The following is a 72,089-nucleotide window of genomic DNA, read 5'->3' as shown; positions in this document are numbered from 1 at the left end:
CCTTTGAGTCAATCTAGTGTGATTATCAGAACCCTGTTCCCTCATTATCAGTTTGCTCTTCACACGTTTGAATTTTCAGTGCTAATTGAGGGAAAGTAAAGCGAGGACTCCTGCTGATTTTTCCATGAAACGTCCAGGTGGTTAAAAGGTTCAGATGTGAAAAGAGCGTGAAACACTCCGCTCAGTTAGAACTGTTCACAGTGGTGGTGATGGGAACCAGACGTCCGCCACGACAGCTCCCTCACAGAGGGACACTACACGAAATGGTTATGAGTAATAACTATAATAACTCATTTTCTCTCCAGTCATGCTGGAGGGGTATGCGTGAGGCAGAGCAGACCCCCAATAAAACCTTTTTATTCGACCAAATTGAGCACGAAATCTTTACAGTGATTTCTGAAATGTGGGTGGATGCCCCCTTGAAGTCACTACAGCTGAGATTATCAGAACATTGTGAGCTTATGATCAATTTTCTCCTCACACATTTGAATTTTCAACCCGCTGATTGAGGGAGAAATTAAAAGGGGAGCTCCATCGAATTTGCAAAATTCCGTTAAGTGGCTCAGGTGGAGGTACATGAGAGCCAAAACAGTCGCCAAAGAAAACTTTTAGCCCATTTCACCAAAATGACAGTCTCAACAACCAACCACTGAGTTTTCACCGGATTTTTTAAAAGTGGGTGGGCGTCCCCTGTGGGCCATCACGCCGCGCTATCGGATGAACCAGGTGCTGCAGTTCTGGGCTACTCACCCACGCACTCGTGCGCCTCTCTGGCGGTCGCGCGCTGCCACGGCCGGTCGTAGTGGAAGGGCTTGCAGCGGTCGCACTCCGCTCCGGCCGTGTTGTGCTTGCAGTCGCACACGAGCCCCCCGGACTCGCGCTCCCTGACGCACCGCGACGCGTGCCCGTTACACTTGCAGCGCCCGCCCACCTGCAGGTCGGACACGGCGTAGAAGTGCTGCGCGTCCTCGTCCTCGCCCTCGCCCTCGTCCGGCTCCCCCGGCGCGCGCAGGCGGCTGAAGGTCACTCGGATGTCCGTGGCCGTCACCCAGTCCTGCAGCACGGGCGAGCTGTCGAAGTCGTGCGCCGACGGCCGCCCGTCCAGCGTGCTGAAGGCCACCAGGCCGCCGGACAGCGGCCGTGCGTCCGCGTGCGCGTCCGTGCACACCGCCTCCTGCTCGTTCTGCTTGGTGATGGGCGCGCGGCTGGGCCGGCCGTACACCTTCCGGCACTGCGTGGAGTAGAACTGGAAGGGCACCCAGGTCTTGCCGTAGTCCATGGACTTGGAGATGGCCATCGAGTCCGGCCGCCGCGAGCAGAACTGCACGCTGACGTAGGTCACCTCGAACTTCTTGCCCAGCGAGAGGGTCAGCGAGACGTTGGGCGCGCGCTGCACTCCCGTCTCCGACTGCCAGCACGTGAGGTTGTGCGGGTTGTTGAGGTCGGTCAGGTAGGAGGCCGGGTGCGCGCGCCGCGGGTCCGAGGCGTCGCACGTGTGGCAGGTGCGCGCGCTCTCCTCGCTCCTTGCGCAGTAGCGGTTGGGCCCCCGCGCGCCGCACGTGCTGGAGGCGCGCACCTCCTTGCCGAACGCCGCGTTCACGAAGTCTGGGATGCAGCGGCGCGCGGCTCCGTGCTCGTCGTAGCACGGGTCGGGGCTCGAGCCCTGCGCACCAGCGCGAGCCACGGCCAACCACAGCCCGGCCAGGGCCAGCAGCGCGAGCGACGCGGTCCTCATCGGCGAGTGAGTGAGTGTGTGTGTGAGAGTGTGTGTGTGAGAGAGAGCGCGCGCGCGGGGTGGAGTGTGTATGTCTCTGTTTGTGTGTGTGTGAGGGAGGGAGTGAGAGAGTAAGAGAGAGAGAAGCTTTTTGGAGACTCCTCGCGCGCACCGGACCTGAAGGAGAGCTGCGCGGGACTGAGGGGGCTTCTGCAGGGAAGTTTGGGGAGACGGGAGGGAGCGCGAGCCCCACACACGCACACGCGCGCGCACAGAAGGCAACACGCGCTCAAACGCGATTTCTTTCTATCTCTCTCTCTCTCTCTCTCTCTCTCTCTGTATCTTTCCCCTCTCTCTCTCTCTCTCTCTCTCTCTCTCTCTGTATCTTTCCCCTCTCTCTCTCTCTCTCTCTCTCTCTCTGTATCTTTCCCCTCTCTCTCTCTCTCTCTCTCTCTCTCTCTCTCTCTCTCTCTGTATCTTTCCCCTCTCTCTCTCTATCTCTCTCTCTGTATCTTTCCCCTCTCTCTCTCTCTCTCTCTCTCTCTCTCTCTCTCTCTCTCTCTCTCTCTCTCTCTGTATCTTTCCCCTCTCTCTCTCTCTCTCTCTCTCTCTCTCTCTGTATCTTTCCCCTCTCTCTCTCTATCTCTCTCTCTGTATCTTTCCCCTCTCTCGCTCTCTCTCTCTCTCTCTCTCTCTCTCTCTCTCTGTATCTTTCCCCTCTCTCTCTCTCTCTCTCTCTCTCTCTCTCTCTCTCTCTCTCTCTGTCTCTCTATCTGTGTCTTTCCACTCTCTCTCTCTTTCTCTCTCTCTTTCTCTCTCTCTCTCTATCTATCTGTATCTTCCTACCCCCCTCTCTCTCTCTTTCTGTACCTCTTCTATATGTCCCTCTCTCTCTCTCTGTATCTCTATCTTTTCCCTCTATCTCTCTCTCTTTCTGTATCTTTCCTCTCTCTCTCCCTCTGTCTTTCTGTATCTTTCCTCTCTCTCTCTTGCTCTCTCTTTCTCTCTCTCTCTCTCTCTCTCTCTCTCTCTTTCTGTACCTCTTCTATCTGTCCCTCTCTCTCTCTCTCTGTACCTCTATCTTTCCCTCTATCTCTCTCTCTCTCTCTCTTTCTGTATCTTTCCTCTCTCTCTCTCCCTCTCTCTCTGTCTCTCTCTCTCTGTATCTCTATCTGCCCCTCTATCTCTCACTCTCTTTCTGTATCTTTCCTCTCTCTCTCTCTCTGTCTCTCTCTCTCTCTCTCTCTCTCTCTCTCTCTCTCTCTGTATCTCTCTCTCTGTATCTCTCTCTCTCACTCTCTTTCTGTATCTTTCTTCTCTCTCTCTCTCTCTCTGTATCCCTATCTGTCCCTCTATCTCTCACTCTCTTTCTGGATCTTTCCTCTCTCTCTCTCTCTGTCTCTCTCTCTCTCTCTCTCTCTCTCTCTCTGTATCTCTCTCTCTCTGTATCTCTCTCTCTCTCTCTCTCTCTCTCTCTGTATCTCTCTCTCTCTCTGTATCTCTCTCTCTCTCTCTCTCTCTGTATCTCTCTCTCTCTCTCTCTCTCTCTCTCTCTCTCTCTCTGTATCTCTCTCTCTCTCTCTCTCTCTCTCTCTCTCTGTAGGAGTGAACAGCGGCGCCTTGTGGTGACTTTGTGAATCGCTGCTGAAGACTCAGCGCTGTCACTTATTAAACTGCAGCTGCTGCTAATAGTAACGATAATAATGTTAATAATGTTCAGTTATAATAATGAAACATTAATAATCAGAAGACTAGCAGTAAACAGCCGCTGATACAACAGCAACAAATCAGCACAACCGCTAATATAATATTCAACTACTAATCAGAATATTAATCATAATAATAAGAAAACAGTAAATAACTATAATAAGAACAAAATTAGTACTACTTAAATAATCATATGTATTTTTCGATTATAGCGTTAATAACGTTTACAGTAATATTAATCGCAGCATTATTCAGAAAACTGGCAATAAATAAGTACAACACAAAAAGCACTGCAACAATTACTACAATTAATACTAATAAAAATAACATCATATTCAATCTTAACACTTATAATAATATTAATGGAAACATTTACTTGTAACAATTATTATTATTATTATTATTATTATTATATCATACTCAGTCAAAGCATTCATAATGTTTTTTTTTATATTCATAATGATCATTGTTAATAATTGCAGCATTAATAATAATAAGACCTGCACTAAACAGCAACTATAATGTTGTTATTTAGTAATAATATCATCAATAATAATAGTGATGACTATTATTATAATTTATTAGAAGATTACAATAAGTAAATAATTATTGTCTTATCCTATGATAGTTATTCATATTTTCATTAGGTTTATTATTAGTAATGCTAGTACTATGTTATCATAACAAAGTAAAAACAATAATAAGTGGAATGAATTGATAAAGCATTTATCACTCATCCTAATTTGAACATTATTATTGATTTGATTAATGTAGTATTGTGTGATTTCATGTTTGGTACTGTTATTCTGCTTGCTTTATTTATTATTGCTTTATTCATATCACATTACTGTGTTGTGTATAGTCCTGTAATGTTACTGTGAGAGATCTCCCACTCATTCTCCCCGTGTGTGAATTTCTGATTTCTGTAAGTTTGTAAACCCAGCACTGCTGATTTAAAGTGGAATGTTTACCATCATCACTGTCCTCACTGACCTGATCTGTATTCAAGTTCAGACAGACAGTAAGTTTACTGTAAGTGCTAATGCAAAATATCAGCAGAATAACTGAAAATCACCATGTATGGGCAAAATCACCTGGTGCTGGACAAACAGGGTCCACTTTCCACTAAGTGAAATAGGGGTGATTTCTCCAAAGCAGATGCCACATGTCTAGAACGTTAGCACAATGTCCAAAAATTAACTTAGATTATTCACTGGCCCTCATACCCTGATTTACTGTTTGTTCTAGCTTTAAAAAATGGATGATGAACCGTAATGATAAACAGTGATGATGCTGAGGTGATGACAGGTGATAATGCTGTGCTTAACGGTGGTAATGAACTGTGATGATGAATAGTGAGGATAATGTGATCGACAGTGGTAATGAACTGTGATGATGAATAGGAATAATGCTGCAGTCAGCTGTGATGAACTGTCATGTTGAACAGTGGTAATGCTGTGATCAACAATGATGAAACAGTGATGGTGAAGAGAGGTGAACAGTGATGATGAGCAGTGATGATGAAGTGATAATGAGCAGTGATGAAGCTTTGATGAACATTGATGGTGAAGAGAGGTTAACAGTGGTGATGAGCAGTGATGATGAAGTGATGATGAGCAGTGATGAAGCTTTGATGAACATTGATGGTGAAGAGAGGTTAACAGTGGTGATGAGCACTGATGATGAAGTGATAATGAGCAGTGGTGAAGCTTTGATGATGAACAGTGATGGTGAAGAGCGTTAATGAGCGGTGGTGAACAGTGATGATGAGCAGTGGTGAAGCTTTGATGAACATTGATGGTGAAGAGAGGTGAACAGTGGTGATGAGCAGTGATGATGAAGTGATAATGAGCAGTGATGAAGCTTTGATGAACATTGATGGTGAAGAGAGGTGAACAGTGGTGATGAGCAGTGATGATGAAGTGATAATGAGCAGTGGTGAAGCTTTGATGAACATTGATGGTGAAGAGAGGTTAACAGTGGTGATGAGCACTGATGATGAAGTGATGATGAGCAGTGATGAAGCTTTGCTGATGAACAGTGATGGTGAAGAGCGTTAATGAGCGGTGATGAACAGTGATGATGAGCAGTGGTGAAGCTTTGATGAACATTGATGGTGAAGAGAGGTGAACAGTGGTGATGAGCACTGATGATGAAGTGATAATGAGCAGTGGTGAAGCTTTGATGAACATTGATGGTGAAGAGAGGTGAACAGTGGTGATGAGCAGTGATGATGAAGTGATAATGAGCAGTGGTGAAGCTTTGGTGAACATTGATGGTGAAGAGAGGTGAACAGTGGTGATGAGCAGTGATGATGAAGTGATGATGAAGCTTTGCTGATGAACAGCGATGGTGAAGAGCGTTAATGAGTGGTGATGAGCAGTAATGGTGAGCAGTGAAAATGCTGTCTTTACTTCAACACCCTTGTTTTTTCCTCACATGGCACCAAAACCCTCCAAGTCCTAATTTTGGTTCCACCAATGAGCAACATCGAAATGCTATAGAATGGCCGAACACTCCCCCCGGCTGTACAGAGAAACAGCACTGACACAATGTGTGTGGAGTTAAAGCGGTTTGGACGCTGCCTATAGCGGAACTGACATTAGCACTGTGCACTGTACACTGATGCATAGCAATGCATTTGACATTGAGCTCCAGCTGCAGCTCCCCCTGCACGCCAAACACATTGCTATGCCTCGGTGTAAGTACAGTCAGTGCAGGACAGTCTGTACAGTGAGAGAGCAAGAAAGTCTGAAGGAGCCAGAAAAAGTTTCAAAACTATAACTCATAAATATAATCTATGTTGAATAATAAAATGTTTTATTATTGGTATCACTGTTTTTTTGGGAGGGGAAACTAATATTTTTGGCATCACTGTTTTGCTTGGGATCCTACTAAAACCGACAAATGCAGTCATCTTTATTCAAACCGACTGAGCAGCAGAAACAAAAATAATCTGAAACTCAACTAGCACTATTTCAAATCACCATCCATTACATGTTAATTGAAAAACATAAATTTAAAAACAATAAGAGCTTTATAAAAACCTTAAGAGCTCAGGGGAGTTGACTATGCTGGCACATTTCTTTCCTTGTTTAATACGTCTTAGTATTAAGTTCTTTCTGTGGCTGAAAATACAGGGTGATTAAAAAAGATTCATCCAATTTCAAAATGATTTATTGCGCTTGTAGATCATTACAGAACAATGCAGTCAAATTCATCCTATACCCGATTGAGCATGTCGGGAGTCACTGCGCTCACAGCGTTTTCAGAGCTCATCCAGTGTTGTGGAATCAGCGACGAACACTCTGAGCTGTTGGAGGTTCGCTGCCAACGAAAATCACATTGCACAGTTGTGTTGGATTCACTCTTATTGAACTGGAGAATGCAACATGCCTTCTGCTCAGGGGTCGCATCTCCTCGCAGACCGAAGGGAGCCATCTTCTGGTGACAGTCAGAAGCTCTATGACCCCCTCTTTCAATAGGTGTGTGATTGGTTACTAAGTGTGTCACGGTTGTAAAAATACGGTGCTTTGAAGTCGGATTAATCTTTTTGAATCACCCTGTATTTATCTCTGTCTCCAAAACTCGTGAACTCATTGAAACTTCAGTGGGCCGAAAATCAAACCCGTGCTGTGGTGTTTAAAGCTGCAGCGTGCTAAGTTACTGCCTCCTGCTAGTAGAACAGCTCTACTCACTATATCTGTTTATTTTTTATAGTTACTGAGGTTAATCTAGCTAAGATCAGTGTTTTTGGAGTTCTACAATGTAATAAAAAGTCTTGTGCACAAAAAGCTTCCCTGGAGCTTTTCTGGAGAAGTTGGGACATTTTCTAAAATTCAATAAAAACAAGAATTTGTGATTTGTTAATTCTCTTGGACCATTATTGAACTGACAAAAGTGCAAGGAAAATACGTAGGAGTACACTGGAAAACCATCTTCACTTAACACAGTCTGGTGCTGCATCAAGAAATGCAAGGTGAAACTATCATGCAAGCAGGAAGCCATACACCAATTATATACAGAAACACCGCCGAGTTCTCTGGGCCAAAGCTCATCTCAGATGGCCTGAAAGACTCTGGAAATGCGTGCTGTGGTCAGATGATTCCATGTTTCAGCTTGTTTTTCGGACAGAAGTCGAGTTCTCCGCACCAAAGCATCAGTGTCCACATCATGGGTGATCTGCACACGTGTGAAGGTGCCATTAATGTTTAGTCATATTGGGATTTTAGAGAGACAAATGCTGCTGTCAAGATGACGTCTATAGTTATTTCAGAAAGACAATGCCAGGACTCATTCTCTATGTGCTGCTGAAGCGTGGCTTCGTAGACACAAAGTGTGTGTGTGTTTGACCGGCCCGTCTGTAGTCCACATCTGTCTCCTGTTGAAAATATCTGGCACATCATGAAGAGGAGAATCAGACAATGATGACCACTACATGTAAATCTGCAGCAGTCAGTGTCCTTTGTTCCCAAATGATTAAAAAGTGAGATTAATAGGAAAGGCGATGTAACACAGTGGTAAACATCCCTCTGTCCCAACTAATGTGTTCAGGTTTAACAGCTAAGCCTGGAGTCATGCCCACTAACAGAACAGGAAACATGCATTAAGCTAATTTAATTGTTCATTTAAATACAAGTATAATTTAATTTCATTTTAATGCTAGTCACAAGTAATGCATATATGCCTGAGGTATATAGTTTCTGTGTCTGATGCAAATAGCTCCACTAGATGGCAGTGTTGAGGTTTTCTGCATGCAGAATGAGTGAGGACAGGCAAGGTCACACACTGGGCCTGTCCCAAAAAGTTTTTAAAAACAGGTGTTTGAGACTCACACATCCTGTGCGCCTCACCCAATGAGATGATGTTGTGGGTCGGACTTGTTTTTTTTTTTTAAATGAGCTCATTTTACTTCCAGGAGAAAGAATATATTTCAGTGTATGACGCAAAAAAAGGTACTAAACTGTCACTGGGGTGGTTCTCTCAAGGATGAGTCTTCAGTACCGTTGGTTAGGAAACATAATTGTACCCAAATCCATTGAAATGCTATTTTCTAAGTTGTACTGACTCCCTACACCCCGTCTCATCTCCAGGCTTTTTATTTGATTGTTCTGCTTTAAAACAGGTTATGAAAAGATACGTTATGTACTTTCCCATCAGAAAAACTCACAGTTGGACCTTAAAAACACTGCTGTGCCATTAAGGGAACATGTTTGTACCTTGAGGAACAAAAATGTACCTGCACACGACCTTTTCATCTGACAGTGTTATATCATTTACAACACTAATGAAGGCTGCATAGCTTAAAACAGGGTATTTCACCAAGGAGTTCTCATTTAGCTTGATAACCAATGCACATATATATGTATAATATACATATATGTATAAATGCACACACACACACACACACATATGTATATATATATATATATATATACATATATATATATATATATATGTGTGTGTGTGTGTGTGTGTGTGTGTGTGTGTGTGTGTGTGGTATATGGGGTTTCTGTTAAAGTGCCTTCATTGTTTGTTTGTGTGTTCTTTTTGATTCCATCCTCTCTCGCTTGTTCAGTGTTTTTCGCACCTCCACAACATTTCCTGCCTCCGCCCTATATTGAGCATGAAAGATGCTGAAACTTTGATTGACACCTTCATAACATCATGCCCAAATTATTGTAACTCTGTTTTTTTGCACCACCTTCAATACATTCAATACTCTACTGCTCACTTAATGTTCTCTTAAAAAAATGTGCTCACATCAGCCTGGTTCTCTGTCAGCTACACTGATGATCCAGTTTAAGATCCTTCTCTTGACGTTCAAGGTCCTGAATTGAATAGAACCCCCTTCTGTAGCTGACCTCCTCCTCCTCTGACCTCTTATTCATGCCCTGAGGTCCTCTAATGGGCCTTTTTGTGGTCTTTAAGTGCTCCAGGAGCCGGTTGCACTAGCTAAACGTAAGCTAATCATAGCCAGTTTTGAACAGAAACTGCCACTGCGTTCAACTTTACGAGCTACTATTTGCACCAACTAACACAGTTTCAATGCAGCTTTAAGAAATATCTTAAAATTTAAACATACCCTACAGTGTCTTCTCTACCAGTGGAAAGGTTAGTCATCTTTTCTGTAATCAGAAGCTTATTGTTCTTCATATTGGGCCCATCTCTCCACTCTGTTCTTTATCCTACCTTATAAGAGACTTCAGCTCTTCCAGATTTTATGGTACGAGTGTTATATCATCCGCATATCAGAGGTTATTGCCTACTTTGGGGTGAGGAGCAAAGGAGGCTGAACCCCCCCCCCCCCCCCCCCCCCCCCCTTTCTTCCAATCTAACGCCCTATAAATTCACATCCGTTCCTGTGACAAAGTGTTTGCAATCCCCACCGCCAACCCATCTCCCCCCTGTTCCTCAGTCGTACATCAGTCCTACTACAGCTATGACGGGGGGTCTGGTCTTCTAGCTACAGGCAGTTCTCAAGTTCTCTGAGTCCTGCCCCCTCCCTCAATTAGTCTTCCCTCATACTACCAACAACGTGTTGAAGATGTAACTGTAATGGTGACAGTGAACAGCCTTCTTTATCTCCTTTACAGGGCGTTTACTTCTATAACCTAAGAATAGCTCAGATAGTTTGCACTGAAGTCCCTGTAGTTACTGAATAGCAAGCCTTAGTATGTAATAAGCCTAGAACGTTAAGGGTTAACTCTGTTAAGGGGTAGCTAGTCTGTCTGTCCATTTTCTGTCATCATAACTCACCGCAGGCACATCGAAAACGTGTTGGTGTCGACATTATCAACAATGAAACTCGCTCTGAATGAAGTAAAGTGTTCGAGCAGTGAAGGAGAAAACTGTAATGATTCATCCCGAATCAAAAGAGAAGCATAAATGTGCATGTGAGTGCAGGGGGGAGGGAGCAGGGGGGGCACTTACGGTAAGTAAAGCATGCAAATTGGGGCTTGTATGAGGAAGTGAAGGGAAAGTGTTGTCTTTAGTTTAGTGCAGCCAGAGTGAGAGTAACCCAGACACCCCCTTCAACTCCCCCCAGCAGCCACCCCCGCAACCACACACACAGTCCATCTCCTTTTCTCCTCTCAGTAAAAGCTCAGACTGGAACTGTGTGTCCCATACAGTTCAGCTCCTTCACACAGGGGGGTGCTGTTTTACCATTTCATGCTTGCACAAGCTTCAGACCTGTACAGCTGTTTACAGTGTTGGCCTGTTGGCCACTGTGTGTAACTTTCATGCTGAGTGGACAAAAAGAAATGGCCAAAAATGACACCAGAAAAAAGTCTGGTTCCATTGACTCAGATTAAAAGTAAAGCAGGTTTTTCCTTCTCCTGTAAAGTTATCATTGGAGAGGTATGAGGTTTTGCTCCGACAACAGCGAAATGCACAATTACAAACAGGAAACAATAATCTACAGCACTTCCAGGCAGGCACACGCTGGTCTACACAAATAATCTGGGTTTTAAAACATCTGCCGGGCTTGCATTGCTAATGTTCTCTGGAGTCTAGTGGTTTAAAAGCTCTATAGGAAAAAACCTTCCACCAACTGAGCTGTGAAAGATCCTAGGAGTTTGCAGCAAGCATGTCAAATGCAACAAAGCTAGCACACAGCTGAATTAAAACGGTGGCCTGATTTAAAATGAACATCTGTCAGTCTTTCAGAAAGTTCATCAGAAGGGTCTCCTTATCAGCCGTCCACTAAACCAGCTTCCGGTTTGTTCTCTCGTCCACTAATCCAGCAAAAAACATCGTTTTTATAACTTTATTTTAGGACACTATCACATGATGCTTTGGTTGGCTTTTTCAAAAAGCATGTTTCATGAAATTGATGCAACTGTTGCGGCTGAGTTTCAAACGAGTTGCTGGACTCTTTACATTATGCAACTCAAGTGCAATTTCGTTTCATGTCAACTAAAGTTGCATGAAAGTTTGACAGAGTAAAGCCAACTGTACAATCATTTTGCAACTGTATTGCAATCAAATGACTGTAACACTGAACCTTTATAAAACACTGCGACTAAGGAAACTACGCTGCAAAACGGCCTGTTTTGAATTTGTTATTGTGATGTCACAAAAACTGACACATTTATATGTATTCAGCCTACAGAAAGTTAGCCCCGCCCACTCACACTGAAGTCATAAGTAGTGTTTCAGCCTGCTTTTTTAATAAGGGGCAGCCAATCAGAATAGAGCTATTTTAGATATTATCAGCTTTGAAGAAACAGATTAAGGGATATAGAGAGTCATGTAAAAATGAATTATCCTTTAAATAAACGTATGTAAATACATTCATACATGTATAGCTGTACCTGTCTAGGGTGTATCCTGCCATCGCCCGAAGACTGCTGGGATAGGCTCCAGCAACCCCCCGCGACCCTGATGGAGAAGCGGCTTAGAAAATGGATGGTTGGATGGATGTATAACTGTGTAAAATTATATATAACTTATGTATCGCTGCTGTCAGAAGAAAACCTCGTATCTCCATTTTTGTTACCATTCTGGAGATACAAGGTTTTCTTCCGACAACAGCAATATGTTTTTGTAACTTTATATGTTTATAAGTAACTGCCCAGCCGGCTCTACGGGTCACTGTGAACTTGTCCTGCTGTGCTCAGCAGCTCTGCACACTGTAATTCATAAAAATAACACAAACAGAGAGAACAGCTTCCGCTCAAGAGCATGTGTGTGTGTGTGTGTTTGTGTGTGTGGATGCTCCTCCCCTATGTATGTGTGTGCGTGTGTGTACGTGTGTGCACCTTCCCTAAACTCACTTCCTTCTTCACACAGCACTCAGTGCGTGTGTGTTTTACTCTTAAAGCCACTACAAGTCTCTGAAACCTTTTTAGTGACACAATAATGGAAACAGTCCGGACCGAACACTGGACATGAATCTGGACATGCAGTGAGAGACGACTGGTTCATCTTCAGGATCTCAGGGACATGGGGAGAGTGTGTTAGAGTAGCAGGTAAGAGTGTGTGTGTGTGTGTGTGTGTGTGTGTGTGTGTGTGTGTGTGTGGTTTTGAGATCAATTTCACTGATGGACATGCTTCAGACAGTATAGCAAATATAGTTTACATACCAGGGCACATTACATACGTGTACTTACACAAATAAAATAGGTTATGTTCAGGCATGTTTTAGAATTTTCCTGTGTAACATTTACGATACAGAGCACATCAGTTCATCACACTGCTTTATCGTTTTGCATCGTATTGTGTTGAATATGTACTGAAAGTTGAGCAGAATGTTGTGATATGGAATGTAAAGTCCAATTAAATGCAGAAGTTGGTGTGTGTTTAGCGTTGGATTATGAAAGTGTGAATGTATGTGTAAAAATATATATATAAAACTGCTGTACTCCAGCATTATATTTTTGATATATCATGACATCATCATATATCATGGTACAAATATATATATATTTATTTATACATATATATATAAGTAAATGTGTGTGTGTGTGTTATATTTTCCTAAATATAATATGAGGTTTTTCAGTGTAAGTTCAGTCTAAGAAGTTGGTTTTGCATTTTCTGCTTCTCACAATTCCAAGTAAACCCATTTCACAATTAGCCATGTTGAAGCCTGGACTCTGGGGTGGTCAGTCCATTGCTCTGAGAACTCCAGTAGCTTCTTTGTTTGATTATAAGTCTTGATCTTCTGAGCACTGTGCTGTGTTTTGGCTCATTATCTCACTGTAGAATGAACTACTTCCCTCTCAGATGTTCTGCAGAGTGGGGCTTATCAGCATTCTACATGCTTTCAAAACAAAACCAAATCACCAACATCCCCAGCCTCACTCTGATTCTCCACGATGCTGGACTGACGGGCTCATCACACTTACAAAAGATGATTCTTCAAGGCTTCTTTAGTAAAGAAAGTGGTTCTGTGTAGAACCAAGAACAGTCAAAGAACCCTTTGCATAATTTAAGGGTTAACTGCATGGTGAAATGGTTCTTCAGATTGATGAAGAATGTGTTATTTTTGAAAATGTTTCTCTATGGCACCAAGAGAGAGTTCTTCAGTTGTGACGATATGTGTGGATGGTTCTATATAGCACCAAAAAGTGATCTGCTGTTGTGTTACAAGCTTGATATTGTCACAATAGCGGAACACTTTTTAGTGCCACGCAGAACCAACACATTCTCCATCAATATGAAGAACGATTTCACCATGCAAAGAGTTTTTGACTGTTCTTGGTCCTATATAAGGACAAAGTTCAAAGCCTCTCATGGCTCAGCCAGGCTACTTGCTGCCTTATGCTAATTCAGAAGATCTAAAACTGAGACTCTCCATTAAACCCTCCTCCACATCTCAGATGTCCAGGTTCTGTGTTGTAGTGCAGATGTTTTATTTATCCATTTCATCTTCTCAGTCAGGCTTCTTGACAGCTACACAACCTTTTAGACCCATAGTGTTGGGCTGTCTTCTCACAGTGGAAGGATGGACAGAAACATGGATGTTTTCAGATCTGAAGCAGTTTGATTTTCTCCTGTCTCTCAAGGATAAAAGCTTTAAGTGCTGTTTGTCTGATAGGGGCAGTTTAGGTATCTATCATGTCTTCCGGGTGGTTGTTAGGAGCCTCATTTTCTCTGTAGCCTTTAATCAATTTTTGAACTCCAGTTTTTATTCACTTTCTTCTTGCCCATGGAAGTGGATTATCTTGCATCTAATCTCTTCAGAAATATCTCCTGCAAAGTGAATAAATCGCTCTTAATGGATGCTATGAATGGAAATTAGATTAGTTAAGAGGGGCATTGACTTTTGAACAGTGCTGTACTGTAGAGATTCCAAAGAAGGTTTCAAAGCAGAAGCAGGTGACGTTGGTAGGTGTAACATGGGTTGATAAAATTGCTGGAGAAGTCAAATATGTAACTGATTTCACTGCTCAGCTGAACCAATGGGCCTGAGGGTAACCTTAGAACAGACAAGAATGTGTGTGTGTGTGTGTGTGTGTGTGTGTGTGTGTGTGTGTGTGTGTGTGTGTGTGTGTTGGTTTTTGCATTTTTTTCACACCTCACGCGAGGCCCAGAAGTGTTCTGTGGGTCGATTTCGGAGAAACACGCTGCCACATCCTCACACACACACACACACATACACACTGAGGGACGCCTCACTTCTCTTGAACTATGAACATTTACTTCTGTTACTGTTCAATTAAATGAATAAATAAATAAATAAATAAAACATCTGCATGTTTCAGCTGATTGTAAAGCAGCTCTGTGCTAATGCTAGTCAGTGCACACCGACAAAGAAGACATGATCATCTGAATTAAATACGTCCTGAAAAACTCAGCTAGTGCTTTAGGCTAAACCCTGCTGAAAAGGAACCACTGGAAACTATTACAATTAACATCTAAAGGTTTTGCTTTCTGATGAGAATTGGCTAAATGCTGTGCTTGGGATCCAATGAAGACCACTAGCTTCCTGTAGAACAGCTTTAGATCCCTTTAGAAAGCCATCCAGTGCATTTAGAATCGGCCACTGGTCACCTGTTAAACCTATAGGATCACTTACACTGTGATATCAACCCATTATGAAGGCCAAAACTCATTACAAAACTCTCAGCACCCAACAGAAACACAGTCATTTCTATGGGTTTCTCAGCAGGGAATGTACACACTTAAAAATGATGGTTCTTCAAGTGTTCTTTAGTAAAGAAGATGGTTCTATGTAGAACCATGAACACTCAAAGAAACATTTGAATGAAGAAAGTGTTCTTTACATCTCAAAATAGTTCTTCAGATTGATGGAGAATGTGTAGAATATGGTTTTATATGGTTCTGTTCATTATTACAAGCTTGACCTCATAACAATAGAAGAATCCCTATTGATTGAACAAGGGTTTCTTTACTAAAGAACCCTTGAAGAGCCATCATTTTTAAGTAAGTGGGAGGGTAGATTTATTAGAGTGAGAACAAACAGAGAAATTTCTCAAACAATTGAACAACATGAAGGCAGTGCTTACAGTAGGGGGCGCTGTTGTGCAACGAGCCTGATGTTAGCGCATAGAGGTAGCGTAAGTTAGCACGGCTGAAAAGCCCCCAAAACACCCCAGTGAACCTCAAGTGTGGGGAACGAAATACATTGAATAAAAATGAATAGATTTAATGGAATAAAACGGTTCTGTTAGCTGACGATAGCATTTCGCTAGCTAGCTTGATCTGCTTGCGTTATTGATTGCACTCTGGACATTAAAAGCCTGCTGAAAAAAACAGCTTAGACTAGCAAGCAATTCAAGCTGGACTAAGCTGGTCTCTGCTGGTTTATGCTGATCTGGCACTGGTTTGGCTGGTCACCCCAGCACGGTCATACTGGTTGACCAGCATACCAACGTCAAAACATAACATATGCTAATTTTGCTGGTAACCAGCTTATCAACCTCAACTGCTGCTGAGTAGCATACTAGCTGACCAATGGACACTCAGGAAATCACTAAGCATGGACCCATCATGCTGGAAACCCTTCATTCTTCATTCAGTCCATATCGGAGACACATGAAATGGCATGCAGAGAGTTTACAGCTGCTGAAGTTGCTGCATTTTGATATGAAACATATGAGTATCATGTTATATGAAGAGCCTTTACAACAAAATTTAAGAAGATACGAACAAATCAAGAAAATGACCTCAGACCACAGAGGGTTAAGGCACGAGCTCAGTGTTTTAAAACTTTTGAAACTTTAAGACATCACACTGATCACACCTTTACATCCTTTATCCTCACTTCACCATGTTTACCTACTGCTTCTTTGCTGTGTCACTGCACACGGCAGAAAAAAAAGAGCAGCAGCTGCTGCATGTTTGTTTGTCTCCTAGTAACGAGAGAATACATGCGTTTGTGTTGGATCAGTGAGTTCACTTCGGTTGAGCTACAGCGTCAAAGTTGCGTGTGATCCCCAATGTTTCAGACACCCTACAAAATCTCCAGAAACCAGTCAGACAGTGTGAGATGCCTTTTCATGATCTGTTAGCACTTTAAAAGTCATGTAGTGAACCCAAGGCCTTTATGAGATCACAGCTGGCCCCTTGACACAAGGTGACCCCAAACTTTTGAAGCGCAGTGTGTACTGTCACTGTGTGTGGAATTCAGTGTGTGTCCGCTGAAGAGGCTGTTAGTTCCACCGTTTAGTCTTAGTCATTTAACTATTCTGATAGATTTACAGTAATACGGGTCACTTAATCTTAATCTAAACCTTAATCTTAACCTATAATTGCAATTTATGTTAAATAAGATATGCAGCTGATTCTCTTCGCTGGCTGTTTATACAGGCTTTTATGAGAATAGAGGAGCAGTAAACTGTGCAGTGGACTGGCCTTTTGCATAATTAGTTCACAGCTACAAGAGTGAAGAGCTGGAATAATGTTAAAAAATGCCTCTAAACAAGGAAATTTAATAGGATGTGTACTTCGACCAAGTACAAGTTTCTAGAGATCAGTGTATTTTTACAGCAATCTCAAAATGAGCAGTAGTACTAGTGTGTTACTGCAGGATCCACTGTAGCTCAGGATGAGCTCAAGTTTGAATCCAAACATCATGTTCACTCCTACTGGGAGCAAAGCTGATGCTGAACTTATTTCACTTGCAAATGTCCTTCATAAAGGCCCTGCTGTGGAGGCTGGAGATCAGCAGGGTCTGTTAGCAAAGGCCAAACAGGCTAAAGGCTTTCACTCCTCGTTCTACAGAGTAGAAATGCTTCACTACTGTACTTACACAGTAACATCCAGAAAAGCTTGAGTGAAAAATATTAGATATAAATATGATGAGAACAGCCCTATTTGAGAAATGTGCTTTAATGTATTGGCTTTCTCTTAGTCCTAAAGGATTTACTGTTTTTCATTTTTAATACATAAAACCAGATCCTTTGACTTTTATTCCAGTGGTGGGGTTAATGCATGACTTTAACTTTTGCTTGTTTGTATATTTTCTACTTCAGTGTGGCCTTTAGTCTACTGGACATTTTTCCTACCGGCCGAGTTAACTGTGGTCATGTGGTAAAAAGTTATGGCTGAAGTTCCTTTTTAACCCCCCCACCCCACCACAGCCCCCGCTGACACTTCTGCTTTTCCCTGATGAATCATTCTGTCATCCCACTGACACTGACAGATGTACACAGCGAGGGAAGTTTGAGTTATTTTTTATTATTCCTCTCTGTGGATGCTTCTGCTATTGCGCTGCTGTGTTTACAGGCATTCATGCGTGCATTTACCACACGCACTCTGCAAAAAGTGACATCTTGGCAAGGGCAATGATCATAAATCTAGTTGATACGTCTGATATCTCTCATTTGACTGATTGAGCTGATCCTAAGATTATTTAACATGTTTCTGGGTGGTTTTACGTGACTCAGTAAGTCAAATGATGTGACTGTGGTCATTTTCCTTGTTTTAATAAATAAGCTTTAAGCAAAATGATCTACCAGTATATCAAGATAATCTGGCAATTAACATGAGTAAAACCACCTAGAAATAAGTTGAAGTATGTTTATAATAAGCTTACAACAATTGAAAAAATGAGAGATTGTAGACGTATGATCTAGGTGCAAGATCACTTCACTTGCCAAGATGCCATTTTTACAGTCTTCATGTGGAAATGCAGAATGAAATCTAACATTTTTACCTAAATTCCTAAAAGATTGTGGTGATTATTTTGGATGATTTGGAATTGTTTTAAAAATATGCAGAATATGCAAATGTAACAGGAGGTGCTTTTTACATAGCAGAAGACTATAAAAGCCATACACCAGGCTGTACGTTCTCAGTATGTGCAAAATCTTTAAGAAGAACACTCTATTATGACTGCATGCTCTGTTGAATATTGCTAAAATTAATTCTAATGGATTCTAACGTCGTGAAATTGATGCAATTGAATCTCCACCATCAGATCTACTATGGTTTTTGCTGCATCTGCAGCAAGCAGGGCAAAGGCCATCAAATATATGACAAAAATATGTCCATATATAAATATATATATATACGTGTGAGTGTGAGCGGAAATATCTGTGGGCGTAATTGTCTCATAAAGCTGGTAATGTGACATTCATGAAAAAGTCACAATAAAGATTTTGCTTTGACAGTTTCAGCCCATAAAGCAGTAAAAACAAACTCCCTTTATGAAAAAGATGTACAGTAACGCTGCAGCACTCGCATTACAGTCTAACAGTAAGTCAGATGGTTCCTGAAGGGTTCTTTAGTAAAGGCAGTGGTTCTATACAGAACCATGAAATCTCTGCAAAAAACTGTTTACATGCTGAAAGGGTTCTCTGCATGGTGAAATGGTTCCTCAGATTGCATATGGTTCTGCCCAGTACCGAAATGGTGATGTCAAGCTTGTAACAACAGCAGAACCATTTTTGGTGCTCTATAGAACAGTTTTTAAACAGGTTCTGTATAAAACCATGTACAACACATTCTCCATCAACCTGAAAGATCATTTCACCGTGCAGAGAGCCATTCAGGCCTGCAAATGGTTCTTTGAGTGTTCATGATTATATGTAGAACCACTGTCTTTACTAAAGAACCATCTTGTTTAAAAGTGTAGTTTAATACACTACACAAGTATAACAGACTGCTATAAAACAGCAGTACAGGATATAGAGGAGAAGATATTATAGTGCAGCACCGTCATGTCTTGTTACTGTAGATCTCTGTTGTAAAGATTTACAGTGAAAGTTTTTTACACGGTGGAGAAACCACACGTGCGTATGTGTGTGTGTGTGTGTGTGTGTGTGTGTGTGTCATCGAGAGTGCATTACATTAGCTTAAACACACATATACACGCACGAAAATGCAATGCAAATGAATAGAACCAAACAGAAGCACTCAAACAAACCCGTTTAGCTAACTGTGACACAAAAAGACTGCGCTCGTCTTCCTGTTTGTGTGGTTGCTCTTATCAGCTTCATCACTTTCATCCTCTGCATCACTGCAAGAACACACAAACTCTTACAAACTCAGAACTGTAGAAGAAATCTCACACAGCCCTCAACGCCGTTCACTAAACACTAACATAATGTACTAAAGCCTCAGTGATGTCAGACAGCGCTAGCGTCGTTCACTAAACACTAACATAACGTACTAAAGGCTCAGTGACGTCAGACAGCGCTAGCGTCGTTCACTAAACGCTAACATAATGTACTAAAGGCTCAGTGACGTCAGACAGCGCTAGCGTCGTTCACTAAACGCTAACATACCGTACTAAAGCCTCAGTGACGTCAGACAGCGCTAGCGTCGTTCACTAAACACTAACATACCGTACTAAAGCCTCAGTGACGTCAGACAGCGCTAGCGTCGTTCACTAAACGCTAACATAATGTACTAAAGGCTCAGTGACGTCAGACAGCGCTAGCATCGTTCACTAAACACTAACATAATGTACTAAAGGCTCAGTGATGTCAGACAGCGCTAGCATCATTCACTAAACACTAACATACCGTACTAAAGCCTCAGTGATGTCAGACAGCGCTAGCGTCGTTCACTAAACACTAACATAACGTACTAAAGGCTCAGTGATGTCAGACAGCGCTAGCGTCGTTCACTAAACGCTAACATAACGTACTAAAGGCTCAGTGATGTCAGACAGCGCTAGCGTCGTTCACTAAACACTAACATAACGTACTAAAGCCTCAGTGATGTCAGACAGCGCTAGCGTCGTTCACTAAACACTAACATACCGTACTAAAGCCTCAGTGACGTCAGACAGCGCTAGCGTCGTTCACTAAACACTAACATACCGTACTAAAGCCTCAGTGATGTCAGACAGCGCTAGCGTCGTTCACTAAACGCTAACATAATGTACTAAAGGCTCAGTGACGTCAGACAGCGCTAGCATCGTTCACTAAACACTAACATACCGTACTAAAGCCTCAGTGATGTCAGACAGCGCTAGCGTCGTTCACTAAACGCTAACATAACGTACTAAAGGCTCAGTGATGTCAGACAGCGCTAGCGTCGTTCACTAAACGCTAACATAACGTACTAAAGCCTCAGTGATGTCAGACAGCGCTAGCGTCGTTCACTAAACGCTAACATAACGTACTAAAGGCTCAGTGATGTCAGACAGCGCTAGCATCGTTCACTAAACACTAACATACCGTACTAAAGCCTCAGTGATGTCAGACAGCGCTAGCGTCGTTCACTAAACGCTAACATAACGTACTAAAGGCTCAGTGATGTCAGACAGCGCTAGCGTCGTTCACTAAACACTAACATAACGTACTAAAGCCTCAGTGATGTCAGACAGCGCTAGCGTCGTTCACTAAACACTAACATAATGTACTAAAGGCTCAGTGACGTCAGACAGCGCTAGCATCGTTCACTAAACACTAACATACCGTACTAAAGCCTCAGTGATGTCAGACAGCGCTAGCGTCGTTCACTAAACACTAACATAATGTACTAAAGGCTCAGTGACGTCAGACAGCGCTAGCGTCGTTCACTAAACGCTAACATAACGTACTAAAGGCTCAGTGACGTCAGACAGCGCTAGCGTCGTTCACTAAACGCTAACATAACGTACTAAAGGCTCAGTGACGTCAGACAGCGCTAGCGTCGTTCACTAAACGCTAACATAACGTACTAAAGGCTCAGTGACGTCAGACAGCGCTAGTGTCGTTCACTAAACGCTAACATACCGTACTAAAGGCTCAGTGACGTCAGACAGCGCTAGCGTCGTTCACTAAACGCTAACATAATGTACTAAAGGCTCAGTGACGTCAGACAGCGCTAGCATCGTTCACTAAACGCTAACATAACGTACTAAAGGCTCAGTGACATCAGACAGCGCTAGCGTCGTTCACTAAACGCTAACATAACGTACTAAAGGCTCAGTGACGTCAGACAGCGCTAGTGTCGTTCACTAAACGCTAACATACCGTACTAAAGGCTCAGTGACGTCAGACAGCGCTAGCGTCGTTCACTAAACGCTAACATACCGTACTAAAGGCTCAGTGACGTCAGACAGCGCTAGCGTCGTTCACTAAACGCTAACATAACGTACTAAAGGCTCAGTGACATCAGACAGCGCTAGCGTCGTTCACTAAACACTAACATACCGTACTAAAGCCTCAGTGACGTCAGACAGCGCTAGCGTCGTTCACTAAACGCTAACATAACGTACTAAAGGCTCAGTGACATCAGACAGCGCTATAACCTGCTAGAAGCTAAAATAACAATTTGCTAAAAATTTAGCTCATATATCAGAGAACACTAGCATGATTTGCTAAATGCTAACGTAAATATTTAATGGGCTCATGATGTCGGACAGCGCTAGCAGAATATACTAAAGTAAAAGGTAGCATTAACTGTGTTAGCATAGCATGTCTAGTGGCTTCACAACAGGTGCCAAACAAACATTTAAACAATGACGTATTTAGTAATTACTGTTCTTAAAGGTGAGCGGCCTGTTTTTACAGCGATAAATGTATCCGAAAGGTCATAAAATGATCTTACATCTAGATTATATATAAGATGATTCAACTCATATTTATACCTTTTTACATGTTTTGAGTGATTTTAGGAAATAGAATTATATCACTCTATCGGAAGATTAGACATTTCCTACAACCAACATGATCTGCTAACACAAAGATAGAATTTTACTTACTGAATCACACGAAACAAGTGAAAAATGCAAAACAATAAATTAAATAATATTTTAATAAAAATATTAACTGTGTCAACTGGTGTAAGTGCATTATTTACAGTCCTGAGTCCTGTGAACGACAGCAGAGTTTCAATGGTAAATCAGTTTTAAAAGGCTAAAGGAACAGTTCAATTATCTAAAGTGAAGTCAATCTAGAGTCAGCTTCTTTGGGGGCAGTCGTGGGCTGGAGGTTAGGGAACTGACCCTGTGACCGGAACGTCGCCGGTTCGATCCCCAGAGCCGACAGTCCATGACTGAGGTGTCCTTGAGCAAGACACCTAACCCCCAACTGCTCCCCGGGTGGCGTGGATAGGGCTGCCCAACGCTATGGGCAAGTGTGCTCACTGTGCCCTAGTGTGTGTTCATTCACTAGGGTGTATGTGGTGTTTCACTTCACAGATGGGTTAAATGCGGAGGTGGAATTCCCTGTTTGTGGGATTAAAGAAGTATCACTTAACTTTAGCCTTAGCACTGCAGCTAAGAGGCTAAGGATACAAGTACTGGAGGCTTTTACCCCACAGATTAGCTTGATGTTAACTGTAGGCCTCAAAGCGCATGGAGACGTTCAGCATCTCTAACAGACCTAATTGTGTGGTTCTAGCAGTGAATGAATCACGGTCATCTAGAAAGACGATGTTTTGGCATTGCTAAAACAGCAGTACAGCTCTTGGAGGCCTGAATTTGGCCTGTGTTCTTGTTTGTGGTTTGAGGCGAGTGAGTGATTCGTTTAGCGGTTTGAGGCTGAGTGATTCAGGCGAGCAACGGGCAGGATGCTAGTTGTTTGGGCATATGCGTCGTTTACTTGTTAGCGACATTAGCCACGTAGAAGAACGTATTTGTTGTTTTTAGTATTATTCGGTGCATCATTTTTTGGATGGTGACCTTTTGACCCCAGGGAAGGTCTTTGATGCTTTTGTTTTGACTGGTTACAAGTTCTTTTCACACACTGAAAGTCTGAAAATTTGCCGCACCAATAAATTCATTCAGTTATAAGGCCTTTGCCACAGCCTAGAAATATTATAGAATGAGCTTAACTCTTAATTATCATTGCATGTTTTGTTCTCTCCATGCTCCCAGTCCTTTTTGCTTACTTGCTTAATCATATATATATATATATATATATATATATATATATATATATAGATATAGATATGAAATCACTCAAAATAAAATAGAATTGTCATGACAGAACAAAACAATAATAATGATAATAATAATAAAGAAAAGAAAAATATGTTGAAATAGATTACAATTACTTAAAAAGATTGTTCTTCAAGGGTTCTTCAGTAAAGACAGTGGTTCTATATACCATGAACACTCAAAACAACATACATGCTCTGCCTGGTGAAGCGGTTCTTCAGATTGATGGAGAATGTGATAGAACTATAGCAGAACCCTTCACCTTCTATCTGAAGAACCTTGCAGAGAGCCATTTAAGCATGCAGACAGGTCTTTAAGTGTTCACGATTCTATACAGAACCACTGTCTCTAATAAAGAACCCTTGAAGAACCGTCTATTGTTTTGGGCTGTAATTCTGTTCATTGTTGTTTAAAAGAGACAGCAAAAAGTCAAATGTCACAGCGCGAATCTGCAGCGCTCAGAGTCCTCCAGAGGTTCCTCTTACACAGCGAGTACTCCAGTTCTAGACGGTTTTGATGAAAGGTTTCACCTCAGTGCTGCTTCGTGTGCAGGTCGTGTGATGCAACACTTAAAGCAGACAGTTCCTGCCCTGCATGCTTTTGCTGATTCGACGCAACCGATTCAGCCCATCAGCTCAATAAATTCAGTATAAAGACTTTTGTGAGGTTAAAATAGGTGTGCGCATGGGAAATGTATTAAAGGGGAACTCCACTGACTTTTCAAACTTTCTCTAAAATGAAAGGGTCAGTATGTATACAAAGTCATTCAGAGAGGTTTGGTGTGAAGTGCTTCATTCTAGGGAAACTTACCAAGTTAGAATCTATCACAGTGGTGGTAATAAGAACCAGATGCCCACCTCTAAAAGCTCTGTCAAAAACATTGTCTTAACTTTAAATGGGAAAACTAAATCTATAACACAGAACTTTTGAACTGCCAGTAGATGATTTAGACCAATCCGAGGCGACCTGACTCAGCAACTTACTGACAGTCTTGTACACTACATTCAGGGGTCAAGCCTCATGCCAGAAAACGTGGATATTCTGGTCTTCTTGGCCAAAAAAAGGCCTGAAACAATTTAAATTACAGTTGTAATTTCACCTAGAAAAATCTAAATTTTATATTTTCCAAAATTGGAAATCAGCCCTGACGTCCACCTCTGAGAGCTCCCTCACAGAAAGTTATTGTAGGGATAAAATGCTTGATGTCTGAGCGATTGCTTTATGATAGTTCTTAGAGGTTTTGCACCTTAAACTTTATTCACTGTGGAGGGATACCTAATATGCAGGATGTTGTGAGGCAAAATAGTCCCAAAGGAAAGCTTATTACTTCAGATTTTCCACTAATTTTATTATCAATTATCAACATTCCATATAAACTCAGAGGACAGGTGTAGGTTCACTGGTGGTTTTGGATTGTAAATAAAATGTCTATATTTGTGTTGTGGTCATGTTGACGCCTGGTTCCTATCACCACACAGTAAAGTAATCTGAACCATTTCACACCAAACCACTCTGAATCACTCTGTTTACATCTCACACGCTCATTTACGGAGTTTGTAAAACCAGTAGAAACTGCTTGTCTAATGCATTTATGCTATAAATTAAAGAGGACATCGAGGCCAAACACTGTTTTAGTGAGTCAGGCTAAGAACAATGCACAAAAAGCAAAACACTTGCACGCCAAAAACCACCAGGTTGGATTTCTATTAAGCCTCCAAAGGTCCACTGGACTGGGGCTGAGTTTTGGCCCTTCATCAACGCGGTCACTCCATCAGACTCTCATATGTGCATGACCTTATTAGTGATAATTATCCAAATATCCTCACTGGCACGACTTCATAACGTGAAACGCTTCGACCCGAGGTGAGAGGAAGGTTCTCACTGGAATCAATAGGGGCCAAACAGGAAGTAACCCACTTCCTCATTTCCTGTCGGACAGAAGTTGGCAGCCGAAGTCACCTGCGGTGGTGAATATGAGCCGCTGCAGCGCCCTGTACCTGCTTGACCAGGCCATTCAGGAGAAAAGGGAAACACTTACAGTCGGGCTGCGCCGCTATTGTTTGAGTGCTGTTATTTCCGAAAACTATCAACAGGCCGGCGCTCATTGTTGTGGGGGTAAATGAGGCCAAGGTGGGGGTCCTATCACAATTAGGTCTGTTCATATTGTACATTACCATTCAGTTGCATGCAAAAGTTTGAGCACTCACTGATCAAATGAGACATTTTGATTTTCTAAGCAAAAAAAAATATTTTTGTTATTTGCAGTGAAAAAATATCACACAAAATGTAAAATGTGCTTTTATAACTTTGCACATGACATATTTTTCGTTTTATATATTTTTCCCAATTCAGTAAATGAACAGTAGTTGTGTATTAAAATGTGCAAAAGTGCTGGAGCCTATCCCAGCAGTCATCAGGCGGAAGGCAAGATATGATATCTAATCTAATCTAATCTAATATAATATAATATAATATAATATAATATAATATAATATAATATAATATAATATAATATAATATAATATAATATGTAGCTATGTAAATATATCTGCCTAATCAGCGCAGCATGGTGGCATGTTGGATAGCGCTGTCGCCTCACAGCAAGGAGGGCCTGGGTTCGATTCCCCGGCCGGGTGACCAGGTCCTCTCTGTGTGGAGTTTGCATGTTGTCTGCGTGGGTTTCCTCCAGGTTCTCCAGTTTCCTCCCACAGTCCAAAGACATGCTAAATTGCCCCTGGGTGTGAGTGTCTGTCTGTCTGCCCTGCGATGGACTGGTGATCTGTCCAGGGTGTGTCCTGCCTTCCTCCCAATGACCACTGGGATAGGCTCCAGCACCCCCACCCCACGTGATCCTGAGGGAGAAGCAGCTTAGAAAATGGATGGATAATACACACACACACATGCACACATTTTCTAAGCCGCTTCTCCCTCGGGGTCAATATAATATAATATAATAATATAATATATAACCCAGGGCCATGGACATGCTGAATTGCCCCTGGGTGTGAGTGTCTGTCTGTCTGCCCTGCGATGGACTGGTGATCTGTCCAGGGTGTGTCCTGCCTTCTGCCCAATAACCACTGGGATAGGCTCCAGCATATTTTATATTTTAATTTAACTGTTACACAGTCTCAACACGGCTTCTACCCAAGGAAGCATTTAGCTAGCTAGCTAACTGTTGTCAGCTAAGCAGTTCCTGAGCTCTTTTACCATCTCCTGTTTATTTAGTTATTCAGATGAACGAAGCTGTTTATTAAACCTACAGCTGTGATCTAACGCTATGTTCTGCGCGTGGAGGTTAGCTGGCTGTGTTAGCTGAAGTAAGCTAGCATTGCATTAGCTTAGGCAGCTAATAAACACAGTGGAATCGTTAGCACTGCACTGTCTGAAAGGCCAATATTACTCAAAGAAGTTAAAACAGTTTACTCTCATTTGAGAACGCACTTAAAAAAGATCTCCCTTGAAGGGTTCTTTAGTAAAGACGATGGTGCTACGTAGAACCATGAGTTCTATATAGAACAATTTGCATGCAAAGACCCATTTAGGCAAGGAAATAACATTGAAAAAACCCTTTTGGGGCTAAAACAATGGAATGGCTCTTCAGACTGATGGAGAATGTTGGTTCTATATAGGACCAAAAAAGGTTCTGCTATTGCGATGATGTCAAGCTCATAACAACAGAAGAACAAAAAATAAAAACAATACAAAAAGATTTTTAAGGGTCTTATAAAACAATCATTTGCATGCTTAAGGGGTTCTTTGCATGGTGAAACGGTTCTTCGGAATGATGGAAAATGTAATGTATATGGTTCTACATAGCACCCTTCTTCTATCTTCTATCTAGCTTCACATAACAATAGCAGAACCCTCTATGTGTAGAACCAATACATTCCCCATCAATCTAAAGAACAATTTCACAGTGCAGAGAACCATTTAAGCATGCAAATGGTTCTATATAGATCTCATAGTTCTAAACAGAATCATTGCATTTACTGAAGAACCCTTGAAGAACCATCTTTTTAGGAGTGTAGAGTTGAAGGAGTTCAGTCGATCAGCTGTGTCCAGGCTCTTCACTATTACGGTGGGATCCCCCCTCGTCTCTGACCCTCCATGAGAATCTCTTGGTCTTTTCCGTCTCTCTCTCCTCCAGCAGCCTGATCACGTTTCCACCGGCCCCCCCAAACAGGAAGCCCCTGTGAGGAAGCAGGTGCTGCTGTATTGTTGCTGTGCTGTCGGTGCGATCGGGTTTGCTGATAGACTCCCACACTCTTAGGCTCATTGTGTGGAGTTTCTGATTGATAGCGTCCAATATTGCCCTGTATGACTTCTGGCCCGGACCACCCGCGGTCCCTCATCACAGGCTGATGACCATGAAGCTGCTATTTGTTCACTCTTTTATCCATAAGCGCTTGAGTGTGGAGCAGAACTTTCGTTATTTACTCTCCGAACTACAGAAGTTACAGAACATTGAGTCTGCAGTTCAGTGGAGAACTTTGTCCTCGCAGAGAGAATAAAATGATAATGAATTTAAACCTTTGAACTTTAAGCTTATTTAAGATACAAATTATTCAGTGTCTACAATGGTTTATTCTGCAAGAAGAACCATCAGAACTATTCAGCATTTCCTATGAATCAGCAATTATGAATTATTCAGTATGTAGAATGATTATTCTGGATTTGTTTTAAATTATTGAGTATCTACTATGAACTTTGAATTATCCGCTATGAATTATTCATCATCTACTATGTATTATTTAGGATCTACTATTGATTATTCATTATCATGAATTATTCTGTATCTACTATGATTTATTCGTTAAGTAATAAGTCTTATTGAGTTTCTGCTATGAATTATTTAGTGTCTGCTATTAATTATTCATTAAGTAATAAGTCTTATTCAGTTTCTGCTATGAATTATTTAGTATCTGCTATTAATTATTCAGTATCTGCTATGAATTATTCATTAAGTAATAAGTCTTATTCAGTATCTGCTATGAATTATTCAGTATCTGCTATGAATTATTCATTAAGTAATAAGTCTTATTCAGTTTCTGCTATGAATTATTTAGTATCTGCTATTAATTATTCAGTATCTGCTATGAATTATTCATTAAGTAATAAGTCTTATTCAGTATCTGCTATGAATTATTCAGTATCTGCTATGAATTATTCATTAAGTAATAAGTCTTATTCAGTATCTGCTATGAATTATTCAGTATCTGCTATGAATTATTCATTAAGTAATAAGTCTTATTCAGTATCTGCTATGAATTATTCAGTATCTGCTATGAATTATTCATTAAGTAATAAGTCTTATTCAGTTTCTTCTATGAATTATTTAGTATCTGCTATTAATTATTTAGTATCTGCTATGAATTATTCAGTATCTGCTATGAATTATTCATTAAGTAATAAGTCTTATTCAGTTTCTGCTATTAATTATTTAGTGTCTGCTATGAATTATTCAGTATCTGCTATGAATTATTCATTAAGTAATAAGTCTTATTCAGTATCTGCTATGAATTATTCAGTATCTGCTATGAATTATTCATTAAGTAATAAGTCTTATTCAGTTTCTGCTATGAATTATTTAGTGTCTGCTATTAATTATTCATTAAGTAATAAGTCTTATTCAGTTTCTGCTATGAATTATTTAGTATCTGCTATTAATTATTTAGTATCTGCTATGAATTATTCATTAAGTAATAAGTCTTATTCAGTATCTGCTATGAATTATTCAGTATCTGCTATGAATTATTCATTAAGTAATAAGTCTTATTCAGTATCTGCTATGAATTATTCAGTATCTGCTATGAATTATTCATTAAATAATAAGTCTTATTCAGTATCTGCTATGAATTATTCAGTATCTGCTATGAATTATTTAGTATCTGCTATGAATTATTAATTAAGTAATACATCTTATTCGGTATCTGCTGTGAATTATTTAGTATCTTCTATGAATTATAAAGTATCTGCTTTGAATTTTGATCATGGTTGTAGTTTACTTTTTCAACAGTGCTTACTTTACATTGTGCCCAATCCTTGAAGATGTTAATTTCACATCTTGATAAGATCTGACTGTGTGCCTTTTATCTCTGAGCCCATCATTAATACAAATATGAAACATGTGAGTGAGCAGCTGTCAGGAATGAAACTTTAAGGCTGCGTAAGCTGCATTTCAGCTGGAGTCCCCCTGGTAGGTGGCTGATGTCAGAGCAATTCATTTAAGCACTTCTTTTTTGCATCTCTGTTAGCCCACACACTGATCACACACTGATGAACTGAGTCCGCTCCCTGTTTTCAGACTGCAGAGGGACTTTTTCAGAGCTCGCAGGGACAGGAAGGTAGCTGCTAGGTTGGTAATCCAGTAGTTTATGGGGAAATTAAAACATCAGGTGCAAACAAGCCTGTGACCTGCTTTGAGGTCACACCATTTTTTGTCTTTCAGCTTTTCAAATGCCATAGTTTGTTTTTTTGCAGTTTTTTTTCCCTCACTGACGTTAGAGATACCAAGAGTTACCATGTATCTGTGGTGTAACCATCAGCTGGGTGGTCAGCAATCGACAAAAATAAACAACTGCAGCATGAACACAGAAACGAAACCAGCACCAGCGTTTTTACAGCAGCAACACCAGCCTATTAAGAACAACAGTTCCACAGTCGCTGCTACACTGTCAGATTTAAAGGTACATGTTTAATTCAAAACAGTGTTTTTGTTTTCAGGTGAATTTGTATTTCTACTAGAGTTGCCACCTTTTCAACAAGCCAGATCAGACACCTCTACACCCCAACACACTTAAAGACAAAAATCAGTGTTTTTTTTTTTTTTTTTTGTATGTCAGTATATAAAAAGCTAAAGAAAGGATATTTTGGGTGATTTGTTATTTTTTTCATCTCGCCAACTTAGTTGTATCCAATTCCACCCACTAGTTTGCACTCCTTCAGTCACCAGCGCTAAGTTTCTTCCAAGTCCTGCGAATTTCCACTGCATCTTCACAAACTGCCGCTAGCACAGCTTCATTATACAGCTCAACACGCTTGGAGGAAAACATTAACATCTTCCTCTACCATTTTAGCACATTTTCTTTTTTTTAGACAGGCACTATAATGTGTGGGTCGCATACAGGAGGTCCTGGGGTGTCCCCCTATTTAACCTCTTGGACCCCTGAATGTCTCCAAAATCAATTCTCTGAAAATAAACTTATTATTGACAAAAGCTTTATTTTTCTCTGGTAAAAGGTACATGCTGTTACATTTTCATAACTTACCGCCTTAAAACAGAGCAATGAAACAAATAGCCTGCATTCTTACAGAGGATGGCTGTTCAAAGGTTCTTTGTTCAAGAAAATGGTTCTATATAGAGCGATAAACACTCAAAGGGTGTTTTGCATGGTCAAAGGCTTTTTTGCATGGTGAAAGGCTCTTCAGACTGATGGAGATGGTGCTGAATATGGTTCTATATAGCACTTTTTTTAAAAAGGGGATCTATGTAGTACTAAAAGGGTTTTGCTATTGTTAGGATGTGAAGCTTGTCACAGTAAAAGAAGCCTTTTATTGTTCTTTATAGATTCTTTATAAAAACACATGCAACACATTTACATCAATATGAACAGTTTCACCATGCAAAGAACCCTTTAATCATGCAATGGGTTCTTTGAGTGTTCACGGGTCTATATAACCATTGTCTTTACTAAAGAACTCCCTAAATAACTAAACTAGTAAAAATAACTAAATCTTTTTTAAGAGTGTGGAGACGAGACAGGTTCAGTGAAGTCAATACAATAAAACCAATATATAATTTTGATGGATTTGGTACAATTATGTTTCCTGACTTAAGGTACTGAGATTAAGGCTGTGGCCCCAGTTAGGGCTGGGCTATTTGTCAAAATATATCATTATTGTGATAAATTATGTACAATATAGAGTACAATGTGCGTTCTCTCAACATATCATGTATATTGTCAGTACTTGTAGACACTGACCAATGCATGTTTTATTCTAGGGAGAACAAAGGGAGTCCCTTTCAATTGGATTTAGTGGCAGACACTGAAAAAAACACTGTGCTCAGTTTTCGATGGTATTTTTTTAAAATGTAGCATTACTGGCTTTTTTTTCTCTAATTAGAAGCCTGAAAAAAAATATTGTGGCGTATCGTGAATATGAAAATTTCTCAAAGTATCATGATATATTTTTGCCACATCACCTGCCTCTCGCCTCAGTGACCTTTTTACTGAGAGTGTAGTCAGCAGAGAGCGTTCTGAGCGCAGTGGATTACTAAACTCGTACTGAAATAAAAATAGGGGCCTCATGTAGACCTTCTGCAGCTTGCCAGACAGTCAGTCCGCTCTACTGGAAGGACCCAAACTCCAGTAAAAGTGACGCTGCTTCACTGAAACAATGACTCAACAGCGGTTATAGCAGCAAAAGCCAACTCTGAGTATAAAAGTCTAAGGTCCTGCTTTCTACACTGAAGATGCTTTATGTGTATTTGATTCAGATGAGTTGAGAAGTTGCATGTGAAGAAAATATGTTACTTCAATACAATTTTTTGGCGAAAGAAACTAAAACCGTGTTAATCTAACACCTTTTCTTCATGTGCAGCATTTGAATCATGACCTGTCATAATTGGTTTGTCTTTGCTTAGAAAAGTGGGGAACCAGGCTGCCTTATTTTCGGTTTTTCCATCTGAATTCACATGACCAAACCATAAGGCAAAGTACATGCAAAATTTTATTTATTTATTTTAAAAGCTCCCCTTAAATGAACAGACAATGTGTTTTATGATCATACACATATTGCTATATGCTTACAATTGACTACTGAAAGCGCCTGTTATTTTATAAAAACAATTTTTACAGAGCAGATCACTGAAGAGACGCTGTCTGTTTATAGTTTATAGTCCAGATTTGTGGAAAAATGGGTGAGTTCAGCTTCTTTTATTATAAAGGTTTCATTTACATTACCCATCTATTTGACTGGAAAGAAAACAGTTACAGCTCTCATCCCACTTTTTGAACAGAGCTCTTATGAAATATGAAAGTTATGGCGAATATGACGAAGTGTGTTTTGGTCTTAAGGAGTTGAAAAGGTTCAAACTGAAGCTCTAATAGTTAACAGAGCATTAATCTGTGTTGAATTACGTTATTTTATCATTTGAAGTTCGTGTTAAAATGATGGCCAGGGTAGCTTGTGTTTTGATCTAGAAGGAAAAGTTTTAAGTTGGCTTGACAAAGCTTTTGCTTTGGTATCCCTAGGTTGTTGCTAAGGAGTTGCTAGGCCATTGCTGTGGTATCCCAGGTGGTTGCTAAGGTATTGCTAGGCAGTTGCTATGGTATCCTGGGTGTTTGCTAGGCCATTGCTGTGCTGTCCTCAGATGGTTGTAAAGGTTTTGCTAGACGGCTGGTTATCTATGGTATCCCAAGCGGCTGCTAGGACGTTGCAAAGCTGTCACTGTTGCTAAGGTGATGACGGTCAGTTGCTATGGTATTCCAGTTGGTTGCTAAGGTGTTGCTAGGCCATTGTTGTGGTATCCCAGGTGGTTGCTAAGGTATTACTAGGCTATACCATGGTGTCCTGGGTGGTTGCTATGATGTTGCTAGGGCATTGCTAAGGTATTTCAGGTGGTAGTGAGAGGGTGAGTGAGTGATTGGGCAAGTAAGTGAGCTAGAGAGAAGACGTGTGAATATGTGAATGAGTGAGTGAATCAATGAGTTGGTGAATGGGTGAGTGAGTTGATTATAAGTCAGGCCCATGAGGTGCTTTGCATTTTAAGACTTTTTGAAATAATCGGAATAATAAAAGGGCATGAATGTGAGGACGGCTGATACGGCGCTATAATGGCCTAAACACGAGGCAGCAGTGGGCAGGGCTTCATATCAGCCTTTATGACCCGCTGGAGATCCGCTGTAACGCTGCCAGCTCAACTGGAAGGAACTAATACATCACTGATATGATGTGAGCTGCTTCCATTCGAGCCAACAATAAAGTTAATTGTGTGCCATTGAGACAGTTCAGCTGCTTTATTTGCATTTACTGTGTGTACATTGAGCTACGCAGCGCTGCAGTGACTCACACAGGGACACAATTAATGGTGAGCTTGAGGACTTGCGGGCATCTACTGAGCGTCAACAGAGAAAACTCAACAGAGAAACACTCTCTTCTTTCCGTAGCTTTCTCTGAGCAGTTTGCTTTGCAAACACGGCAACAGCTCTGGTTTATGTAGCAGAGCAGATCGAGGGTCAGCTCAATTTCACTTCCTTAAATTTCACAGCTTCAGAGCGTCTCTGAGAAAACGGCCTTCAAATCAGCTGTCTCCACTTGTGACGCAGGCAGTTTATGTGATTCAAACATTAATATAGCTTTTATTTTCATTGAAACAACATGAACATTAACTTGATTTGTTCCATTATTTGAAGTAATGTCGTAACATGTAAACATTGTTAAAGTTTCAAAAGTTGTTCTTGATCCAAACTAAAGTGCAGTCTTTGCTTTTGTGATGTCACAAGAATCAGCTCATTTCCATACATTCACTGACTGAGCCTCACCAACAGGAATCCCATGGGAATAAAACACTTTCACTAGATAAAATGACTTATAACAGATTTTCGTGTCTTTAGGCAGTGAGCTAAATTTAAAAGGCCCATATCATTAACCTTCTGAATGTTTTGCTTTTTTGGTCATTAAAAGGGTTGCTGGATTCCTCTGGCCCACACTTGGCTTTTGGCATAGTGACCTCAGGCTGCCCCAGAACGTCCCATTCTATTGGTCAATGCTTTTCTATGGAGATTACACAAGCTGTGTCCTCAAAGGTTGACCTTAAAGAGTCCATAGATTCCAATTTTACTAATATTTTTTCATTTTTCCTCTTTATTACTTAGGTTGTCTTTTTTACCGTTCCTTTAAGACCGATATGTGTAAATGAGCTCTGATCTGATTGGCTGCCCTGTATTGTGTCTCATTCATAAAGCACTCAGAGGTGAAACGCACCTTATAACTTCAGCGTGAGTGGGTGGGGCTAAACTGCTGTAGACTTAAGTAAACATGTTGGATTTTGTGGCATCACAGAAACAAAGAATTCAAAACAGGCTTAGGTTTTATATAGAGACTGCATACACTGGAATATTCATAGTTTTCAGTGATACGAGCCATTTAAAGTAGCTGAATTCATTCATTAGAAGGCTGTCTGGGTCTATTTCTAGATTCTTGAGCAGGCTATATATGTATATTCATGTGCATTAAATGCATTACATCAACACATCTGTTGCCAAAAGTAAGTAAGCTGACAGGCAGAGCTGTTGATGTCATGTATTTTTTCCTTTTTTTTTTTTCTTGTTGTCTTCGGCCCGTCAGCTCTTCCTCGCTGTTGAAACCTCAGAAAAAGTGGAAGTGTCCTTGTTGACGTGTAAAAGGATGTGCTCACATCCTCTTATGAAAGAGAAGGATTTCATCTGGGCAGCACACATGATCCCCCACAGTGTCCGGCCTTGACGCTCTGAGCTGTGGAGGACTTTTTTGGCTACGTCATCAAACTGCAGCCGCAGTAGCTCTCCTGTGTCTCCACACCAACTGATTATGTTTTGTTTTGACTGCAGTGAAAAACAAATGAAAAACATTTCAGAAAAGGCCAGGAGCACAAAAAAACACAGGACGTCCAGACCAGAGACCAGAGCACCTGCTCTTCTGCTAATCTGAGATGTTCTAAACCAGCTCAACCAAGATCAGACCTACTTTTGAAGATCAAAACCTACTTTACTTTCAATGTAAGCCAATGGAACCAGACTGTTGTCCAAGTCCTTTGGGGCATTTCTTTTGGTCCATTCTTCATGAAATTTACACACAATATACAGAGCAACAGGTATTTTCAAGCGGCACGGTGGCGCAGTGGGTAGCGCTGTCGCCTCACGGCAAGGAGGGCCTGGGTTTGACCCCGGCTGGGCGACCACGGTCCTCTCTGTGTGGAGTTTGCATGTTCTCCCCGTGTCTGCATGGGTTTCCTCCGGGTTCTCCGGTTTCCTCCCACAGTCCAAAGACATGCAGTCAGGCCAATTGGACTTGCTAAATTGCCCCTGGGTGTGAGTGTCTGTCTGTCTGGCCTGCGATGGACAGGCAACCTGTCCAGGGTGTATCCTGCCTTCTGCCCAATGACAGCTGGGATAGGCTCCAAATTATGTCAAAAACAGTCAAATGCGACATGTAGATTAAGTGACCCTTATTAGTCCCACAATGGGGAAATTTCAACTCCGCATTTAACCCATCCGTGAAGTGAAACACCACTTACACACTAGTGAGCGCACACACACTAGGGGGCAGTGAGCACACTTGCCCAGAGCGGTGGGCAGCCCAATCCGCAGCGCCCAGGGAGCAGCTGGGGGTTAGGCGTCTTGCTCAAGGACACCTCAGTCATATGCTGTCGGCTCTGGGGATCGAACCGGCGACCTTCCGGTCATGAGGCTGGATCCCTAACCTCCAGCCCACAACTGCCCCCTAGATATGAGACTTCTGAAATGCATTACAAGGTATTTACAATAATTTTAGTGTTTAAGTGAAAAGCGTTACACAATATATCACTACAGTCTGAATAAAACCTTTATTTTCATTTTTGTTCATTATTTCCAAATGCCTGTTGTACGTTGTGACATTGTGTGTACATTTAATGATGAAAAGCCTAAAAGAAAAAAGAAAAATTCTGGTTCCATTGACTTGGAAACTATGTTTCTCCTTCTCCTGTAAAGTTATCAATTATCATACATTTACATTGACTGCAACAACACACACACACACACACACACACACACACACACACACATATATATATATGTATATATATAAACAGCAGCATTAGCAGGAACTACAGCTGCAGTTTTGGATTAATCAGAATAGTTTTGTCCTGACAGCTTCAACGCAGAAAGTTTGAATTAATACCGCTTTAATGTGGCGTTAAAAAAACAACATATCTGCAGAAGCGCTCCGGGCCGGCAGGGGGCGACACGTTCAGCTCGCAGAAACAATTGAAATCCAAACACAGAATTTCTATCAAACGACGATTTGAAGATTATTTAAACTCGTTAAAGGCGCGGTGAACGTAAGATGTGGGCGGTGTGGCGCTTTTCTGTGGAGTATAAAGCACTTTTATTGAGCAGGGTGTTTATAGGGGCGTGGCCTCCTGCAGCGCAGCGTTTCTGAGTGTTTACCTGCCGTCTGTGTTTCTGTTGGAGGGGTCTGACCCTCACTGCTGCCCTCTCCTCCTCTGCACTGCGTTTGTTTTGTATTAAAATGGACACGTGGTGCACAGAGAGCACCTGCATGAGCTCCGACCCCAGAGAGCAGCAGGAGATGATGGATGAGTGACCACAGCACTAGCAGAGGCAGTAAAGCATGCTGGGTGAGTGGTTACTGCTGGGGGCAGTAAGAACAGGTCTGATTGACCACTGCTTTGACCAGAGCAGCTAAACATGTTGATTTTCACAATTGCATTGCTGAGAGTGTTGAGAGGTGCTGGGTGAGTGACCACTGCATTACTGAATACCATAACAGATGACTGAGAGTCTTAAGAGATGTTAGCTGAGTGACTGTTACTTTAGTCACAGTGGTCAGTAATGGTGTGAATGACCACTGCATTGGTGAACGCAAGTGCATGTGTTGGGTAAGTGACCGCTACACTGGTGAGAATTTTAAGAGATGTTGAATGAGTGATTGTTACAAAGGTGAGGGTTTTAAGAGATGATAAATGAGTGACCACCACACCGGTGAGAGATCTTAGAGATATGAGTGACCATTACTTTGGGCAGAGTGGTAAGAGGTCTTGTATGTGGTCAGAGATGTTGGGGTAGTGACCATAACCTTGGTGGGAGTTTTAAAAGTTGTTGGATGACCACTAACTTCATTGTTGAGCTTTTAAAGAGATATTGTGAGTGACCACTTCATTCGTAAGGGTTTTAACAGATGTTGTGAGTGACCACTGCATTGGTGAGAGCAGCTAAAGATGTTGAATTGTGAGTTTTAAGAGAAATAAGTGAGCACTACAAAAGGTGAAAGCCTTAAACAATGCTGTGTGAGTGACTACTGCAATGGTCAGAGTGGCAAGAGATGTTGAGTGACCACTGCATTTGGTGAACGCGGCAAAAGATGTTGGAGGAGTGACCTACTTCAATGAGAGTTTAAGAGATGTTGATCTGTTGACCACTACACTGGTGAAAGTCTCACAAGGTGATTGAGCACTTCACTGCTGAGAGTTTTAAGAGGTATTGAATGACTGACCACTACACTGGAAAGGGTTTTAAGAGATATTGAATGAATGACTACTTCATTGGTCAGAGCGGCGAGAGATGTTGAGTGACCACTGCATTTGGTGAACGTGGCTAAAGATGTTGGATGAGTGAGTTTTATGAGATGTTGAACTATTGACCACTACACTGGTGCAAGTCTTAAGAGGTGTTGGGTGAGTGACCACTACATTGGTCAGAGTGGTAAGATTTGTTGTGAGTGACCACTGCATTTAGTTAGTGTAGCTAAAGATGCTGGGTAAGTGACCAGTAGTTTTATGAGTTTTAAGAGAATTGAATTTGAATTATGGACCACTACATTGGTCAGTGTTTCAAGAGATATTGAATGACTGACCCCAACATTATTGAGAATTTCAAGAGATGTTCACTGAGTGACCACGACAATGGTGGGAGTTTTAAGAGATGTGGGATGAGTGACCACAACATTGTTAAGAATTTCAAGAGATGTTCACTGAGTGACCACGACAATAGTGGGAGTTTTAAGGGATGTGGGATGAGTGACCACAACATTGTTAAGAATTTCAAGAGATGTTGAGTGAGTGACCACAAAATTGGTGTGAGCAGCTAAAGACGTTGATTGTCCTCTGCGGTGGTGAGTAGAGTACTTTAAGAGTGACGCTCAGTCGCCAGTAGTGTTCTGTGTTCTGAGTAATGAGTGTGAGAATGTTCTACAGAGCGGACATTAGAGAACCAAAGCTTATTAGAACAGTCCCACTTCTGAGCGGTGTGCTGTTGGTTTGACCACGGACTGGTAGATGTGCATTTATGACTAAAGCTGGAGGAAATTAAATCTCCAGGAAGACGTTTGGTGACCGCTGGTTCAGCGAATGAGTCAGAGGAGATCACTCTCTCTTGCACACACTCACGTACAGATTGCGGTCGTGTGGGGATTTTAGTTTTGCTCTGGGGAATTTCTCCCCTTAATTCAGCACATGACAACATCAAAACACTGAGGCCAGGTGTCTGCAAATGTCATGTCTACATCAAAGTGATATGAAATCATATTGATGATGGGAAAATAGTGGAAAATCTGAAATAATAAGTTTTCTTTAGGGACTATTTTGCCTCAAAACAACTTGCATATTATGTATCCCTCCACCATGAATGGATTTGAAGGCTGAAATCTTCTTAAAACTATTATAAATCAGTGTGTCCGACATCAGACAGTGTATTCATGACCATTTTATGTAGTAACTTTCTGTGAGGGAGCTTTTAGAGGTGGACGTCTGGTTCCTATCACCCCCACTGTGAACAATTCTGACTCTAGAACAGAGCGTTTCACACCGAACCACTCTGAACTGCTTTGTTTACGCCTTAACCATTTAATTCTCATATTCCTATTAATAGATCATCATTACAGGCTTCTAACAGTCACTGACATTCAAGGTTAAGATTGGCCTCAGTTGTCATTGCTTAATCGAAACACTTCTGTCTAACGACAGGTTGTTTTTCCCTTTTTCTGTATGCGTAATAATTGTAATAATGGTAAAACCTTTCTGCTTATGTGTTGTTTTTTGCTATCCGGCGTGGACCAAAAGTGGATGGGTTCCCCTTTTGAGTCTTGGTTCCTCTCAGTGTTTCTTCCTCTTGCTCTCAGGGAGTTTTTCCCTGCCATTGACGCTAATGGAGGCTTAGACCCGGATTTGTCTGTAAAGCTGCTTTGTGGCGACACCTGTTGTAAAAAGCGCTGTTGACTAGTTATACAGGGAATTTTGCAATATTGGTGGCGTTCCTCTTTAATAAGAATCCTGCATTTTATTTGTAACGTGCTTTTGTAGACGCACTACTAAAAGCACTACAGAATCAAATCACAACAAACACCAGGACTCACTCCCATAATGCTGTGCTCATGAGCTTGAAATTGCTAGTGTCGTGATAGGAGGGCATTCAAACAAACTGCAGCAGCAGAACTTCTATATATTACAGCTCCCTGGAAGTGACTTTGCTTTTTAAAGACATGGTTTCCGTCTTTATTTTGAGCTGAGCTGTTTTTTTTTTTCTCTCTCAGCCGGTCTCTGTCCTCGTTCTGAGCGAGTGGAAGTTGTTGCGCAGTCACAAGGCCCTGACGCATCGCAGCCGGACCTGCGTTTTGCCACCGAACATCAGCCTGCCACTTATGGCCACTTTGTGGAAAGAGGAAGCGCCGGCATACACGAACTGGGCTGTTTCGGCAAGTTTATGGAGAACTAATAGAGCGGTTTCAAAAGTTTGGGGACACCTCACGTCTAAAAGTTTGATTAAAAGTTTCTCATAAAGCTGATGCTTTGTGGACAGTAAGCCCATCTTCAGCAGGTTTGACCGATTTCTTTTGCAGACTGTTGTTACAAGCTCTATATTGAAGCTCTCTTGGTCCAAAGGTGGTTTAAGCGCCTGAAGGATTTGCGTGCTGACATCACTTCAAGGGGATAAAGTGGGCCTGGCCATTAGGGGTGGACGATACGGCAAAATTGTATCATGATGCTTTAAGACATTTTCACGATACACAATATGCAGCACAATATTTTGTTTTTCTGAGATTGAATAAATTGAAGCAGACAATAGAACCTGTAGTGCAGCATGTAGTAGTAATAATAATAATAATAATAATAATAATAATGATAGGTGTTTTACAAACTGCAGTAAATCCAAATAAACAGGCCTAATTATTAATTAGTAGTTAGTCATTTTTCTTTCACGATAACCACCCTAATGGTCACTGGCTTTATGTCTAAGCTGTCTCTAATACTGGGCTGACTATTTACACATTTGAGTTTTCCTTTAAATCAGGAGTGTCAGACTCAACCATTAAAACCATTAAAACCCTCAGCAAATCTGTGGGCCAGTTGTGTTTTTATTTCATTTTTACTCAACATTTTGCAATGACCTTAATGAGCCATTGTTTAATCATAATATGCCAAAGCTGCAGCAGAATATGCATTAAAAATATGTATTAAATTTACATTTATGATGATTTTTAAATAGATATGTCATCTTTTTTTGTGTCTGGCCCTGAGATTTTTGTTAGGGGAAAGGGGTCAGAACACACATAGTGCACAGTTGCACTGCATGCTGGGGACTGTAGTGCATCTCAAGTTCGCGGGCTGAATAGGACTGTGTCACGGACCTGGCTTATGTTTAACACATGGGCTCTAAATAAACCTGCTTTTATGTGAAGTTCTAGAAAACCGACCACAAATGCAAGATCATGTGTATTAAATGCGTTTGATGGACAGTGCGCAATTACTAATACATAATAATAATAATAATAATAATAATAATAATAATAATTCTTTATTTTTATATAGCGCTTTATCAAGGATCCAAAGACGCTTACAATTCAAAGTACATAGATAACACACAACACAGACAACAAGAGCACAATAATACAAATAAAAAGACGAGGCAGTACATGGGAGGTCACATGAAAGAGCATAGCAGACTCAGGGCAGGTTATGAGTGTGGTGAGGCATACCAATAATGACAGGGTCAGACATTGAAGGTGTGAGGGAGGTTATAGGCAAGTGCGAAAAGATAAGATTTCAGGTTAGACTTGAATATGGAAAGTGAATTGGATTGTCTGACCAGTAGTGGAAGAGAGTTCCAGAGTCTAGGGGCAGATCTGGAGAAGGCTCGGTCACCAAAGCCTTGGAGGTTAGATGGAGGGATGGTATGTAGTGCAGCTGAAGACGACCTGAGAGAGCGGGGGCGGGGGGGGGGGTTTACAGGGAAGAAGATGATCAGACAGGTAAGAAGGGCTGAGATCGTTAAGAGCTTTATAGGTGAGCAGAAGAATTTTCACAGGAAGCCAGTGGAGACGCTGGAGAACAGGGGTAATGTGATGATGTGCGGCAGTGTGGGTGAGGAGACGGGCGGCCGAGTTCTGAACCATTTGAAGTTTGTGAGTGGAGGAAGAGCTGATTCCCGCTTAGAAGAGAGTTACCATAGTCGAGACGGCTGGAAATGAAAGCATGGATGAGGATTTCTGCAGCTGACTGAGAGAGGGATGATCTGATTTTGGCAATATTGCGCAGATGGAAAAAAGAAATTTTGACAGTGGAGTTAATATGAGCAGTGAACGAGAGAGTTGAATCGAGGACGACACCCATGTACATGTATTTTGACACTCTTTTGGATCTTAACTTATGACGACTGTTTTGACTCCTCTTTTCCTCCAGCTGTAGCTCATGTCATTTACATGTGGAATTCTGTGGAGGTTTGCTGGATAAAGGCTACTTGTCGATACTCAGGAATGAGCTGCTTTAATTAACAGCAGGAAGGAAAACAAGCAGCAGGTAGATTAGAGTACCCAGAAATTCCCCCAAACTCTCTGTGAGTTCTTGGAAACAGGATCATTTGCCTAAACTCCTCTATCTGTTTCAGCATGCAAAACAGCGCTGTCTGTTTACTTCCCTGAGGAGAGGAGAGAGAGAGATGTGGAACAAGGTGATGCAGTAATAAAGGAAACGGCGTTTCCCCCTTTACCCCAAGCGCAGTCAGTCAGGCCTGTTTGGTGTCTGGAGTTTGCTCACTGCAAAAATGACATCGTGACAAGTGAAAGGATCTTAAATCTAGTCAATATTTCTTCGGTTGAGGTTGTTGTAAACTACACTCTTAAAAAGATGGGTTCTTTACTTAGGACCTTGGCTCTGTTCAGAACCTTGAACACTCACTTGCATGCTCTGCATGATGAAATTGTTCTTCAGATTGACAGAGTATGTGTTGTACATGGTTCTATGTAGAGCTTCTAGCGCCAAAAACGGTTCTTCTGTTGTTAAAAAGCTTGACGTCATAACAACAGCAGAACCCTTTTTGATGCTACATAGAACACATTCTCCATCAGTCTGAATAACCATTTAGTCATTTAGGCATGCAGATAGTTCTTTGAATGTTCATGGCTCTGTATAGAACCAATGTCTTTACCAAAGAACCATTTGCATGCTTATATGGTTCTTCAGACGGATGGAGAATGTGTTGGTTCTATGTAGCACCAAAAAAGGGCTCTGCTATTGTCAAGCTTGTAACCCTCCAGTGCTAAAGGCCCTACATAGAGAATGTGAAGAACAATTTCACCATGCAGAGTTCTTTGAGTGTTCAAGGTTCTAAAAAGAACCACTGTCTTTACTAAAGAACCCTGGTAGAATGTAGCTTACAACCTCAACATGAGAAATGTTGCAGATGACGGATAGTTTTGCTAGTTCTAAGAAATATGCCTGGATAAAGCAGAAGTATCGTAAAAATTGAGATTAATGAAATAAAAATATTTAAAATAAGTAAAAAATAATACAAGTGTCTTGTAATAAGTAAAAAAAACATCTTGGAGTTATCTTACAGCGGTCTCAGCGTGATAAATGTTAGATATCGAACACGTTTGTGATCAGCTACCTTGCCAGGCTGTTTTTTGCAGTGCTTCTTTGCTTTTAGCACTGGAGCTACAGTGCTAAGCTAGCAAGTTCTTTGTAGCTAGCTTTATGCCCCAGTTAGCACTAATGGAGTACAGTGCGTTCCTCAACGTGTGCAGACCTGGTCAATTATCTCTAACAGACTTGATTCTGTGGTTTCAGACTCTGTATGTACACACATTCACTAAATGACCGAGTTCAGCCTTCCAGATGACTGCTACTGTTTTTAGCTATGCTAATGTGCTTCCGTCCAGGTTTATAGATATCAGTGAGTCCTACAGTGTGAGAAGTCTATTAGAAATGACTGAACATCTGCACATGCTTTGAGGCAATCGTGGGATGATTTAGGTCTGCAGTTTGTACAGCACTAACATTAGCTACATTAGCTGCATCTTCTAAGCCGTTCTCCTTCTGGGTCGCGGGGGGTGCTGGAGCCTATCCCAGCTGTCTGGTTTTAAGAAATCTCTGAAATAAGATGCTTCTTTACAGGCCGTTTAGTAAAGGCAGTGGTTCTAATTTGAACCTATGATAATCATTCTCTGTGCAACACTTTGTCCATCAGTCTGAAGGACCGTTTCACCATGCAAAAAAACATGAAATGGTTCTGTATAGAGCTTTTGGTTCTAAATAGAACCATTGCCTTTACTAAAGAATGCTTGAAGAAGTGTCTTCTTTTGAGTGTGTAGGTGTGGCTCGCTCCTGAGTGGTGAGTCAGTGTCGGCGAGGACATGTTTAGAGGAAAAGGCATTGGAGCTGAGCCTGAAGATGTGTTATCCGATCAGCTATATTTGGATTAAAGGGGAAATATGTAAATTCAACTTGTGGTGTTAATAGAGGAAAGTGATGATTATCTGAACCATATGTAGGTGAACAGGATACTGATGTCATTTAATGGTGAGAAGTTTGTGTTCTGTTCCACAGAAGAAGAGATTATGCAGTGCTCTGGAACTGTGCTTGTGTTTCCGTTCTCTCTCTCGGTCGTGGTGAATGAGTAGTGGTTTGTGGTGGGTCTGTGTTTCTTTGAGTGAGGAGGCCTGGGTTGACCATCAAATCTGCATGTGTCAATGTCCTCACAATAATAATAATAATAATATAATAATAATAATAATAATAATAACTAGAAAAGTGCATTTTCTGAAGAAAATACAGAATGATTGTGCAGTTTAAGCAGGTTGTTGCTAGGGTGTTGCCTAATGGTGGTTGCACACGTGTTGATAATTAGTTCCTAGGGTGTTGCTGTGTAATCCCAGGTGGTTGCTAGGTGTTTGGTATGGAATCTCAGGTGGTTGCTAGGCGGTTGCTAGGGTGTTGCCAAATGGTTACTGTTGGACTTTAGATGGTTGCAAAGGTGTTGATAATTTGTTGCTAGGGTGTTTGGAATAGAATCCCAGGTGATTATTAGGTGGTTGCTAGGGTGTTTGCTATGAAATCCCAGGTGGTTACTAGGCGGTTGCAAAGGTGTTGCTGAGGTGTTTGCTATGGAATACCAGGTGGTTACTAGGTATTTGGTATGGAATCTTAGGTGGTTGCTAGGTGGTTGCTAGGGTGTTGCCAAATGGTTACTGTTGTACAGTACAGTTGCAAGGTGCAAAGGTGTTGATAGGTGTTGCTAGGTGCAAGGTTGCAAAGGTGTTGATAATTTGTTGATAGGGTGTTTGCCATGGAATCCCATGGTGATTACTAGGTGGTTGCTAGGGTGTTTGCTATGAAATCCCAGGTTGTTACTAGGTGGTTGCTACATGACCTCTCTGTATTGGTGTTGTGAGGATCTGTGCTACTGCGTTCTGTATGAGTGGCTAAAATATTTCTAGGTCTGTTTCTGTGCTTTTTAAGAAAATAGTTTGGTCCTCACAGCTAAAGTGATGTCTGTGTTTGTTGTGTTTTGTGTTGCAGGCAGTGTGAAGATGCAGCACACCTCGTGCACGGAGGATCGGATCCAGCATGCGCTGGACCGCTGCCTGGATGGCCTCCAATCATCCAGCACACTCACACAGTCCTGGAACAGTCAGTATCTCTCTCTCTATGTCTCTCTGTCTCTCTGTCTCTCTCTCTCTCTCTCTCTCTCTCTCTCTCTCTCTCTCTCTCTCTCTCTCTCTCTCTCTCTCTCTCTCTCTCTCCCTCCCTTTTTCTCACACTGTCTCTGTCTCACTGTCCATATTTATCTCTCCTTTGCCTCTCTTTCTCTCTTTCTTGCTCTATCTCCCTCTCTCCCTCTCTTTCTTTATTAATTCCTCTCTCTTGCTCTCTGACCCTCTCTCTCCTCTCTCATTTTTCTCTCTCACCATTCTCTGTCCCACTCTCTGTCCCTGTCTGTCTCACCCTCTGTCTCTCTCATTCTTTCCCCATTTCTTTCTGCTTTTTCTTTCTGCTTTTTCTTTCTCTCATCCCCCTCTCATCCCCCTCTCTTTCTCATGCTGTCTCTCTATCTCACTCTCTCCCTAATTCCTCTCTCCTTTGTCTTTCTTTCCTCTCTCTTTACATCTCTCTCTCTCTCTCTCTCTCTCTCTCTCTCTCTCTCTCTCTCTCTCTCTCTCTCTCTCTCTCTCTCTCTTTACATCTCTCTCTCTCTCTCTCTCTCTCTCTCTCTCTCTGTGTCTCTCTCTCTCTCTCTCTCTCTCTCTCTCTCTCTCTCTCTCTCTGTCTCTCTCTCTCTCTCTCTCTCTCTGTGTCTCTCTCTCTCTCTCTCTCTCTCTCTCTCTCTCTCTCTCTCTCTCTCTCTCTCTCTCTCTCTCTCTCTCTCTCTCTCTCTCTCACTCTCTCTTCTCAGTTTGACTTTAGCTCAGAATTGTGTAAATTTGAATTTTCTCTGAACTTATCCTTTTAGGCCTCTGTCTGAGATCAGATGAAAGTAGCTGCTGGTCTGTAAGGCAGCAGGGTGTTTGTTTATGTCCAGTGAGCCCTGCTGATGTTCTGCTGACTTTAGAAAGCGTCTGTGTTAGACGTGTTGCTGTATCTCCTAAAACTCAGTTGATCTGTTTCATTCTGTTATTGGGACGTGTGTGTGTGTGTGTGTGTGTGTGTGTGTGTTGGTGTTGCTGCTGTTGCTCTGAGTGGAGATGTTGGAGGAAGCGCTTAGTTCACACCTTGGTTCAGAAAGGAAGTGCTGCACGCTTCGTTTCTATGAAATTATGGTTTCATATGTTGTTCTGCTAATATGATGACAAAGGTTACAGAGGTTGGTTAAAGTGTGTAAAGTAAGAATCGAGGTGAATTTGATATTAGTGCTGAATTTGATGTTAGTACCTCGTCGGTTTTTAAGTTCATTTGGTTAAATACGGAGTGTACGTGGCTGGTTTTGAGGTGTACTTGGTTTTCAGGTGAACTCTCATTTAGATTTGCAGCGTACCTGTTTAGATTTGGAGCGTACCTATTTAGATTTGGAGCGTACCTGTTTAGATTTGGAGTGTAACCTGTTTAGATTTGGAGTGTAACCTGTTTAGATTTGGAGCGTACCTATTTAGATTTGGAGCGTACCTGTTTAGATTTGGAGCGTACCTGTTTAGATTTTCAGCGTACCTGTTTAGATTTGGAGTGTAACCTGTTTAGATTTGGAGTGTAACCTGTTTAGATTTGGAGTGTAACCTGTTTAGATTTGGAGTGTAACCTGTTTAGATTTGGAGTGTAACCTGTTTAGATTTGGAGCGTACCTGTTTAGATTTGGAGTGTAACCTGTTTAGGTTTGGAGCGTACCTGTTTAGATTTGGAGTGTAAACTGTTTAGGTTTGGAGCGTACCTGTTTAGATTTGGAGTGTAACCTGTTTAGATTTGGAGCGTACCTGTTTAGATTTGGAGTGTAACCTGTTTAGATTTGGAGTGTAAACTGTTTAGGTTTGGAGTGTAACCTGTTTAGATTTGGAGTGTAACCTGTTTAGATTTGGAGTGTAACCTGTTTAGATTTGGAGTGTAACCTGTTTAGGTTTAGAGTGTAACCTGTTTAGGTTTAGAGTGTAACCTGTTTAGATTTGGAGTGTAACCTGTTTAGATTTGGAGCGTACCTGTTTAGATTTGGAGCGTACCTGTTTAGATTTGGAGTGTTCTGGGGTCTCTTTTTCTGCTAAGAGGAATGTTTCAGGATTCTGCTTTCATTGACTGTATCAGGACTTTATCAGTCTTTGTTTACACATTCAGCAGTTTCCACTGGCAGTAAAATACTCTCAGCTTAATCTTATGGATGTGTGTACGTGAGTACGGTGAAGATAAGAGTTCAGAAAGAGCAGCTTTTTGGTAATTACATTGTGCATGTTCAGCGTAATTATAATACACAGTCATAGTGACCATTAATAACTCCACTCAGAATGAAAGAAGATTGATTATCTCGGCAGTGAGTGAGTGAGTTTAACCTGATATCAGTTTTGGGGGCTCTGTGGCTGTGACAGAATGTGTTAGAGACCATCTTAAGGTTAGATTAATATTTTGCACTCCAGCTTCATTATTATAATCACTGTTTACTCTTCACTTCTCTTAACTATGTTTATTTCCCTCTCTGTGTTTTTTTTTTATTTATTCATTGTGAATTTAAATATTATATTTATATTTGCAGGTGTAGATGTTTTAGTCCGTGCTTAAGAATTCTCTGAACAAGAAGTGAATAAGGAAAATTATCTCACTCTATTGCCAGATAGTTTTGTTCATTTTAGGAAATATTCTTGAATAAAACAAAAGTATCTGCCAATATAGTAAAAACATTAACTTGATAAAATTACTTTAAATCAGTTCAGTAAAGTTTTAGAAATCTTATAATAAGCTTACAACAGTCTCGACATAACAAATATTAGATATATAGACTAGATTTAAGATCGTTTCTCTTGCCATAAAGAGCATTGCATGTACAGGTGGAGGTGACTGGCTGTTTATCACAGTGATGTCATTATGCTGTGATATTGTGGTTCAGGTGTATCAGCAGCGTTCTGATACACTGCAAGTGGTCCAACCTGCCTCACCTTCTAATTTACCTCATAAAACTGCAGCACACATCAAAATATCAAAGTGATCAAAAATCAAAGCAAATTAAAATAATAAACTGGCCACCTGCCAATCATCTGTTTGAACAAAACACTAGCAAACATGCAACCTTAATTGAATATGCTTGTTTACAAGTGAGCTGGTTTTATATTATTGTAGGTTGATTCCAGACTTTCAGAACATTAATGTATGTCTATATTTATTTTTTAACAGCTGGCTGGTGTATGAACCGATGGAGCCTGGAGGAACTCCTGAGGAGAGATCCAGAAAACTTCCTCATCCTCCTGCAGCAAATCCTCACCAGAGCCAGAAAGGTCAGTGCAGGGTGAACACAACAGAACAGCTGAAGAAAACAGGAGAGAATCTACAGTAAAACTGTCTAAAAGAGACCCACATCCATGAGAGAATCAACGCGATGGTCTCCTATAAATAATCAAAGATCTGCCTGTTTAGGAAACCAGAGTGCTGATACTGATACTCACAACATACAGCACATCCCTCAAACAGCACCAAAACCTGCAAATCCTACGAAGCAGTGGAGTAGGTAGTGTAGTGAGCAGTGCAATAAGCAGTGGAGTAGACAGTTCAGTAGGTAGTGCAGTAAGCAGGGCATTGAGCAGTGCAATAAGCAGTGGAGTAGGCAGTGCAGCAGGTAGTGCAGTAAGCAGGGCATTGAGCAGTGCAATAAGCAGTGGAGTAGACAGTTCAGTAGGTAGTGCAGTAAGCAGGGCATTGAGCAGTGCAATAAGCAGTGGAGTAGGCAGTGCAGCAGGTAGTGCAGTAAGCAGGGCATTGAGCAGTGCAATAAGCAGTGGAGTAGACAGTTCAGTAGGTAGTGCAGTAAGCAGGGCATTGAGCAGTGCAATAAGCAGTGGAGTAGGCAGTGCAGCAGGTAATGCAGTAAGCAGTTAGGCAAGCAGTGCAGCAAGCAGTGTGTGTGTGTGTGTGTGTGTGTATATATTTATATGTGTATAACCCATAACCCTCCTAATGTAAGAGCACTGATCTGGAGGCTCCACCTTTTCATAAAACTGTGATCATTATGGTTTTAAGGCCTAAAAGTTGGTATGGAATCAAACACGGTTACTCTGAACGGTCACATATAATACCATGAGTAACACTGCCCTCTTGTGGTCAGTGTCAGTGTGAAGCTGCTGTAAGGCTTTCGGTTCAGAACTGAATTTAATCAGCATGTCTGAACTATGGATTTAAATGGGTTACTGAGTTATTGATTAAGTTGCTGAAGCATTTTGACACTGGTGTGTGTGTGTGTGTGTGTGTGTGTGTGTGTGTGTGTGTGTGTGTGTGTGTGTGTGTGTGTTTATATGTGTATGATCGGCAGGTGCAGGAGCAGAGCGAGTACAAGTTGGTGGCGCCTCTTGCCATCATGTTCGAGTCAACACTCCTGCAGGTGAGACCCTCGCAGTCCTTCTGTAAAATATCATGTGTGTCAAAAAGATTTTTTATGGACCTCTGAAGACTCAAAGAACCATTTGCATAATTAAAGGGTCCTTTGCATTTTAAATGGTCCTTCAGCTTAATGGAGAATGTGCTCGAGATGGCTTTTTGAAAGGGTTCTATATAGCACCCAGAAGAGTTCGATGAATACAGGCTTGCTATCATAATGATAGCAGAACCCTTTTTGGTGCAGTATTGAACCCCTTTGCGTTCTCTATTGATCTGAAGGAAAAAATAGGGATGTGGGAAGTGGGGGTTCTGAGGGGGCTAAGGCATTCCGCAATTGTTAATAATAATAATAATAATAATAATAATAGTAGTAATATGTCACACTGCTTCAAATTTTAGCTCCCTGTCCCTGTTTATGTCACATTTTATATCCAGTGGTGGGTATTAATGTTAGCTCATTAGCTCATCTGAAGAAGAAGCCAAAACAACAAATTTCTGATTTCCTTGGTCTGTTTTTTAAGAAGTAAACTTAAACCTAATCACACTGTGGTAATGCTCTTCTATCCCCCCAGACCCCGTACTCTCCGGATGGTGATCTTCTAGCTGAAGCATGTGAGGTCTTCCATTGTTTTCTGACTTGGCCTGAGCCGTACTCCACCGTTTGCCACGGTCTGCTCACGACTCTCCAGCAGGAGCTCCGCGCACCAGGTAACACATACGCACATACACCATATCGACAAAAGTATTGGGACACATAGTGTAATCATTGAAATCAGGTGTTTTATTTGCTCATTCCGTCCCATTGCCACAGATGAATAAAATGAAACACCTAGCCATGCCAACTGTAAAGTTTGGTGGAGGAGGGATAATGCTATGTGTTTTTTTCAGAGATTGGCCTAGAACCCTTAGTTCCAGTGAAGGGAAATCTTAATGCTTCAGCATAACAAGACATTTTAGACAGTTGTATGCTTCCAATTTTGTGGGAATAGTTTGGGGAAGGTCCTTTTCTGTTCCAGCATGACTGCGCCCCAGTGTATAAAGCATGGTCCGTAAAGGTGTGGCTGGGTGAGTTGTGTGGAAGAACTTGACTGGCCTACACACAGTCCTGACCTCAACCCCATTAAATACCTTTGGGATGAACTAGTATGGAGATTGTGAGCCAGGCCCTCTAGTCTGACATCAGTGTCTGACCTCACAAATCCTCTTCTGGATGAATGGGCAAAATGTCCCACATTCTCACTCCAAAATCTTGTAGAGAGCTTCCCAGAAGAGTGGAAGCTGTTATAGCTGCAAAGAGGTCCCTCCACATTAATGCCTGTGGATTTAGGATGGGATTCATAAAAGCTCTTGTGGGTGTAATGTGTAAGTGTCCCAATACTTTTGTCCATATAGTGCATACATATGCACACAAATGATATCTCACAGCTGACCTGACTTCCTCAGTCAAGAAAAGGTCACAGTTAGCCTGTAAGGCTACGTGCTGGCTGCTAGCTGTCATTTATGATTAACATTTTTTGAAAAGTATGTTTACATGCGCTTAATAGATCATTATCTGATTTCTGCAGTTATCAGATTATAAGGTACATAATCTTAAATTACGTTTACAGCAATCTCAACAGGAGAAATATTAGATTTATGGATTATGTTGAAGATCATTTTTATTTATTTTATTTTTTTTGCATGTTTCTGTAGTAAAAGCCAAAAACAAATGAGTGTCATTGTCACCAGATGAACCCACCATCATCAGATCTGTTACATAACAGCGATCCGCCTGATCAGACATGACTGTCTAATGTCTGTGTGTGTGTGTGTGTGTGTGTGTGTGTGTGTGTGTGTGTGTGTGTGTGTGTGCGCTCCAGGGATTTCGTACCACCGGCTGGTGAGAGATGAACAGGGCCTTTCTGCCTCCACTCATGGTAGCAGAACCATGTGAGTGTCTCTGTTGTCTGTGTTTTCGTGTTTAGGCAGGAAATCCTGCTGCGGCCGTTAGAGCCCGGCCCTCTTTGCGGTCAAAGACGATTCAGCTTCCTATCTCAGTTCTTAGATTGCGCCTGAGAGTGGCTGCTAGCCAAGCCTTTACTGCTGTCCTGTTTGTTTGGAATGATGAATAACCTCTGCTGGTTTATACACAGTAATATTACATTTAAATGGTGAATATTTGATGCAAAATCAAAGCAAAATGCTAATTCACTGTCGTAAAGTGTTCTAGAATATTATGATGTATATCGCTGTTGTCGGGGAAAAACCTTGTATCTCCAAACTGGTAACTTTACAGGAGAACGAAAAGACACACTTTACTTTTAATGTGAGTCAATGGAACCAGAATTTTTTCCAAGTAAGTTTGGGCCATTTCTGTTTGTCCATTCTTCATTAAATTTCACATTATTTTTTATTAGTTTCATACACCTCGTCATATTAGGATATGTAACAGTTCTTCATTTTCACATCTGCCTATTAATTAGGCTTATTAATTAATATGAATCATTTTAATAATTAAATCAAATGCATGCAATTAAATCATATTCATGCATTTATCTGCTGCAGAAGAGTTTATATATATATTTTTTAAATTTTATTTTATTTTTTATTTTTGTTTATGTGGAGTGCGTTTGCCCACAGGCTGTTATTGGTGTTTTGGTTTCCTGTGTTCCATCAGACGTAACAGAACACCCAGTTCTGATGTGTTTCTCTGGTTCCTGTGCATGTTTCTTTAGAACGGTGTTGTTGCTGAACCCAGCGGATGTTCCTGCAGCGTTTCTCTCGGTGTTAAAGCAGCTGGGTGGAGCTGAGGTTTCCCACAGAGATGCCAGCATCACCCTCATTAAACACGCCTTTCAGTCCACACTGGGTGCCAAATACCCCCTGACCGCCATACACACAGCACTGCAGGTACCCACACCCCTTTATACACACTACATCAATCACTGGCCACTTTATCTGAAACACCTCTCTAGAGGCTCCACCTTGCTGGTGTACAGTTAGAGACTTGTGTAAAAGTGTTTCAAACAAAGTGGCCAGTTAGAGGAAGCAGAAAGTGGGTGTTTCTGGTAAAGTAGGTAGGTAGGTGTTAAAGATAATTAGTGGTTTAAATGACTTTGCATTAATAACTGCAAGAGCTGAGAGTGTCTCTCAGCCAATCAGATTTTAGACCCATCAGTTATACAGAATGTAATGACTGTGAGTCTCTCTGCAGTCTCTCAGCGAAGAGGAGTTGGCTCAGACTCTGTCATCTGTAACGGAGCTGTTGGAGTCCTCAGCAGCGATGCCAGATGTGAGTACAGCTCGAGCTTGTGCAGCGCAGCGCCTGGAGGAAGTGCGGGAAAAACTCAAGATCCCAGCATGCAACAGCAGGAACACAGACGGTAAGTAATGAGTGAAGTGTGTCATTTGCTTCAGTTTTAGAAAAGTTAAATGTTAACGTCCCAGTCAAGTGATGATTCATATTAAATGCTGTGTGTCTGCAGGGATGCTGCAGATTCTGAGGTTGCCTACAGCCAAGTGCTACACCATCGACTGGGACATGGATAACTTTGGTAAAAATCCCAAGAGTCATATTCCACAGTTTCTCATTAGGCTGAATGAATAACTGGCTCTAAATGTAGGTATTGTGATATAAACTGAGTCTGTTCTACAGTTTCTCATTAGACTGAATGAATAACCGACTCTAAATGTAGGTATTGTGATATAAACTGAGTCTGTTCTACAGTTTCTCATTAGGCTGAATGAATAACTGGCTCTAAATGTAGGTATTGTGATATAAACTGAGTCTGTTCTACAGTTTCTCATTAGGCTGAATGAATAACTGCCTCTAAATGTAGGTATTGTGATATAAACTGAGTCTGTTCTACAGTTTCTCATTAGGTTGAATTAATAACCGACTCTAAATGTAGGTATTGTGATATAAACCGAGTCAGTTCTACAGTTTCTCATTAGACTGAATGAATAACCGACTCTAAATGTAGGTATTGTGATATAAACTGAGTCTGTTCTACAGTTTCTCATTAGACTGAATGAATAACCAACTCTAAATGTAGGTATTGTGATATAAACTGAGTCTGTTCTACAGTTTCTCATTAGGCTGAATGAATAACCGACTCTAAATGTAGGTATTGTGATATAAACCGAGTCTGTTCTACAGTTTCTCATTAGACTGAATGAATAACTGGCTCTAAATGTAGGTATTGTGATATAAACCGAGTCTGTTCTACAGTTTCTCATTAGGCTGAATGAATAACCGACTCTAAATGTAGGTATTGTGATATAAACTGAGTCTGTTCTACAGTTTCTCATTAGACTGAATGAATAACTGACTCTAAATGTAGGTATTGTGATATAAACTGAGTCTGTTCTACAGTTTCTCATTAGGCTGAATGAATAACTGCCTCTAAATGTAGGTATTGTGATATAAACCGAGTCTGTTCTACAGTTTCTCATTAGACTGAATGAATAACTGACTCTAAATGTAGGTATTGTGATATAAACTGAGTCTGTTCTACAGTTTCTCATTAGGCTGAATGAATAACTGGCTCTAAATGTAGGTATTGTGATATAAACCGAGTCTGTTCTACAGTTTCTCATTAGGCTGAATGAATAACCGACTCTAAATGTAGGTATTGTGATATAAACTGAGTCTGTTCTACAGTTTCTCATTAGACTGAATGAATAACCGACTCTAAATGTAGGTATTGTGATATAAACCGAGTCTGTTCTACAGTTTCTCATTAGACTGAATGAATAACCGACTCTAAATGTAGGTATTGTGATATAAACTTGAATTCAGATCTGAGTGTTCACATTAATGTCATGTGGCAGCAAAAATGGAAATGTATCTGATCTAAGACCACATATGAAAGTGGCTCAGGTTGGATTTGCAAAGATCAGATCTGATTTTTGCCACTTTAATCTGGTAATGACAGGCATATAAATTTCAGTTTGTGCTGTTCGCCACATCTGATTACATTTTTTTTTAGTTATTAAAGATACATATTTAAGACAATCTTTAGGAATAAAATGGCAATAGATATATATTGTTTTGGCTGCTACATCTTGGACTATGTTGATGTAATTGGTCTCAAACACTCCAGCAAGAGACAAACGTGGGGAAAGACAAACTTGTCGTCTGCTAGTGTGAATGTACAGTCTCTCTTTCCGTGTCTTACTCTCCACAGATGTTCTGAACAAATTTTTGGAATCGGAGCCTGATCTGGCCTCCCAACAGACCTCCGAGGGTGCAGCTGAGGAGGACGAAGATGATGAAGATGCAGATGAAGAGGAGGATCTTGAGGAGATGGAGGATTTTACATCTCTCGGCTACGTGGACCCGCGAGCGTCCATGTTCTCCACCGTGTCGTCTCTATCCACCGCATCCAAGGACTCAATGTTCTCCACTTATTCCCTGGCCTCCTCTGAATGTTCTCCGCTCTCCACGCTCTCCTCTTCCTCCCAGGCTTCAGGAACTGACAGTGATTTTTGTGAGGATGTGGAGGAGGAGTCCCCTGTTCCACCTGTGCTGGGAAAGCCAAAAAGTTCTGCTGGGTTCTCCAAGCGCCTTTCCCGCCTCTTTAAGCCACGAAGCAGCCACTCGCTGTGCCGTGCCAAAAGCCTGGGAAATGCAGAGGCCAAAGACATCCTGCCCTCCGTCCGCTCGAAACGCTCCAACTCTGTCCCCCATCAGGCCTTGATGTGCAGCTCTGAGCTGGGGCTCACCGAGAGCCTCCTGGCGCAGCAGGCCCTGGGCTGCGTGCGCTACAGGAGGAGGCCCATCCTCAGCAGCGACGAGGCCGAAGAGCCTAGAGCCGCTCTCCTCAGGGTTCTGGTGTTCGGAGCCGACCACGTGGCTGGGAGGTAAAGGATGAGTCAGAATTTTCACCTCTTTAGATAATAACAAATATTCAAATAGTCCAGTCAAAAGTCGTGTGTGATGTCACAACACATTTGCATATATACACCTACTCCATTCTCAATGAAGTTAGGAGTGTTGCATTCCAGGCCAGCCCATTTGCCCATTCAGCCTATAGCAGTTTCAGCTCATTTTACTTGTAAAGGGGACAGCCAGTCAGAACAGAGGGCATTTACATATATCAGTCTTAAAGGCCCAGTAACAAAAACAGTGACATCACAGCAGTGAAAATGTTTACATATGATTGCTCATTTAGCCTACAACAATTCGAGCTCATTTTACTTGTGAAGGGGTGACCCAATCAGAACAGAGTTAATTTACATATAGGCTGGGATATCATGTGACCTCCACAGTTGGTCCAGAAAAAAATACAAAAAATAAACAAAAAAAATATAAAAAATGATCATGTCTATAGTAACGACATAACTGGACTTTAGAGAAGAAAAATAAAAACAAGAAAAATGTTGCAACTGGGTTCACCAACTTACAGTGATACAGTGTTTCAGGCTGGGGTGGGTTTATTGTGAGGTTCACTTTATTTCTACGCGTCATTATTTTAAACAGAAAAGTGTACAAGCTATTTTAAGCAACCACTACAGGTGCAGTCAAGCATCTTCAGTGAGAGTGTATGTTCATACCTTATGTTATTACTGTAGGGTTGTTGTTTTGAGCAATTGTAAACAATAGATGAAGGCAATGAATTGAAACCATCAATAACAGTTTCATCTGAAATGCCCATCTGTCCTGTAGGGTGGCCCGGGCGTACAGCAGCCTGCGGAGGAGAGAGAGGGACTATCCGAGGCTCAGCAGGGCCTTCAGGCTTCGGTTCTTCTTCATTCCCGTCAGGAGAGATCCACCAGGAAACGGAACGGTTAACCAGTTCTCTGCCAGTCCACTTAAAACCATACAGGTGAAGAGAAAAACGCGCCACGTTGAAATCCTGGGCAAAACTTTTCTACTTAGTATATGCTGTTTATAGCTCAGTGGTTCCTGAGCCAGTCAAACACCTTGAGAAGGCAGAGCTCAAAGTGAACAACAAGCCTCTCATTGGCAAATGGATGTGATGTAAATTAGCATGGCTGAAATGCCCCCCCCCCCCCCCCCAAAAAAAAAGCTAAAAATAAAATAATAATAAAAATGACCTCTTACAAGGAAACACAGCGAGATGATTTGCCATATGTGGACTATTCAGTTGATTTCATACAACAGTTCTGCAAAGAAGCCATGAATATTGTATCAACATTGTACCATTTTCCATTACAGCGCCATGAAACTGTGTGAATATCAGGTTGAGCTCGGCTTTTTCAGTGTTTGACCAGATGAAGCTGAATGTGTTTTGTTCCAGTCCGTCTGTATTGCAGTTCATTATATTCTCTTAGGATCAACCACAGGTTCTGAATTTGATGAACTCTTTTAGACGTTATCTGAAGTATTAATTCTCTGTTTCCTGTATGTGTTTAAGTAGAAGCAGAGTTGTTATGTAGCAAGACTGTGTCTTCTGTGTTTACTCTTACACTAAAATAAGGCAGAATGAAGTGTTGTAACCCTGTGATTGTGTGTGTAGGATATAAACGCGGACCAGCCGGAGGACAGCACTAACGACATCGCCGCCCTGCTGGGCATGCTTGACCCCTGGTACGAGCGAAACACACTCTGCCTGCTCGACCTGCCGCTGCATGTGGTGTGTAAGGTGGGTTTTTACACTAACACATGCTCAGACTGTTTACTGTACTCACACACAGCAGAGACCAATATATATCATCTGTAATGCTGCTCAGAATAAACACCCTGAGCACAATTTTTACAGACAAAATAAAAGTCCTGTGGGCTCCCATTTAACAAAGTGTGATCATGTTAATCAAATTGTGTGTGATTATATTAATTAGTAAAAAATGATTATTACCAAGACTTGAAATAGAGGTCTAGATATTAAGCTAAAGAATGACACAGCAAAATACCTCATAATTATTCGTTTTGTCACAAACCTTCTCACACTAAATTTCACTGTAGTTGCACATTTAAGCAGGAAAGTACATTTAGAATCTCCTCCAAGTGGCATATGATTTGAGTTGGTGGAGAAGTATAAATATACTTTTCTGAAACGAACTGTAAGAACCCAGTAGAACCATAGATTCAGTTTAGATTATAGCTAATAAACATGTACATATTGTATAAGTTCTGTGTACTTTATTCCTCTACCATGTTACCCAAAATAATTATCTAGTATTTTGGAGGTGGTAACACACACTTACAAGGTCACTACCTAGAACTTGTTGGGCATTTCAGTGTAAAATAGTTTGTCTACCTTTAAACGTACCATTATACTAACCAAAATAATCACCTAGTACTTTAGAGTTTGTACCACATTTGCGTAGCTAATAGCTAGAATAGCTAGAGCTCTCCTGACGCTTTTGGGGTGGGTAGCAAAGTCCTCTCTCTCTGCCCCCCATCACTCACCGAGATGCTAGCCCATCTCTAATTCTGTTTGCTGACATAACAGAATGAGCAGTTAGCGTTCTCCTCTACCTGTGTTGAGCTCCAGTGACGTTGCGTCAGCAGCAGTTTGAAAAGAATGGTGGAGCTTCATGTGTCTCAGAAGAAGCTCTTGCTAACCTTCAGCCTCCTAGTGTGTGACAGTGGGAGACCTAACTAGACAGTGGGAGACCTAACTAGACAGTGGGAGACCTAACTAGACAGTGGGAGACCTAACTAGACAGTGGGAGGCCTAACTAGTGACTTGGGAAAATAAATGGGGTGAAATTGTCCCTGAAAAAATGAGAAGAAATATTATCCTAAGTATTTGTGTCGGTTCTCTCAGTTGCGTGAAATCTTAGGTGTGTTGAATATGAGTAAAGTATGTGCATATTTCACCTTACAGCAAACATCGAAGCCTGAGCCTGACCTGCTGCAGGATTCAGTGGAGGAAGGTTTGCCCATCCTGGCCGACCTGCTGCTGTACTACTGCAGAAATGCAACACGACCTGCCCTTGTACAACTCTACCAGGCAGAGGTGCGCACACACACACACACACACACACACACACACACACACACACACACACACCTGATAGCGCTGCAGTGCAGAGCTGCTTAATTTGGTCCTCATGTTAGATTTACATTACATTCTGACAGTAACTGACTGACTCTAAAGTATAGCTGAATATTCACAAAACAATTCTGTAACATTACTCTTGTTTCTGCATATTTCAATATAAATACTGTCTGTGAACATTTGAACATTGCACATGTATAAATAATCTGTAATATCTGTATAAGAATGTTGAGTTTTTCTCTGTTTAGAACGGTGTGTAGTGAGTAACTATGGTTATGAATGAATGTGGTAAATCTGTTTGAACTGGTTTATTCCTTTTACAGATAAATCATTATGAAATATTATTTACTTTAGTGGTATTTTAATCAATGGTATTTATTTCCTGTAGCTGACGCTGGCTGGCGGGGAGACCAGAACCGAAGTGTTTGTCCACTCTTTGGAGCTCGGACACACAGCAGGGACCAGAGCCATCAAAGCTATGGGTAAGCGCCAGTCGCCATGACTACTCCTGGATGACTATGGCAACATCCAACAACAGTTAATCACTGTGGCAGTATCCAAAAACAATTATCACCATGTGAACCATCAATAATAATTAATCACGACAGCACCATCCCATGATCTCTAATCACCGTGCCAACCTCCAATAACAAGTAGTCGGCATGCTGATCAATAATTACCAATCATCATGCCAACATCCACTAATAATTAATCACTATGGCAACATGCAATAACAGTTAATCACCCTGCCTATCTCCATTCATAATTAATCATCATGGCAACATGCAATAACAGTTAATCTCCCTGCCTATCTCCATTCATAATTAATCACCATGGCATCATGCAATAACAGTTAATCACCCTGCTGGCCTTCAGTAAAAATTAATCACCATGGCAACATGCAGTAACAGTTAATCACCATGGTGACCTCTGGTAATAATTAATCACCATGGCAACATGAAATAACAGTGAATCACCATGGTGATCTTTAGTAATAATGAATCACTATGGCAACATGCAGTAACACAATCACCATTCTGACAGTCAGATGTTTGTGTGTTTTTTTGAAAGAACAATTAAAATCCATTTACCAAATAAGCACTAAGTTTCATTTCTCATTAGCTTTATCAATCATCTGATATGCAGTTCGGTCATATGACTGGAAATTTCTGTTGTATTGCTATATACACTGCTGAGCCTGAGTGAGCCATACAGAAGTGCTGTATTCAAACCCTCAAACCCTGTCTGTGCACTCTCACCCACTGGCACTGATGTGCCACTTTCCCACGAGAAACAGTTCCAAAACTCCTCCAGTCTGTCTCACGTTCACTCAGTCACTCACTCTGTGCAAACTCATCATCTGTGGTCGTCCTGTTTGTTACACAGTCACAGCAAACAAAACAAAAGGCTGCTTTTCAGCAGCTCATAGCACTTTATTAGCATTGTGCAGAGATTTAGTGTTAACCACACAGCACGGTGGAGGCAGGTCCTGTTTCCATTCACAGTAATAACATACAGCGACACAGTGTTTGCCTGTTTCTCTCATCCAGGTCTCCTAGTAAGAAAAATTGGCTGTAACCTTGGACTTCATACTTGAGTTAAACTGTCATGAGCCGGGTCAGAAAACCACTATTCTGCTATTACTGACCTTTAAGATCTCTAAACTCAGCTCTGCAGAAGCTTTCAAATAACATACGATGCCAGAAGAAAGACCGTGTAAGAGCAAACTTTATTATCAGAACTATCATAGATGTCTTTAAATGCGGTAGAATACTGGCCGTCCACCGAATGAAGTGAAATTCTTACACTACACTCAAACAAGTTGGTCCTTCATAGGTTCTTTAGTAATGACAGTTGTTCTATGTACAAACATGAACACTCTAAGAAGCATTTGCCTGCTTAAATGGTTCTCTGCATGGTGAAATTACTAAAAAACTCTTGAAGTACAGTCTACAGCAGCATGCTCCTATATAGAAACATAAGTATAAATAGATGTATGCAGGGGGAGACTGGGGAGGAGATGAGGATGATGAAGGTAATTTCTCCTAAAATAAACAACATAATCTTCCAATCAGTGCTGTTTCTTAATATTATCACTTTATTGAACTTTTACCAACAAAACAAACATTTTTCTGTGTTTCGGACTGCAGTAATCTAGGAAATCAGAGAGACAAATGCTGCTGCCATACTGCTTTGATATGAGATCATTGTACTTTGTAGGATTCAGTAGTTTGCAGTGTGATGATGGTAATAACTGTGTGTGTTGGTGTTTGTTTTAGGAGCTGCGAGTAAGCGGTTTGGTATAGACGGAGACCGTGAGGCACTGCCGCTCTCTCTGGAGCTCGTTTATAACCAGGTAAAGTTTACAGTCACATCATTACACCTTATAATACATTCAGACCTGCTACTAAACACAGTCAACAAACAGCTCCTCTGCTTTCATTATGCCTCTCTCTGTCTATCACACTCTTATCTTTCTGGGTCGCTGGGCACTTTTTTTCTCTCGCTCTATTTTTCTGTCTCCCTCCGTCTCTTTTGCTCTCTGACTGTCTCACTCTCTTTCTGCCTCCAACCCCCCCCCCCCCCGCCACACACCCCCCCCCCCGGCTCTCTCAACCATCTGTTCTCTGTCTCCAGGTGGTTATCAGTGGTAGAAGTCAGAAGACGAGGGTGGAGAAAGTTTGCACTTCAGTAAATCTGACCAAAGCCTGCAGGAACCCTGAGGAGCTCGGTACGACCTGCTTCACTTGCACGCTCGGCAGAACAACAGGACTAAAATAAATGTTTCTAGTTCTGCTGTGAGACTCTAGAGTCAGCGTTCCCATTTGTACCAGCCCTGCACAGCAACAGCATGGAAATTTATACAAAATACAGTAAAATATACACTCTGTACAAACGATAACATTGTGGAAATGCACTGCTTTGCTCTTGTGGTGACAGATTTGTGGTCTTATGATCGAGTTCCATGCCAATCAGAGTTTATCAAACGTTTGATTTTGTTGATTGGACTCTGGGCGTAATCTAGTAGCGTCAACTGGTCAGAGACTCAATCTGAACTGACTCCTCCAACAGCCAATGATAACAGAGCAAGAATGGAGAAAATTAAAAAAGGGCAAAAACTCGTTCACGTGTGGAGCGACGCTTTTTAATGAGCTGAGTTTAAGGCCCAATCTAGTTTATGTACATTTACAACTCCAAAAAATAACAGATCGCATTTTTAAATCCATGAGTCTCTCGTCAACGTGTTTACCTCCTTCTTCTTCACTGTATCAGTGCAAACGGCAGAGAACAGCAGCAGCACTTCCACGTTTGTTTACCTGCGTCTCCCAGAAACGGGAGAGCACCGGAGTTTGTGCAAGTTTAGTGAATTCCTTTTGGTTGAGTAACAGCTTAAAAGTTGAGACGCTTAAGAAACAAGCCCAAAAAACACAACCTGTGAATACCAATATTTGTAAGCAATTCTACTAAAAAATAAGCCCAAAGTGGGTTATAATGAGAAAACTCGGCAGACACTGTAGTATCTAAAGGCTAATTATACTGATTAAATGTGCTTAATTAATTCATGTTTTTACTTGTGAGGGAGAAGGAAAAAACCTACTGTACTTTTACTGTAAGTCAGTGGAACCCGACTTTTTTCCAAGCAATTTTGAGCCATTTCTTGTAGTCCATCATATTCACACACAATGTAAAGGCTAACATGATCATTAAATTAAGTCAAAAATGGAGATACGAGGTTTTCCAACAGCAGCAATGTGTAGGTTTGTTAATCTGTTGTTATAACAGATCGTCTCGCTCCTGAACCCATTGTAAAATCTACAGTATGCTCACACCTATGACCACTTCACAGTAGAACTGTATGTCACTGCACCACAGCACAAAAAAACCCTTGTAAGTTAATGAATAATCTTTGACTGTAATTCTGCTCACATGGACCACCGAGTGTACTGATGAAGTAAGAGCCTTTTTTTTGTTTACACTGAGGGGCTTGAAACATGCTCTTAACTAGAACTAGGCTGGTCAGCTAGATAATAAGCCAAAAGATGGCCAACAGGCTAAACAATGTCAGTTGAATATCTTACACACTTCAATTCAAAAGTAGCGTCAAACCCAGGCTGAATCCCAAAGGCTCCATAGTCCCTAAATAGTGTGCTTGCTATGGAAGTTTAGAAATTCTAGCCTCTACAGCCAAATAGTACATCTTTTATCGAGTATGTGTGTCTGCATCCCAAATGATTGTTTCTTAGCTGCATTTTGCACTGTTGAGCTGCAGGATCCAGTATTTAAACTCCTATGTAGTGCACTATGTAGGGAGCAGGGAGTTATTTGAGATTCAGCCCCAGCATGAGAAGAAGGGCGCCGCTGGATTGGTGCTAAAAAAGACTCACAATGGTAATTTAGTTACCAAAAAGTACTTATAAAGCGAGGGTTTTGCATTAAACAGGGCTGTGTCATCATATGTAAAAAGGTTTGTGAAATCAGAGTATACAGCGATGGGCGAGCGAACATTCGTTCCGTCTTTGGTTGCTTGTTTTTGTCAATTATTATTAAGAATTATATAAATGTTTGTCTGAGAAACTGTGTATTGTAGCATATTTAATGTTGGCCATCATTTTATAAAAGCAGTAAGCCACTTGAGCCTGTGCGTTAGTGATTTTATCACGGAGAGGTTTTCCTCCGCTTTGTGTCGTGCCTAAGAACACCCTTCCCTGTGATAAACACCCTTCCCTGTGATAAACACCCTTCCCTGTGATGAACACACCTCCCTGTGATGAACACACCGCCTCTTTGGCTTATCACTTTATTCTAGATGCATATTGTGTTACTGAGCATTCAATTAGTATTTTACTGTAAGCTGTTTTAGAGTGCCTGAATAACTGGCTCATCCAAAGAGGTGCAAGAGGTAGTTATACATTTCTAGACTGTTATCTTAAGATCATGACTTACTTGTCTTGTGATCTCAAGATAAATATTTTCTCAAGATAGCAACGTATTTGTCTTCTGATCTCAAGATAACAAAAGTTGTTTTCTCGAGGAAATCTTGAGCACAAGATCTCAGGGTAATAGTCCAGAAAAAAAAAGATGGTTCTTTAAGGGTTCTTTAGTAAAGGGTTATCTATTTAGAGGCAAAACACTCAAAGAACCATTTGCATGCTTAAAATGTTCTCTGCATGGTGGGCTGGTTTCTCTGATTGATGGAGAATGTGTTGTTTTTGAAAATGGTTCTCTATAGCATCAAAAAGGGTTCTGTTACTGCTACAAGGTCAAGCTTGTCACCACCTTTTTTGGTGCTACAAAGAACTATTTTGTTACAAAACACAACACATTGTCCATCGAAAGAACCATTTCATCATGCAGAGAACCATTTAAGCATGAAATCGTTCTATATAGAATTTATGGTTCTAAATGGAACCATACCTTTTACTAAAGAACCCTTGAAGAACAGTGTTTAATATTTGTAGGCTGGGCTAATCTGCAGTAGCTCATGCTTAGCCGGTAACACTGCTCTAGATTTTTTACTGCTGATGTTTTAACTTTTGAGCTTTCAGAACAAAAAATGACAAATACATCAAACCGAGTTTATTTGATCTGGAAGAGCCTCACGTTCTTCTTTTTTGTCTTTTGTCTGCGTTTAGACCCTAAGATCGAGTGTCTGCAGCTGACGATGACAGAGGTGCTGAAGAGACAGAACTCTAAATCTAAGAAGAGTTTTAATCAGGTGAGCAGGAAGCCGAGCTGAGCTGCGGTTTCGACAGAAAAACAAAATGAAACCTCTGTACACACAGATACACACAAACACCCAGGCGCGCACTCTCTCCTCAGCGCGGTTAGTGTAGCGGTGTCTACCATAACCAGCCTGAAGCGCCGGCGCTCGGTTTGATGCGGCGTGTCACAAACAGCACGGCAGGCCGAGAGCAAACGGGCGAGGACTTGTTTTCGCTTGGGCTCATAAACGAAAACAAACGCTCTGAGCTTTTTCTCATGTTTGGTGATCGTTTTGGTGTCAGCGAGCCGCAGAACTCAGACTGTACTTTCATTCTGAGTCTGTAGTTTTCGTGGCTTTGGTTTGAGAAAAGAAACTCACTGTGATTAACTAACAGGAAAGAGCATTTTCTTGGTTTACCCCTTAATGCCTGCACTAGAGAAACAGCCTTTTCTGCTTTTTGAGCCTGTTAGTATGGTGATTTCTCAGTGTGGTGAGTGCTATGAATTTAACATGGAGTTGTTTTTATATATATATATATATATATATATATATATATATATAAACAACTCCATGTTAAAAACCTCATATCTCCAAAATGGTAACTTTAAAAGAGAAGGAAAAAACTTCCTTTACTTTTAATGTAAGTCAGTGGAACCAGATGTTTTTCCAAGTTTTGTGTCGTTTCTTTTAGTCCATTCATTATTTATATACACATATATATATACATATATATACACACCTCCATATTAAATGATGAATTATGAATAATATAGCTTACACTGCCTGGCTTTATTAACCACTACATGTCACTACATAATTGCTTAATTAATTATGCCCAATATATTTACCTTTGATTTCCACTCTATATGGACCGGCTTGCCTCTGCACTTCTGACCTTTTCTGTTTGTTTACACTGTAAAAAAAATGACAAAAAAAGTGACAGTAATGTAAAGGCTTGATTTTCTTTCCTGTAAAATGGAACCATAATGGGAAATAACATCCCTTTCTGCTTAGAAACACTAATGTGGTCTGGACTGAGAGTTTAGAAATCGCACTTTCCACCCCGTTCCTCTGCTTGTTTCAATGAGTTACGAGTCAGAAATAATTCATATGAACCTGCAGATGATTTTGTTTCATCTGCTGATCACTGTCTGTGTGTTCTCAGCAACTGAGCACCACTCGGGCAAAAGTGGACAAGGTGCGGGTGAGTGGATCTGGAAACACCACCTTCGCTGTGTGTTTGGATCAGGACGAGAAAAAGATTCTACAGAGCGTGACCCGGTATTGAATCTCTTCTGTCAGAACTTTAGAGAGAGAACCAAAATATGTGATATTTTAATATTTTAGTATTCAGTATCTACTGTATTCAGTATCTACTATGAATGATTCAGTATCTACTATGAAGGATTCAGTAACTGCTATGAATTATTCATTAATTGCTATGAATCGCTCAGTATCTACTATATATAATTCAGTATCTACTATATTGAATATCTACTATAAATTATTCAGTATCTATTATGAACTATTCAGTATCTACTGTAAATTATTCAGTATCGACTATGAACTATTCAGTATGTACTATGAATTATTTAGTATTTACTATGAATAATTCAGTAACTGCTATGAATGATTCAGTATCTACTATGAAGGATTCACTATCTACTAATAAACGAATATAAAAGTGGCCACTTGTAGTCTAGTAGTGACACTGATGTGTGTAAAAACTCCAGCAGCACTGTTGTGTCTGATACTCTTGTACCAGCACCATCACACTACCTTATCAGGGTCTGTGCAGAGAGTGAAACGCCACCCAAGTAATATCTGAGCAGTAGCAGCCCTGTGGTCAGAAACTGACCAGTAATGGAGTAGAGGGGCTGATAAACTGTACGGCAACAGATGGTCTGTTACTGAACACGTAGTGGAGCTGTAAGGGAGGTGTTTCTAATAAAGTGGCTAGTGAGTGGAAGTACCTTGTATTCAGCATTATATGAACACAGTATATGAGTGGCCCTTAATAATAAGCCATTAGTTATGATCATTGTGCTTTTCGTTGGTATGTGTTAACTGATGTTTCTTTTTGTGTGCGTGTTGTCAGGTGTGAAGTGTCGGTGTGTTATAAGCCGGACAGCTGTGCTAACTGGCCGAGGTTCAGAGCTCTGTCCTCTCCGGTCCAGCCTCTGCAGCCCACGTTCTGCTCTCTACTCTGCCTGCCCATCGCCACCTTCAGTGGACCCCAACCCTAAACCTCTGAACTCCGACCCTGAGCCTCTGAACCTCTAAACCTTAACCCTGAACCCATAGTCCTCTAAACCCTGACCCTAAATCTGTAAACCACAACCCTGAGCCTCTGAACCTCTAAACCTTAACCCTGAACCCATAGTCCTCTAAACCCTGACCCTAAATCTGTAAACCACAACCCTGAGCCTCTGAACTTCTAAACCTTAACCCTGAACCCATAGTCCTCTAAACCCTGACCCTAAATCTATAAACCCAACCCTAAATCCTTATTCCTTAACCCTGAACCCATGTATTCTACCCCAGAACCCCTAAATTTCAACCCTACAACTCTAAATTCTTAGTCCCCTAAACCCACCCTTGAACCTCTAAGCCCCAGCTCTGATCCCTTAGTCCTCTAAACCCCACCCTTGAACCTCTAAGCCCCAGCTCTGATCCCTTAGTCCTCTAAACCCCACCCTTGAACCTGTAAGCCCCAGCTCTGATCCCTTAGTCCTCTAAACCCCAGCCTGTTATTCTGTCATGTCTTCAGCTCAGGGTGAAATCACTTGAACTGCACATAGAAAAGGAGTGTTTGGACACAGCAGCTCTGCTGTGGTGCAAAGTCCTGTTTTTCTGACTCACATACACGACAAACTGTATACTGTGTGGTCATTTTAATCTACTCAGCTGATTCTTTATGTAGCTCACTTTTAATGCTCAGGAATAAGTGATGTTCAAAAGTCACGTTTTATCAGGACACATTCTCCTGCTTTACTGTACCAGACCCGAACCCAGACACAGTCGGGTCCTAGAACTGCTCAGGCACTGTGTTTTTAGCTGTGTTTTTTGTAAATGACATGTATATTTGTACAGTGAATCAGGGTTTTTTTGTGTGTTTTTTTTTTTTTTAAAAGCAATTTTACATTTTAAGAATATGTGAAAACGTCTTAATTCCTGACAAAGAAAAGGCTATGACCCCTAATTGTAATTTGGTTGGTTTGGACAGCAGAGGGCGCTGCTGTCTCATTACTGAGTGCGGTGTGGCCCTTTGAAGTGGGGCTTCCTGACAGTGGGGTCTTATAAAGCGCTAAACGTAAAAAATAAAACACACTGCCATGGAGTTTGCACACAAAACACTGAAATCCTTTATGGAGAAGAATACTATCACATTTTTAATATGAAAAATCAAGAATTTTGTTTTTATACGACGACTGCACTGAGTAAAAGCTCTCAGTCTGTGAAAATTCTCACGTTTTTACATGTCTCAGGTTTTAGAAACACTTTGTATGCGATGTTATGTACGTATTATTCTAACTCTACTGGATGTAAATATGTCTCTGGTGTACTCTGAGAGAATTATTTGATTATCAAAGCACTTGGCAGAGGGTTAGTTAAGAGATTTCGCTCAGACAAACGATTAAGAGACGCGACTGCAATAGTGTTGTGTATTCGCAGTAATGAAGTAACAGCCGCCATTTGATTCAACAGCAGTTAGGCTTAGTTTTCTGTGGCACAGACACTGCATTTAAAAAACCTCTCTGGCAGCTGAATGGACGCTTCTAATACGGTACTTTCCAGTCCTAAGGTGCTTTTACTGTGTTTCTATGGTTTTTAAATTATAACATTATAATGTATATTACTTGTTACTAAGTGCAAATATCGAATAAAGTCATTTAACACGTATTTCTGTGTTTTTATTCTGGTATAGTAAACAAAACCCATCATTATCATTCTGCTATTTCACCTGCTGCAAGGAAATCACGGACTTAAATAGGAAATGTTCACATGTTCCAAAATTCCACCATTTGTGGGGCTAATAACGGTCAGACTGACCTTACTGACCTAGAGGAAGAGCCAAGTAACGTTTCTGTTGGACAGTCTTTGCTTATCCAGCCAATTTCAGCTTTTCTGCTCAGGTTCATTCAGTGGCAGCCCATTGTGAGAATAGTGCTAAACTTTTTTATTAGATTCTGAGACTTTAAAGCAATATTTGGGCAAAAAAAGAGCCCGAACACCCCCTTCCCTCATGTAGTCAGTCATCCAAGACGTGTTTGGTGTTTGAAATTTGCTTATATGGTCTTAGCACTGGCGCTATGAGGCTAATCTAGTGAAAGAGGAAGGCAACTAGCATGGCGCTAAATTCAATCACACGTTTAAAACTGTGATGTTTGTTTATCTCTGAAAGACTCATGTGGTTTCTGACACTGTAGAACTCACTGTTATATATACACAAACATGGGTTAATATACATCGGCATAGCTAAAAGCAGCAAGGAACCTAGAAAACTGAATTTGTATAACTGGGGAAAAAACTTGGGACAGCTTGAAGCTAGGTGGCTACTTCAGTCCCTTGTTAGCTGCGTTAGCCGTGTAGCGCTAAAAGTGAAGAAAAACCATATTCAAAAAAAGCCAAACGTCTCGGCTGATCAGCTACTTTTGGTAGATTTATCACTTAAAATACACTTTAGCGTAGATACAGAGCAGCAGTGCTGCCCAGTGACCTGTGGAATGACCTAACGTCAAACAATGGGGACGTTTATTGATTAGCCATTTAAATGGCCCTTTAACTGGAGTGTTCACACGGCTGAGTGCAGGCGGGTTTCAACTCTTAAGGGTTTACACAGAGCGCAATGTGCACAAACATAAAGCGACGCTATCGCATAGCCAGCCGGGCGGGAAGCTGAGCCTGCGCTGTTAAGAGCAGGTCAGTAGGGTGCATTTCAGTCAGTGATCTTATACAGGAGGTCAGTTTGAGGGCTACTTTAGGACAGCAGCGCACTAGATCAACAGTGGGCTGTGTGAATGAATGGAATGGGGAAGCAAACTGTTTTCTAGCAGGAAGCGGCTCAGTATGACAGAGTCCCGCTCAAACAAACCCGAAACAAGATTTTCATCTGTCCTCGGCTGAGCATGAACAGTCAGGCAGCTGCTAAAATAAACCTCTGAATGATAGCGCCGCTTGGCAACACCCTGCACACGGTCTAGCCATGGGCCGCAGTTTCCTGACTGATGAAGAAATTGAGAGGATAAACATCTGCAGGGCGCAACACATCTGCAGACAACCGTGTTTAAAGGAAAGGTTTGGCAATAGAGAAAAGTGCAGCGCGCAGCCTGGCTAAAAACCAGCCTTTAGGCTCCGTGTCTCTGTTTACACAGACCTCAAATTAAGCTGTTTAGTGACCTCTAAAAGACTTGATTATGTGGGTCAACCATGTCACAGAGGTCGCAGGGCGTAAAAAGACGCCTAAAATACTAGGCCCAGCTCTATTACACGGTTGACATGAAATGAAATCATACTTTTCCCTTATGATTTGTCTGATTTTTCTTTCTCCTCCTGTTTCGTAGTCACTCTGCGTCTGTAAAACAGCTCGTCATACAATCACAACCAGTTTTCAAGCCATTTTTAATATGAAGTAATATTATTAAGAGGTTTAACTTAGGAATATGTCGAAAACAAATTCATGCTTGCTCTTTTTTATTAATATTATACTACGTTTTTAAAAACTAATTTGTCAGAGAGATTTTGGTCACTGGTCTTATCAGCACTTTTAAACTGCGCTGTTAGAAATAAAGGTGACATTATTCCTTCATCAAGGTACAAACAGTGTCAACATTCCCTCAAAGGAACAGCAGTGGTTTTAAGGTCCAACTGTGTACCTTAAATCAGTTTTTCCCGGTGGAAAAGTAGACATTCGTATCTTTTTATGAACTCATTTTTTAAAACAGAACTGTTTAATAAAAAGCCTGGAGGCGAGACGGAGTGTGTGGAGGCAATGCATCATAGAAAATAACATTTCAGTGGATTATGATACCGTTATGTTCCCTGACTCGAGGTACTGAGATGTCCCCCTTGAGGAAACCACCACAGTGACAGCTTTTCTGCGAGTGTGCTTCCTGGGGTCAAGGATCGTCAGAGAGGCAGCATCTCAAGGCATGAGAAGGCCAGTCCACACTTGCCTACTAAATTTTCCCAATGTACTAATCATGTTGTTTATCAGGCAGCTCCTGGTGTTATGTGCTTTAATGGCTGGGTAATTAACATTTTGTCAAAGTAATGCCAAATATCACTTTTATTACTGATTTTAAAGGGTTGAACGAGGTGACTTGACCACCAATGAATCGGCCAATTTGCAAAATCCTCAGTTTTGACCCAACTGTGAAATGTGTTTGGAATTAAGCTCCCCTTTTGCATACGGGATGCATGAGTAGGAGATGTTAATGGACATATTAAGGTTCTTTAGCATGTCTCTCCTGAATTCCCGCTCCAACTGGAGAGTGACCCGTGTGGCTGCTATTTATATGGGATAAAGGACATTAGCATGTGCTGCTCATCTTTTTAGCTATGCTAACGTAGTTTAGTGCATGTTTATAGATAACAGCCGTACATAGTCAGGAAACATATCATCTATTACAGATTCATTTACTCCACACAGTTCGGGGCAATGATTTAGGCTTGTGATTAGCATGCTGATGCTAATACGCATCTATTAAGCTATTAGCCTTGTAGCTTCAGTGGCAACCTGAAGATGCAAACTTCTGGCATGATTTTCAGTCTGGAGACTGGGTGGTGAGCGAGACCGGTGGATTGGTGCGTTGAAAATCATCATGTTGTTGAGCATAAACAGTGACTAAAGGGAACGTAATCATATCTAATGATTATATATGCATGGGAGTACAGCGCTGCACACTGAGCCGTACCAAACACACTGTAGATAACTGGCATGCTTGGTGGCAGTGAGGAGACAGTGCAGCTGTGGTCAGCTAATGAGTTAACAGTACTTAGCAATTGGCTAATAGTAAACAAAAAGTGAACACTCGCCACAGCACAGTGTTGCAAAACGGATGAACGTAATTTTGCTTATGAAAATGGCCAATGCAAGCGTGACTGGGCCTGCTCTGGACAAAGCAACTGTCCTTTCCTGCTGTAAAAGCAAGCAGATCACTGTCGTCGGAAGATAATCTCCTATCTCCAATTGACATTTTCCAGTTTTTGATCTAATTTGAAAATAATTGTTGTTTTTTACATCGCGTTTAAATTCAATGATGAATGGACCAAAAGAAACAGCCCAAAATGACTTGGAAAAACGTCTGGTTCCATTCACTTACATTAAAAGCAAAGTACGTTTTTTCTTTTTCCTGTGAAGTTACCACTTTGGAGATACGAGGTTTTGTTCTGACACCAGTGATATGTTATGCTTTGAAAGCTGGTATACTCCTCAACCAGCATGACGATACTGGGTGACCAGCTAAACCTACACTAGATGAGCACTATACCAGCATAAATGAGCATAGACCAGCTTAGGGTTCAAGGTTTTTTCAGCAGCGTCCTGAACAATCTCGTGAAAAATGTGGTCGGCCCTGACTAGACGCAAGTTTTTCTACAAAAAACACTGTTGCTCTGTTTTTCGGCTGCCTGTGGGTTTCTGAATGTCTTCAACAGCTTGTGGTTGCTCTCTGTAAAAGTTCCTGGACGTTTGTGCCAGAGTTTTTGACGCACAGAGTCCGTTGTGATCCACTCGAAAGGCTTCGGGAAAAATGACTGCATCCCACAGGCATGCAGCGAAATTCAAGATTCAACATTCATACATGCTCATTACGCTGTTTCTGTCGGTCGGATTAAAGATTATAACAGTCAACATACACTGATCAGCTGTAACATTAAAACCTACACTCACTGTCTGTTTTATCAGCACCACTGACCGTATAGTTTCACTCTGTAGCTCTACAGCTACAGACTGTAGTCCACCTGTTCCTCTGATACTTTGTCACCCTGTTCTTCAGTGGTCGGGACCCCCACAGAGCAGCTACTATTTGGATGGTGAGACATTCTCAGCACTGCAGTAACACTGACATGGTGGTGGTGTGTGTTGTGCTGGTGTGAGTGGATCAGACACAGCAGTGCTGCTGGTGTTTTTAAACACCTCAGTGTTGCTGCTGGACTAAAAACCAAAACCAATCAGCCAAGAGTGT

General features: G+C 41.3%; 2 protein-coding genes across 4 annotated transcripts in view; one reads left to right on the top strand and one right to left on the bottom strand.

The window, feature by feature from the left end:
* Positions 1 to 1,899, bottom strand: part of ntn1a (netrin 1a) — a 98,703-nt gene extending 96,804 nt beyond the window's left edge. The window contains exon 1 of the mRNA XM_037536530.1: positions 751 to 1,899. Coding sequence (XP_037392427.1) covers positions 751 to 1,735 — 985 coding nt within the window. The 5' untranslated portion in view covers positions 1,736 to 1,899. The remainder of the gene's footprint in view (positions 1 to 750) is intronic.
* Positions 1,900 to 12,202: 10,303 nt separating this feature from the next.
* Positions 12,203 to 67,803, top strand: pik3r5 (phosphoinositide-3-kinase, regulatory subunit 5). 3 transcript variants are annotated; one of them, XM_017685435.2, is made up of 19 exons: positions 12,203 to 12,396; positions 44,770 to 44,880; positions 48,052 to 48,152; positions 49,181 to 49,249; positions 49,818 to 49,953; positions 51,105 to 51,174; positions 51,960 to 52,134; positions 52,439 to 52,607; positions 52,710 to 52,778; positions 54,414 to 55,089; positions 55,895 to 56,054; positions 56,709 to 56,834; positions 58,023 to 58,154; positions 58,585 to 58,678; positions 60,476 to 60,552; positions 60,834 to 60,927; positions 63,830 to 63,912; positions 65,066 to 65,181; positions 65,999 to 67,803. In XM_017685435.2, the coding sequence occupies exons 2-19, from the start codon at positions 44,781 to 44,783 to the stop codon at positions 66,144 to 66,146; spliced, it is 2,595 nt and encodes an 864-aa protein (XP_017540924.1). In that variant the 5' UTR covers positions 12,203 to 12,396; positions 44,770 to 44,780; the 3' UTR covers positions 66,147 to 67,803. The 3 variants fall into 3 exon arrangements, with proteins under 3 accessions (XP_017540924.1, XP_017540923.1, XP_017540926.1); XM_017685434.1 differs by lacking the exon at positions 12,203 to 12,396 and adding an exon at positions 36,576 to 36,597; XM_017685437.1 differs by lacking the exon at positions 12,203 to 12,396 and adding an exon at positions 41,209 to 41,222.
* The last annotated feature ends 4,286 nt before the right edge of the window (positions 67,804 to 72,089 follow it).

Source organism: Pygocentrus nattereri, chromosome 30, assembly GCF_015220715.1.
Source record: "Pygocentrus nattereri isolate fPygNat1 chromosome 30, fPygNat1.pri, whole genome shotgun sequence".
Classification (NCBI taxonomy): domain Eukaryota; kingdom Metazoa; phylum Chordata; class Actinopteri; order Characiformes; family Serrasalmidae; genus Pygocentrus; species Pygocentrus nattereri.
The sequence above is the reverse complement of the archived record's forward strand: the minus strand, read 5'-3'. Positions and strand labels throughout refer to the sequence as shown.

Excerpts from the sequence above, each read along its gene's own strand:
- pik3r5 (XM_017685434.1), top strand. Across the intron at positions 49,250-49,817 it reads TCGAGTCAACACTCCTGCAG|ACCCCGTACTCTCCGGATGG; the intron begins GTGAGACCCTCG and ends CTATCCCCCCAG. Across the intron at positions 58,155-58,584 it reads TACAACTCTACCAGGCAGAG|CTGACGCTGGCTGGCGGGGA; the intron begins GTGCGCACACAC and ends TATTTCCTGTAG.